Source organism: Larus michahellis, chromosome 30 (genome assembly GCF_964199755.1).
Source record: "Larus michahellis chromosome 30, bLarMic1.1, whole genome shotgun sequence".
NCBI lineage: Eukaryota > Metazoa > Chordata > Aves > Charadriiformes > Laridae > Larus > Larus michahellis.
Genome location: NC_133925.1, coordinates 78,060 through 146,248, shown reverse-complemented (window position 1 = coordinate 146,248; position 68,189 = coordinate 78,060). Strand labels below are relative to the sequence as shown.

Sequence of the window (68,189 nt, the reverse complement as noted above, 5' to 3'; positions counted from 1 at the left end):
GACGAGCTACGGTTTATTCTGCGTATCCAACTGTACCCCGAACACCTCCGGCGCCATCAACTGCAACAAAGGGCAGTGCCAGCTCACCCGGAGTGGTCCACAGTGCCTGTAAGGGCTGCAGTAAAACCCTCGCCCACCTCCAAAACCAACCCACGTGTATCCAAACCTTCTGGGGCACCTCCACGCCCATCTCCAAGCCCCTCTCTGCATGGAAATGGGCTAAAACCCCTCGGTTGGAGCAGGTCTTGCTCCAAGCAGGGCTTGAATTCACAAAAAATGGGTTGGGGCGTTGCTTCTGCGGGGGGGGACGGGTCCCAGCTTTGTGTTCTCACCCCCTATCCCCTCCCCACAGCTGTGATGAGACCAATGTTTGCTGGTACCAAGACAATTGCTGTAAGACCTGGGTGGGGTCTGCGGTGGGGTTGGGCTTGGCCGTGGCGGTTCTGGCCGTAACGGTTGCCTTCTTCCTCTTCCGAGCTCAGAGGACCAGATTGTCCTGCAGGTGATGGGGTAGAGGAGGTGGTGGTGGTGGGTTTGGGGGTGCCTGTCTCCATCTTCCTCCCTGGGTTGGGAGATCTCGTTGAGCTGTTAATTTTTTTTTTTTTCTTTAAAACTCATCCACGCCAGCGGTATGGTCCCAGGTGTGGGGTGGGGGGGCATTTTGGCCCTTTGTAGGGGGCAGGTGGGCCCAGGCAAGGGACAGACCTGCCGGTGGTGACCCCCGGGGCATCCCCCACCCCCTGTCTGCAGCATGCAGAAGATGATGAAGGAGAGGTGGTACAAGAACATAGACGAGGTACGGAGCCTCCCAGGAAACTTCACCTTCCGGAACCCAGGTGGGTGTCTGGAGGGGAAGGGGAGAGTCCTCGGTGACCCCATGGGGTTGGGGGGAGCCGGTTCATTCCCACTCCCCCATCCCCACCTTGAGCATAGAATCATAGAATCATAGGGTTGGAAGGGATCTCTGGAGATCATCTAGTCAAACCCCCCTGCCCGAGCAGGGTCACCTAGAGCAGGTTGCACAGGAACATGTCCAGGTGGGTTTTGAATGTCTCCAGAGATGGAGATTCCACCACCTCTCTGGGCAGCCTGTTCCAGTGCTCTGCCACCCTCAGAGTAAAGAAGTTCCTCCTCATGTTTAGGTGGAACTTCCTATGCTCAAGTTTGTGCCCATTGCCTCTTGTCCTGTCCCCGGCCACCACTGAGAAGAGCCTGGCCCCATCCTCCTGACACCCACCCTTTAAGTATTTATAAGTGTTGATAAGGTCACCCCTCAGACGTCTTTTTTCCAGACTGAAGAGACCCAAATCCCTCAGCCTTTCCTCATAAGAGAGGTGTTCCAGTCCCCTAATCATCTTTGTAGCCCTCTGCTGCACCCTTTCCAGCAGTTCCCTGTCCCTCTTGAACCGGGGAGCCCAGAACTGGACACAGTGCTCCAGGTGCGGCCTCACCAAGGCAGAGTAGAGGGGGAGGATGACCTCCCTTGACCTGCTGGCCACGCTCTTCTTGATGCACCCCAGGATGCCATTGGCCTTCTTGGCCACAAGGGCACATTGCTGACTCATGGTCATCCTGTTGTCCACCAGGACTCCCAGGTCTCTTTCCACAGAGCTGCTCTCCAGAAGGTCAGCACCCAACCTGTCCTGGTGCATGGGGTTGTTCCTCCCCAGGTGCAGCACCCTACACTTGCCCTTGTTGAACTTCATAAGGTTTCTCTCTGCCCAGATCTCCAACCTGTCCAGGTCTCTCTGTATGGCGGCACAGCCTTCCGGTGTGTCAGCCACCCCCCCCAGCTTGGTGTCATCAGCAAACTTGCTGAGGGTGCACTCTATCCCCTCATCCAGGTCATTGATGAATATATTGAACAGGACTGGACCCAGTACTGACCCCTGGGGAACACCACTCGTCACTGGTCTCCAACTAGACTCTGTGCCCCTAATCACAACCCTCTGAGCTCTATCTTTCAACCAGTTATCTATCCACCCCACTGTCCATTCATCTAACCCACTTTTCCTAAGCTTCCCTATGAGGATGCTGTGGGAGACCGTGTCAAACGCCTTGCTTAAGTCAAGGTAGACCACATCTACCGCCCTCCCCTCATCTATCCATCTAGTCATGCCATCGTAGAAGGCTATCAGATTAGTCAGACATGATTTCCCCTTGGTGAATCCATGCTGAGTACTTCTGATAGCTTTCCTTTCCTCCACGTGCCTTGAGATGACACCCAGAACGAGCTGTTCCATCATCTTTCCAGGGATGGAGGTGAGGCTGACCGGCCTGTAGTTCCCCGGCTCCTCCTTCTTGCCTTTCTTGAAGACTGGAGTGACATTGGCTTTCCTCCAGTCCCCAGGCACCTCGCCTGTTCTCCAGGACTTTTCAAAGATGATGGAGAGCGGCCCAGCAATGACTTCTGCCAGCTCCCTCAGCACTCTCGGGTGCATCCCATCAGGGCCCATGGACTTGTGAATATCTAGATGATCTAATTGGTCCCTCACTCGATCCTCCTCAACCCAAGGGAAGTCGTCTTCTTTCCCTGTTACTTTATTCAATGCCTGGGACTCCTGAGGGCTGGGCCGAGCAGAAAAGACCGAAGCAAAGAAGGCATTCAGTAACTCTGCCTTCTCCACATCCTCCGTCACCATGACTCCTGCCTCATTCAGCAGTGGGCCTACAACTTCTCTGGTCTTCCTTTTGCTTCCAATATACTTGTAGAAGCTCTTTTTGTTGTGCTTGATGTCCCTAGCCAGGTCTAATTCCAAGGCGGCCTTGGCTTTCCTTGTTTCATCCCTGCACGCTCTGGTGGCATTCTTGTAATCCTCCCAAGGGGTCAGTCCCTTCTTCCACTTATTATAAACTTCCTTCTTCCACTTGAGCTTTTTCTGAAGCTCCCTGCTCAACCATGCAGGTCTCCTGTGTCCCTTGGCCGATTTCTTTCTCTTAGGGATGCACCGATCCTGAGCTTGGAGGAAGTGGTCTTTGAATACCAACCAGCTTTCTTGAGCCCCTTTGCCTTCCAGAGCCCTAGCCCACAGGATCTCTCCAAGCAGTTTCTTGAAGAGGTCAAAGTTAGCCCTCCTGAAATCCGAGGCTGTAATTTTACTTCTTGTTGTTGTTTTGTGGATAGTACCCATGATCCTGAACTCAATCATTTCATGATCACTACAACCTAGGGTGCCCCCAACCTTAATGTCCCCCACCAGTCCCTCTGTGTTTGTCAGTACCAGGTCCAGGAGTGCTCCTCTCCGTGTTGGCTCCTGTACCACCTGTGTCAAAAAGTTGTCATCAGTGCACTGGAGGAGCCTCCTGGACTGTGCATGCCTGGCTGTGTGGTCTTCCCAGCAGATATCGGGGTGATTGAAGTCCCCCATGAGAACCAGGGCCTGCGCTTGCGAGGCTACCTTCAGTTGTCTGTAGAAAGCCTCATCAGTCTCCCCATCCTGATCAGGTGGCCTGTAATAAACACCCACAACAGTGTCCCTCATATTTGCCTGCCCCTTAATCCTCACCCATAAGCTCTCGACCCACTCTTCATCCGCCCCTAGTGAGAGCTCGATGCATTCCAAATGCTCTCTCACATAGAGTGCAATTCCACCACCACGCCTTGCTGGTCTGTCTTTCCTGAAAAGGACATAGCCATCCATGACAGCATTCCAGTCATGCGAGTTGTCCCACCACGTCTCAGTAATTGCAATGAGATCATGGCCCCGCAACCGCACACAGATCCCCAGCTCTTCCTGCTTATTCCCCATGCTGCGTGCATTGGTGTATAAGCATTTCAGAGAGGGAGTTGTGTGTGTAGTTTTGACCCTTGAGATGTGCTGTGCCTTCTGGCTTTCAGAAATACTAGCACACTGGCCCACGAGCGCTGAGCAACTACACCCTGGCACCTCACCAGCAAGCACCTCATCAGCATCACCTCATGCAGCAATGCACCTCATCAGCATCCCTACTGAGCCCCCTCCTCTTACAGGCGTTCAGGTCGAGGACAATTTTTAGGTCAACCTTGAACCCGTGGTCAGTGAGTTCCATCCCCTACTTCCCTCCGCCCAGGTGGGACACAGGGCAGTGGGGACACCCCAATTCCTGCTGACGCCTTCTCTGTTTCTTCCCCCTTTTCCCCCCCCATAACACGTCCCAACAGTTCCAGGTCCCGACACCAGGGAAGTTCCTCACGAAGCTCTGAGCCGTGGCAGGGTTGGAAGGGGGGACACCAGGGTGCTGACTGCCACCCCACCCCTCCCACCGCCACCCTCCACGACCATCGCTGCCAGGATGGGGATTGCCCCAGCACTGTGGAAGAGCCCGGACCCTCTTGGGGAGGGGGGGAGACTTTGACCCCATAGCAGGAGTCCTCATCCTGTTCTCCTGAGCAACTTCAGGGGCATGACCCCCATTTCCAGGTGTTGAGCCCACTTTTTGGGTGGTGACCTCACTAGTTGTCATCATTGCATACGTCACGACATGGCATCCATTGGCACTTTCGGGTCATGACCCCACCTCCAGGGTCATGTCCCCACTTCTGTCCCTCCGCAAACTCACTTCAAAGGTGAGGACTCCCCCCCGCCCCCCCCCCCAGCAAAACGAAACTGGGGCTGAACCCCCTCTTTCTTCCTAATAAAGACATTGGAAAGGCGCTGGTGACACTGGTTTGTACTGGGAAAACCCCAACGTAGACTTGCGGAGGGGGCAAGAGGCCGTTAATGCCCCTTTTGCAGCCCATTTCTGGGGTGATGCCCCCCGGGATCCCCACCCTGCTGCCCGCGGGGGAACCTTCCTACCCCACACCAGGACCTGCCAGGTAGGGGTGGGGCCACACCTGCCCACACCCTCAACGTCTTTTTTCTGCAGAGTTTGGACTTTCTTCCCCGTCCCCCTCTGCATGGAGGGGTAGGTGATATTCAGATGGGTGACCCCAGACCCCATTTCATTCCTTGCATATCCCACTATCCATGGGTGCTGCCACCTTAGGACCACCCTCAATGGTCCCACCATCCATGGGTGCTGCCACCTTGGCCACCCCCTCGATGTCCCCATCCTCCACAGCCACCACGGGTGGCCTCCACCCCATGGCTCTTTATCCCCTTCCCCACAGAGAGGCTGGGAAGGAGGCGTGGATGAAACTCTGGGCTGATAGTTAACCCCGGGGGTGGGAACAAGGGCAAATTCTCCCATGTGCGTCACCCTTTGGGGTGATTCCCATGGCAAGTTCTAATTGTTCACTCAGCAATGAACTCCTCCCCAGATGTGTTCCCTTCCTGCTTTGTGGGTATTTTTGGTGCAATTTGCATCCCACCACCAAGACCTGTCCTTCAGCCAAGCCCACGTCCGCCCCACGGGGCACGAGACCACCTTGCGTGTCCCTGACGGTATGCGGAAACTGCCAGGTGACAATAAAATAAGTGTTTTATTAAATTATAGAAAGTGCTATCGTAAAGAGCCGTGCAGGGAGGAAGAGGATGGTGGATTTCCCGGTGCTTGCCACCCTGAGACACACACCCACTCCCCTTGTGCCCCTCTGCTCGCCACTGGCTCCTGAGTGGCTCCACTCAGGGAACGATGACGGACGGTTGTTTGATGTGGATCTAGTGGGGAAGGAGAGATGGGGGTGAGAAGATGGGGGTTGTCCCCACCGCAGTGGGTGGAGGGACTGCATCAGGGTCCAGGGGACATGGCACCCACCTTCTGTGAGGTGTCCACCTTCTGCAGGTTGATGTAGGAGGCACTAGAGGGCTCTGAGCATGCAGGGTAGAAGAAGAGGTGACATGGAACCCCAGCAGCTCCCCGGGTGTCACAACACACACCCCCTGCCCAGCCCACCACCGTCCAACCCCATTACCTTCCAATGTAGCTGCCTGGTTGACGCTGGAGAAGCCCTCAGTGCTTCTTCCAGCTTTCCTCCTCATTACAACAGAGGTCCCTGTGAAAGGTCAACTGAACCCTGCATGATGGGACAGAGGTGGATGAGAAGGAGGCACGGTCCCCAGGGGACCCCACCCCACCCCACCCCACGACAATGCACTTGCCTGTCGTCGTCCTTCTGCCTCTTAGCCCGCACCAGGAGGACGGTGAAGATGGCGATGACCACCACCAACCCAGTCACCGGTACCCCTACGGCCACCCCGATCTTGCTGATCCGTGAGCTGCACATGCTGTCTTGGTACCAGAACACCAACTGGTCCAAACACCTGGTGGAGATGTCCAGGAGGTGAGAGTGATGCGGGTTTCACCCCAAACCGAGGGGAGCACCCATTTTGGAGGTAGGTGGGTGCACAAGAGGGTGCTTACTCGCACTGTGGTCCCGAGAGCATCACGATGCACTTGCCATGGACGCAGTTGTGAGGATCAGGAGATCGTTTGTCACATACGCTGACGCAGAGGACGCCGGTGCTGGTGACAACCGGCTTGTAGTAGCGCCTGAGCTCCTCCACGATGTAATTGTCGCACAGACCTAAGGGAGGTGGCGCATGGCTCAGGGTGGAGCGGGGCCGTGGTTTGAGGGGTCCTGGGGTGGGGACGATTGTCCTGTGGGCTCACTTACTGCTTTCAACCTCGTTCACCTCGTAGCTGGTGATGTTGGTGAAGTTGGAGTTGAAACAGAAATCACCTGGGATGGAGAGAGCAGCTGCTGGTGGGAGCCCTTGGGCTCAAACCCCCCATCCCCCAGCAAGGACCTTGTCCCGGTGCCAACTGAGACGTGGAGGGCAATCACTAGCATCACTCACAGTCGGCTCCTACGCAGCTGCTGTTGCAGAAGGTGTTGTTATTGACGGCTTTGACGAGGTTTTGGGAGATGGTCTCCACCGTAGCGTTCACTGTGGCGCTGACGAGCACCTTCAGGAGGACGGTGTAGTTCACCAGAATGCTGCCCTCGCTGCAAGAAGAAGGGGCACCGGTGGCTCAGCAGGGCTAAGGCTGCGGTCCCACACTGCAGGGGACCCAGTTGGGACTAATTTGGGGTCCCCTGATGTGGAGGGACAGTGTGGCCGCTTTGATGTGGGGCTGGGCCACCTTGGAGGAAGCCCAGGGACAGAACGTGGCTTGAAGGGATGTGGATGCCCCATCCTTGGAGAGCATCACCTTGAATTGATCCTTGTGGGTCCCTTCACCCCAAATCACCCTGCCAGAGCAGATGGAGGGGGTCAGTAGCCCATGAGGACACACCACCCAGCCCCTGATGGGCACTCACGTCAGTTCGTGGATCTCCACATCTTGGTAGCCCTCTAAACGTTCGTAAACCTTCCTCATCTGGAAGACAAAGAGAAGCCGTGGGGAGATGCGGGTACCAGCCCCGTCATGCCCCAAATACCCCCCCCAGGAGTGCTGCTCCAGCACGTGGATGCCCCTGGCATCGCTGTGCCCTGACCTGCTCCTTGAATTCCTTCTCAAAATCTCGGTAAGCTGCAGAGGTCTTATTTTTCAGGTCTTCTGTGAAATTCCTGTTGTCAATCTTCGCCTTCATTTCCACCGTTGCATTCACCGTTACTTCACCAAGCAGGCGACAACCCATAAGCAATAGACTCAAGTGTCCCCATCCCCCCCATCCCCATCCCTATCCCCATCCCTTATTCAGGTGATCAGGTCAGTCCCTCCATGGTGGCCCCATTCCCGGGTCGGTCCCTCTGAGGTGACCCAACTCCATTCCCGGCTTGGTCCCTCCATGGTGGCCCCATTCCCGTGTGGGTCCCTCTGAGGTGACCCTAAGCCCATTCCCAGGTTGATCCCTCATGGTCTCCCCATTTGGTTCGTCCCTCTGAGGTGACCTCAGCCCAAATCCTGCGTTGGGGCCTCCCCCACAGAAGCCCCAGTGTGACGTAGCACAACTTGGGATGGCTCCTTACCATCTTTGAGCTCGATGGTTTCCTTGGCATACTGGCAATAATCCCCCTGGAAATTGTCGGTGCACTGGCAAATATTGGGAGGCATCCAGGTGCCGTTATTCTTGCAGATGGGGGTCTCACAGTACGTGCCCTCGTAACCACCAGGACATTTGCAATGGGTGCCAAGCCAGGTGCCCCCGTTCTGGCATTGACCTGGAAAAGGCAGCCCAGGACATGGGTGCTGTGAGAGAGCCCGGAGAAAGGCCAGGAGGGCAAGGCCACCTGGAGAATGCTTGGGGCACGGTGAGAGGAAAGGGAGGAGGAAGATGGCTAGGTGGTGCCAGCAAGGAGGAATACTCACCTGCATTGGTGGTGGTGGTCATGGTGGTTGCGTTGGTGGAATAAGTGGTAGGGACGGTGGTAGTGGTGGTAGAGGTAGTTGAGGTGGTGGTGTTGGTAGGGGTGGGGGTGGTTGTGGTGTTGGTGGGTGGGGTGGTGGTCATAGCGGTGGGGAGGGTCGTGGTGTTGCTGGATTGGGTGGTGGTGTTGGTAGGGGTGGGGGTGGTGTTGATTGTGGGTTGGATGGTGCTGTTGGTGGGGGTTGGGGGGGTGGTGGTGTTAGTGGGTTGGGTGGTGGTGGTAGGGGTGGGGGTGGGGGTGGTGTTGGTGGGTTGGGTGGTGGTGGTTGTGTTAGGGTTGGCGGTGGGGGTGGTGTTGGTGGGTTGGGTGGTGGTCTTGGAAGGGGTGGGGGTGGTGGTGGTGTTGGGGGTGGTGGTGGTGGTAGGATTGGGGCTGGTGGTGGTGTTGGTGGGTGGGGGGGTAGCCATAGGGGTGGGGGTGGTGGTGCTGGTGGTGGGTTGGGTGGTGGCCATAGGGGAGGGGTTGGTGGTATTGTTGGTAGGGTTGGGGGTGGTCATGTTGCTGATAGGGGTGGGGGTGGTGCCATTGTTGGTGGGTTGGGTGGTAATGGTAGGGGTGGGGGTGGGGTTGGTGTTGGTGGGTTGGGTGGTGTTGTTGGTAGGGGTTGGGGTGCTGGTGGTGTTGGTGGGATCGGTGGCGGTGATAGTGTTAGGGGTGGGGGTGGTGGTGGTGTTGGTGGGTTGGGTGGTGGTGTTGTTAAGGGTGGGGGTGGTGTTGATTGTGGGTTGGATGGTGCTGTTGGTGGGGGTTGGGGTGGGGGTGGTGTTGGTGGGTTGGGTGTTGGTGGTGTTGGTAGGGTTGGGGGTGGTTGTGGTGTTGGTGGGTGGGGTGGTGGTCATAGGGGTGGGGAGGGTCATGGTGCTGCTGGATTGGGTGGTGGTGTTGGTAGGGTTGTGGGTGGTTGTGGTGTTGGTGGGTTGGGTGGTGGTGGTAGGGGTTGGGGTGTTGGTGTTGTTGTTGGGTTGGGTGGTGGTGTTGGTAGGTGTAGGGGTGCTGGTGGTGTTAGTGGGTTGGGTGGTGTTGGTAGGGGTGGGGATGGTTGTGGTGCTGCTGGATTGGGTGGTGGTGTTGGTAGGGGTGGGGGTGGTTGTGGTGTTGGTGGGTTGGGTGGTGGTGGTAGGGGTTGGGGTGTTGGTGTTGGTTGTGGGTTGGGTGATGGTGTTGGTAGGTGTAGGGGTGCTGGTGGTGTTAGTGGGTTGGGTGGTGTTGGTAGGGGTGGGGATGGGGGTGTTGTTGGTGGGTGGGGTGGTGGCCATAGGGGTGGGGGTGGGGGTGGTAGATTTAGATGAGGTATTGGCCTTTGAAGCTGTGGCGCGTGGTGAAGTATTCCTTGGGCTTGTAGGACTTGTGTGGAGAGTGGGGCTAAGAAACCTGTTGAGGCTCGTGTCTTCATCCCTCTTCGTCCGTGCGGGTCCCTTCTTCTCAACCGGCACCAACGGGTTTCTCCTGCTGGTGGTGTCTGGAGGGTCTTCCTCTCTCTTTTTCACTTTCGTCTCTTGGGCACGAGGAGTCCAATGTCCCGTCTTGGGTAAAGGAGAACTCTGCCTGATTGGTTGCCCTTTGTCCCGCGGGGCATGCTGGCCAGCATCATCTATGCAGAACAGGCGAGACGATGTGGGTGTCAGAAGGTCCTTTGGATCTTGACCCAATGCTCTGACACCTACCTGCGCCCGGGCTCCTCAGGCGGGTGGCCACCCCCCTCCCAGGACAGGCAGTGACAGTCTCCGGGCCCTTTTGTGGGTGCCTTCCCACTTTCTCCTACATGTCAAGCACCTGCCCTTGCCCCGCAACCACCCACATCCCCCTAAACACATTGACCCCCAAACACCCATGTCCTCCATAGACCAACAACCCCCAAAGACCCGCCCCTGGTTCCCCAAAGACCCCTCCCAAGACCTTCCAGCACCCACAGCTGGGTCCCAAAAACCCATGGATCTCCAAAGAGCCACATCCACCATAGCCAACGTCCCCCCAGAGACCTGCCCTTGGTTCTCCCAAGGCCCCTGTTCCAAACTGGCCCCCGTGGACCAAAAAGACCTCTATTGTTGAGCTCAAGTGCTTTTAAAGAAAGAGACCAACGATACTCTGAACGGCAAAAGGGACTTTTGCCTTTAGTCCGAGCAGTTAAACAACCCCCAGTTGTCTCCCAACAACCCATGGACCTCCAAAGACCCACACCCACCAACGTGAACCCCCATTCCCCCCCAAAGACTTGCCCTTGGTTCTCCAAAGACCCCCCCAGACCTTCCAAGACCCACAGTTGGGTCCCAAAGATCCATGGACCCCCCCCAGAGACCCATAGCTACCCCCCCGCCCGGACCCCAATTCATGCTTGTTCATGATCAGCCCTGCAGCACGGGGTCCTTGGAAGACCCTCGCGCCCACCCCTGTCCCACCTCCAGTCCTCAGGGTGTCCCCCCAGTGACGAAACTGGAGCGGTGGAATGGGAATGGGAGGTCCCAGCACCAGCAGCACCCACCTCTCATGACGACCAGGAAGCAGATGCAGACCAGGGCCAGGCTACCCCACAGACGAACCCCCATCTCTCCGCACCTCAGAGTTGGGGGCCTGCGGCGGTGGAGGGGGGCACCTTGGCTTGTTCAACCGCTGCCGATCACAGGTGTGGAGGGAATGGGACAGGGAGAGTCGTTGAGGGTGACAGGGACCTTTGGTCACAATTAAGAAGTAGGAGGGATGAAACCTGAGCTGCGGGTGCTGGGAACAAAGGGGCAAGTGCCAACACCCATTTCTCAGCAGAGGTGTTGTCCCAAGGGACATGTCGTGTCATCGGGTGCCCATCGCCCTCCCCTAAGGTCCATGAGATCCTTCGGGGAATGTCCCAGCCATCTCCAAGACCCTGTCCTTTCCCCACCAGCCCTGGCCGTGATTTGTCCCCACCGTGGAGGCAGGTTGGGGGCAGGAGCAGGATGGGGACGGGAATGGGGACGTGAGGTGATGAGGTGGAATGGGGATGTGGGATGAAGATGTGGGATATGGGATGAGGAGGTGGGATGGGGACATGGGACAGGTCCTGTGATGTCAACAGGTCTGGGAAGATAGCATCAGGCTGGGGTCATCAGATGGCAATGTGGTTCCTGGCCAATATTTGGGCCCACGGTGGCTGTGGAGTCATGGTGGTGACACTCTACAGGGTGCTGGTGTCCCCATGATGTCCCCAGCAGGACACCACCCTGGTGCCACGAAGCCCTTTGGAGACCCCATGGTGGAGGACATAGAGAAGGAACATCTTGAGTGTATTTGTAGCCATGCCACCAGCGAGTCCACAGAAACCACCACGTGCACCGGAGATTCTGCAGAAACCATCACTACCACCAGCGACTCCACAGAAACCACCATGATCACCATCATCTCCACAACAACCATGCCCACCACCACCTCTACATACACCACGCCCTCCAGCACCTCTGAAACCACAAGGTTTACCAGCACCTCTGAAACCTTCACAGGCACCAGCATCTCTACAACTGTGGCACCCTCCAGCACCTCTGAAACCTCCACACCCAGCAGCACCTCGATGGTCACCACGCCCACCAGCACCTCCGAAATCCCCACAACCACCAGCACCTCTGAAACCTCCACACCCAGCAGCACCTCGATGGTCACCACACCCACCAGCACCTCCTAAATCCCCACAACCACCAAGCACCTCTACTACAGCCATGGGAACAAGCACCTCTCCATCCACCATGCCCATCAGCACCTCTACAGCCACCACGCCCACCAGCACTGCTGAAACCTCCACAGCCACCATCATCTCCACAACCATGCCCACCAGCACCTCTGAAACCTCCACGCCCACCAGCGCCTCTGAAATCCCCACAGCCACCCGCACCTCTGAAATTTCAACACTCAGTAGCACCTCTACTGTCGCCATTCCCGCCAGCACCTTCTACGGTCACCATGCTCATCAGCACCTCTGAAGTCTCCACACCCTCCAGCACCTCTATGGTCACCATGCCCACCAGCACCTTTGAAATCCCCACAACCACCAGCACGTCTACAACAACCATGGGAACAAGTGCCTCTCCATCCACAATGTCCACGAGCACCTCTACGGCCACCACAACCACCAGCAACACTGAAAGCTCCACAGCTACGCTCGTGTCCACAACAACCGTGCCCACCAGCATCGCCACAACCACCGTGCCCACCAGCACCTCCGAAACCTCAATGACCACCAGCACCTCTGCAGTCACAGTGCCCAGTGGAACCTCTGAAACCTCAGTCATGATGCCCACCAGCACCTCTGAAATCTCCCCCCAGAAAAAAAGAAAGTGGGGCTGGACCCCCTCTTTCTTCCTAATAAAGACATTGGAAAGGCGCTGGTGACACTGGTTTGTACTGGGAAAACGCCAACGTAGGCTTGGGGAGGGGGCAAGAGGCCGTTAATGCCCCTTTTGCAGCCCATTTCTGGGGTGATGCCCCCCGGGATCCCCACCCTGCTGCCCGCGGGGGAACCTTCCTACCCCACACCAGGACCTGCCAGGTAGGGGTGGGGCCACACCTGCCCACACCCTCAACGTCTTTTTTCTGCAGAGTTTGGACTTTCTTCCCCGTCCCCCTCTGCATGGAGGGGTAGGTGATATTCAGATGGGTGACCCCAGACCCCATTTCATTCCTTGCATATCCCACTATCCATGGGTGCTGCCACCTTAGGACCACCCTCAATGGTCCCACCACCCATGGGTAGTGCCACCTTGGCCACCCCCTCGATGTCCCCATCCTCCACAGCCACCACGGGTGGCCTCCACCCCACAGCTCTTTATCCCCTTCCCCACAGAGAGGCTGGGAAGGAGGCGTGGATGAAACTCTGGGCTGATAGTTAACCCCGGGGGTGGGAACAAGGGCAAATTCTCCCATGTGTGTCACCCGTTGGACTTGCACCTTTGGGGTGATTCCCATGGCAAGTTCCAATTCTTCACTCAGCAATGAACTCCTCCCCAGATGTGTTCCCTTCCTGCTTTGTGGGTATTTTTTGGCGCAATTTGCATCCCACCACCAAGACCTGTCCTCCAGCCGAGCCCACGTCCGCCCCACGGGGCATGAGACCACCTTGCGTGTCCCTGACGGTATGCGGAAACTGCCAGGTGACAATAAAATAAGTGTTTTATTAAATTATAGAAAGTGCTATCGTAAAGAGCCATGCAGGGAGGAAGAGGATGGTGGATTTCCCGGTGCTTGCCACCCTGAGACACACACCCACTCCCCTTGTGCCCCTCTGCTCGCCACTGCCTCCTGAGTGGCTCCACTCAGGGAACGATGAAGGGCGGTTGTTTGATGTGGATCTAGTGGGGAAGGAGAGATGGGGGTGAGAAGATGGGGGTTGTCCCCACCGCAGTGGGTGGCGGGACTGCATCAGGGTCCAGGGGACATGGCACCCACCTTCTGTGAGGTGTCCACCTTCTGCAGGTTGATGTAGGTGGCACTAGAGGGCTCTGAGCATGCAGGGTAGAAGAAGAGGTGACATGGAACCCCAGCGGCTCCCCGGGTGTCACAACACACCCCCCCTGCCCAGCCCACCACCATCCAACCCCGTTACCTTCCAATGTAGCTGCCTGGTTGACGCTGGAGAAGCCCTCAGTGTTGTTCCAGCTTTCCTCCTCATCACGATAGAGGTCCCTGTGAAAGGTCAACTGAGCCTTGCATGATGGGACGGAGGTGGATGAGAAGGAGGCACGGTCCCCAGGGGACCCCACCCCACCCCACGACGATGCACTTGCCTGTAGTCATCCTTCTGCCTCTTAGCCCGCACCAGGAGGACGGTGAAGATGGCGATGGCCACCACCAACCCGGTCACCGGTACCCCTACGGCCACCCCGATCTTGCTGATCCGTGAGCTGCACATGCTGTCTTGGTACCAGAACGCCGACTGGTCCAAACACCTGGTGGAGATGTCCAGGAGGTGAGACTGATGTGGGCTTTGCCCCAAACCGAGGGGAGCACCCATTTTGGAGGTAGGTGGGTGCACAAGAGGGTGCTTACTGGCACTGTGGTCCCGAGAGCATCATGATGCACTTGCCGTGGACGCAGTTGTGAGGATCAGGAGATCGTTTGTCACATCTGGTGATGCAGAAGACGCTGGTGTTGGTGATGAGCAGGGTGTAGTAGGGCTTGAGCTCCTCCACGATGTAATTGTCGCACAGACCTAAGGGAGGTGGCGCATGGCTCAGGGTGGAGCGGGGACGTGGTTTGAGGGGTCCTGGGGTGGGGACGAATGTCCTGTGGGCTCACTTACTGCTTTCAACCTCGTTCACCTCGTAGCTGGTGATGTTGGTGAAGTTGGAGTTGAAACAGAAATCACCTGGGATGGAGAGAGCAGCTGCTGGTGGGATCCCTTGGGCTCAAACCCCCAATCCCCCCATTGCCCCGGTGCCAACTGAGACGTGGAGGGCAATCACTAGCATCACTCACAGTCGGCTCCTACGCAGCTGCTGTTGCAGAAGGTGTTGTTATTGACGGCTTTGACGAGGTTTTGGGAGATGGTCTCCACCGTAGCGTTCACTGTGGCGCTGACGAGCACCTTCAGGAGGACGGTGTAGTTCACCAGAATGCTGCCCTCGCTGCAAGAAGAAGGGGCACCGGTGGCTCAGCAGGGCTAAGGCTGCGGTCCCACACTGCAGGGGACCCAGTTGGGACTAATTTGGGGTCCCCTGATGTGGAGGGACAGTGTGGCCGCTTTGATGTGGGGCTGGGCCACCTTGGAGGAAGCCCAGGGACAGAACGTGGCTTGAAGGGATGTGGATGCCCCATCCTTGGAGAGCATCACCTTGAATTGATCCTTGTGGGTCCCTTCACCCCAAATCACCCTGCCAGAGCAGATGGAGGGGGTCAGTAGCCCATGAGGACACACCACCCAGCCCCTGATGGGCACTCACGTCAGTTCGTGGATCTCCACATCTTGGTAGCCCTCTAAACGTTCGTAAACCTTCCTCATCTGGAAGACAAAGAGAAGCCGTGGGGAGATGCGGGTACCAGCCCCGTCATGCCCCAAATACCCCCCCCAGGAGTGCTGCTCCAGCACGTGGATGCCCCTGGCATCGCTGTGCCCTGACCTGCTCCTTGAATTCCTTCTCAAAATCTCGGTAAGCTGCAGAGGTCTTATTTTTCAGGTCTTCTGTGAAATTCCTGTTGTCAATCTTCGCCTTCATTTCCACCGTTGCATTCACCGTTACTTCACCAAGCAGGCGACAACCCATAAGCAATAGACTCAAGTGTCCCCATCCCCCCCATCCCCATCCCTATCCCCATCCCTTATTCAGGTGATCAGGTCAGTCCCTCCATGGTGGCCCCATTCCCGGGTCGGTCCCTCTGAGGTGACCCAACTCCATTCCCGGCTTGGTCCCTCCATGGTGGCCCCATTCCCGTGTTGGTCCCTCTGAGGTGACCCAACTCCATTCCCGGCTTGGTCCCTCCATGGTGGCCCCATTCCCGTGTTGGTCCCTCTGAGGTGACCCTAAGCCCATTCCCAGGTTGATTCCTCATGGTCTCCCCATTTGGTTCGTCCCTCTGAGGTGACCTCAGCCCAAATTCTGCGTTGGGGCCTCCCCCACAGAAGCCCCAGTGTGACGTAGCACAACTTGGGATGGCTCCTTACCATCTTTGAGCTCGATGGTTTCCTTGGCATACTGGCAATAATCCCCCTGGAAATTGTCGGTGCACTGGCAAATATTGGGAGGCATCCAGGTGCCGTTATTCTTGCAGATGGGGGTCTCACAGTACGTGCCCTCGTAACCACCAGGACATTTGCAATGGGTGCCAAGCCAGGTGCCCCCGTTCTGGCATTGACCTGGAAAAGGCAGCCCAGGACATGGGTGCTGTGAGAGAGCCCGGAGAAAGGCCAGGAGGGCAAAGCCACCTGGAGAATGCTTGGGGCACGGTGAGAGGAAAGGGAGGAGGAAGATGGCTAGGTTGTGCCAGCAAGGAGGAATACTCACCTGCATTGGTGGTGGTGGTCATGGTGGTTGCGTTGGTGGAATAAGTGGTAGGGACGGTGGTAGTGGTGGTAGAGGTAGTTGAGGTGGTGGTGTTGGTAGGGGTGGGGGTGGTTGTGGTGTTGGTGGGTGGGGTGGTGGTCATAGGGGTGGGGAGGGTCATGGTGCTGCTGGATTGGGTGGTGGTGTTGGTAGGGGTGGGGGTGGTTGTGGCGTTGGTGGGTTGGGTGGTGGTGGTAGGGGTTGGGGTGTTGGTGTTGGTGGTGGGTTGGGTGGTGGTGTTGGTAGGTGTAGGGGTGCTGGTGGTGTTAGTGGGTTGGGGGGTGTTGGTAGGTGTGGGGATGGGGGTGTTGTTGGTGGGTGGGGTGATGGCCATAGGGGTGGGGGTGGGGGGGGTATATTGAGATTTGTTATTGGCCTTTGGAGCTGTGGTGCGTGGTGAAGTATTCCTTGGGCTTGTAGGACTTGTGTGGAGAGTGGGGCTAAGAAACCTGTTGAGGCTCGTGTCTTCATCCCTCTTCGTCCGTGCGGGTCCCTTCTTCTCAACCGGCACCAACGGGTTTCTCCTGCTGGTGGTGTCTGGAGGGTCTTCCTCTCTCTTTTTCACTTTCGTCTCTTGGGCACGAGGAGTCCAATGTCCCGTCTTGGGTAAAGGAGAACTCTGCCTGATTGGTTGCCCTTTGTCCCGCGGGGCATGCTGGCCAGCATCATCTATGCAGAACAGGCGAGACGATGTGGGTGTCAGAAGGTCCTTTGGATCTTGACCCAATGCTCTGACACCTACCTGCGCCCGGGCTCCTCAGGCGGGTGGCCACCCCCCTCCCAGGACAGGCAGTGACAGTCTCCGGGCCCTTTTGTGGGTGCCTTCCCACTTTCTCCTACATGTCAAGCACCTGCCCTTGCCCCGCAACCACCCACATCCCCCTAAACACATTGACCCCCAAACACCCATGTCCTCCATAGACCAACAACCCCCAAAGACCCGCCCCTGGTTCCCCAAAGACCCCTCCCAAGACCTTCCAGCACCCACAGCTGGGTCCCAAAAACCCATGGATCTCCAAAGAGCCACATCCACCATAGCCAACGTCCCCCCAGAGACCTGCCCCTGGTTCTCCCAAGGCCTCTGTTCCAAACTGGCCCCCATGGACCAAAAAGACGACTATTGTTGAGCTCAAGTGCATTTAAAGAAAGAGACCAATGATACTCTGAACGGCAAAAGGGACTTTTGCCTTTAGTCCGAGCAGTTAAACAACCCCCAGTTGTCTCCCAACAACCCATGGACCTCCAAAGACCCACACCCACCAAAGTGAACCCCCATTGCCCCCCAAAGACTTGCCCTTGGTTCTCCAAAGACCCCCCAGACCTTCCAAGACCCACAGTTGGGTCCCAAAGATCCATGGACCACCCCCAGAGACCCATAGCTACCCCCCCCCGGACCCCAATTCATGCTTGTTCATGATCAGCCCTGCAGCACGGGGTCCTTGGAAGACGCTCGTGCCCACCCCTGTCCCACCTCCAGTCCTCAGGGTGTCCCCCCAGTGACGAAACTGGAGCGGTGGAATGGGAATGGGAGGTCCCAGCACCAGCAGCACCCACCTCTCATGACGACCAGGAAGCAGATGCAGACCAGGGCCAGGCTACCCCACAGACGAACCCCCATCTCTCCGCACCTCAGAGTTGGGGGCCTGCGGCGGTGGAGGGGGGCACCTTGGCTTGTTCAACCGCTGCCGATCACAGGTGTGGTGGGAATGGGACAGGGAGAGTCGTTGAGGGTGACAGGGACCTTTGGTCACAATTAAGAAGTAGGAGGGATGAAACCTGAGCTGCGGGTGCTGGGAACAAAGGGGCAAGTGCCAACACCCATTTCTCAGCAGAGGTGTTGTCCCAAGGGACATGTCGTGTCATCGGGTGCCCATCGCCCTCCCCTAAGGTCCGTGAGATCCTTCGGGGAATGTCCCAGCCATCTCCAAGACCCTGTCCTTTCCCCACCAGCCCTGGCCGTGATTTGTCCCCACCGTGGAGGCAGGTTGGGGGCAGGAGCAGGATGGGGACGGGAATGGGGACGTGAGGTGATGAGGTGGAATGGGGATGTGGGATGAAGATGTGGGATATGGGATGAGGAGGTGGGATGGGGACATGGGACAGGTCCTGTGATGTCAACAGGTCTGGGAAGATAGCATCAGGCTGGGGTCATCAGATGGCAATGTGGTTCCTGGCCAATATTTGGGCCCACGGTGGCTGTGGAGTCATGGTGGTGACACTCTACAGGGTGCTGGTGTCCCCATGATGTCCCCAGCAGGACACCACCCTGGTGCCACGAAGCCCTTTGGAGACCCCATGGTGGAGGACATAGAGAAGGAACATCTTGAGTGTATTTGTAGCCATGCCACCAGCGAGTCCACAGAAACCACCACGTGCACCGGAGATTCTGCAGAAACCATCACTACCACCAGCAACTCCACAGAAACCACCATGATCACCATCATCTCCACAACAACCATGCCCACCACCACCTCTACATACACCACGCCCTCCAGCACCTCTGAAACCACAAGGTTTACCAGCACCTCTGAAACCTTCACAGGCACCAGCATCTCTACAACTGTGGCACCCTCCAGCACCTCTGAAACCTCCATACCCAGCAGCACCTCGATGGTCACCACGCCCACCAGCACCTCCGAAATCCCCACAACCACCAGCACCTCTACAACAGCCATGGGAACAAGCACCTCTCCATCCACCATGCCCATCAGCACCTCTACAGCCACCACGCCCACCAGCACTGCTGAAACCTCCACAGCCACCATCATCTCCACAACCATGCCCACCAGCACCTCTGAAACCTCCACGCCCACCAGCGCCTCTGAAATCCCCACAGCCACCAGCACATCTGCGGTCACCTCTCCCACCAGCACCTCTGAAATCCCCACAGCCACCCGCACCTCTGAAATTTCAACACTCAGTAGCACCTCTACTGTCGCCATTCCCGCCAGCACTTTCTACGGTCACCATGCTCATCAGCACCTCTGAAGTCTCCACACCCTCCAGCACCTCTAGGGTCACCATGCCCACCAGCACCTTTGAAATCCCCACAACCACCAGCACGTCTACAACAACCATGGGAACAAGTGCCTCTCCATCCACAATGTCCACGAGCACCTCTACGGCCACCACAACCACCAGCAACACTGAAAGCTCCACAGCTACGCTCGTGTCCACAACAACCGTGCCCACCAGCATCGCCACAACCACCGTGCCCACCAGCACCTCCGAAACCTCAATGACCACCAGCACCTCTGCAGTCACAGTGCCCAGTGGAACCTCTGAAACCTCAGTCATGATGCCCACCAGCACCTCTGAAATCTCCCCCCAGAAAAAAAGAAAGTGGGGCTGGACCCCCTCTTTCTTCCTAATAAAGACATTGGAAAGGCGCTGGTGACACTGGTTTGTACTGGGAAAACGCCAACGTAGGCTTGGGGAGGGGGCAAGAGGCCGTTAATGCCCCTTTTGCAGCCCATTTCTGGGGTGATGCCCCCCGGGATCCCCACCCTGCTGCCCGCGGGGGAACCTTCCTACCCCACACCAGGACCTGCCAGGTAGGGGTGGGGCCACACCTGCCCACACCCTCAACGTCTTTTTTCTGCAGAGTTTGGACTTTCTTCCCCGTCCCCCTCTGCATGGAGGGGTAGGTGATATTCAGATGGGTGACCCCAGACCCCATTTCATTCCTTGCATATCCCACTATCCATGGGTGCTGCCACCTTAGGACCACCCTCAATGGTCCCACCACCCATGGGTAGTGCCACCTTGGCCACCCCCTCGATGTCCCCATCCTCCACAGCCACCACGGGTGGCCTCCACCCCACAGCTCTTTATCCCCTTCCCCACAGAGAGGCTGGGAAGGAGGCGTGGATGAAACTCTGGGCTGATAGTTAACCCCGGGGGTGGGAACAAGGGCAAATTCTCCCATGTGTGTCACCCGTTGGACTTGCACCTTTGGGGTGATTCCCATGGCAAGTTCCAATTCTTCACTCAGCAATGAACTCCTCCCCAGATGTGTTCCCTTCCTGCTTTGTGGGTATTTTTTGGCGCAATTTGCATCCCACCACCAAGACCTGTCCTCCAGCCGAGCCCACGTCCGCCCCACGGGGCATGAGACCACCTTGCGTGTCCCTGACGGTATGCGGAAACTGCCAGGTGACAATAAAATAAGTGTTTTATTAAATTATAGAAAGTGCTATCGTAAAGAGCCATGCAGGGAGGAAGAGGATGGTGGATTTCCCGGTGCTTGCCACCCTGAGACACACACCCACTCCCCTTGTGCCCCTCTGCTCGCCACTGCCTCCTGAGTGGCTCCACTCAGGGAACGATGAAGGGCGGTTGTTTGATGTGGATCTAGTGGGGAAGGAGAGATGGGGGTGAGAAGATGGGGGTTGTCCCCACCGCAGTGGGTGGCGGGACTGCATCAGGGTCCAGGGGACATGGCACCCACCTTCTGTGAGGTGTCCACCTTCTGCAGGTTGATGTAGGTGGCACTAGAGGGCTCTGAGCATGCAGGGTAGAAGAAGAGGTGACATGGAACCCCAGCGGCTCCCCGGGTGTCACAACACACCCCCCCTGCCCAGCCCACCACCATCCAACCCCGTTACCTTCCAATGTAGCTGCCTGGTTGACGCTGGAGAAGCCCTCAGTGTTGTTCCAGCTTTCCTCCTCATCACGATAGAGGTCCCTGTGAAAGGTCAACTGAGCCTTGCATGATGGGACGGAGGTGGATGAGAAGGAGGCACGGTCCCCAGGGGACCCCACCCCACCCCACGACGATGCACTTGCCTGTAGTCATCCTTCTGCCTCTTAGCCCGCACCAGGAGGACGGTGAAGATGGCGATGGCCACCACCAACCCGGTCACCGGTACCCCTACGGCCACCCCGATCTTGCTGATCCGTGAGCTGCACATGCTGTCTTGGTACCAGAACGCCGACTGGTCCAAACACCTGGTGGAGATGTCCAGGAGGTGAGACTGATGTGGGCTTTGCCCCAAACCGAGGGGAGCACCCATTTTGGAGGTAGGTGGGTGCACAAGAGGGTGCTTACTGGCACTGTGGTCCCGAGAGCATCATGATGCACTTGCCGTGGACGCAGTTGTGAGGATCAGGAGATCGTTTGTCACATCTGGTGATGCAGAAGACGCTGGTGTTGGTGATGAGCAGGGTGTAGTAGGGCTTGAGCTCCTCCACGATGTAATTGTCGCACAGACCTAAGGGAGGTGGCGCATGGCTCAGGGTGGAGCGGGGACGTGGTTTGAGGGGTCCTGGGGTGGGGACGAATGTCCTGTGGGCTCACTTACTGCTTTCAACCTCGTTCACCTCGTAGCTGGTGATGTTGGTGAAGTTGGAGTTGAAACAGAAATCACCTGGGATGGAGAGAGCAGCTGCTGGTGGGATCCCTTGGGCTCAAACCCCCAATCCCCCCATTGCCCCGGTGCCAACTGAGACGTGGAGGGCAATCACTAGCATCACTCACAGTCGGCTCCTACGCAGCTGCTGTTGCAGAAGGTGTTGTTATTGACGGCTTTGACGAGGTTTTGGGAGATGGTCTCCACCGTAGCGTTCACTGTGGCGCTGACGAGCACCTTCAGGAGGACGGTGTAGTTCACCAGAATGCTGCCCTCGCTGCAAGAAGAAGGGGCACCGGTGGCTCAGCAGGGCTAAGGCTGCGGTCCCACACTGCAGGGGACCCAGTTGGGACTAATTTGGGGTCCCCTGATGTGGAGGGACAGTGTGGCCGCTTTGATGTGGGGCTGGGCCACCTTGGAGGAAGCCCAGGGACAGAACGTGGCTTGAAGGGATGTGGATGCCCCATCCTTGGAGAGCATCACCTTGAATTGATCCTTGTGGGTCCCTTCACCCCAAATCACCCTGCCAGAGCAGATGGAGGGGGTCAGTAGCCCATGAGGACACACCACCCAGCCCCTGATGGGCACTCACGTCAGTTCGTGGATCTCCACATCTTGGTAGCCCTCTAAACGTTCGTAAACCTTCCTCATCTGGAAGACAAAGAGAAGCCGTGGGGAGATGCGGGTACCAGCCCCGTCATGCCCCAAATACCCCCCCCAGGAGTGCTGCTCCAGCACGTGGATGCCCCTGGCATCGCTGTGCCCTGACCTGCTCCTTGAATTCCTTCTCAAAATCTCGGTAAGCTGCAGAGGTCTTATTTTTCAGGTCTTCTGTGAAATTCCTGTTGTCAATCTTCGCCTTCATTTCCACCGTTGCATTCACCGTTACTTCACCAAGCAGGCGACAACCCATAAGCAATAGACTCAAGTGTCCCCATCCCCCCCATCCCCATCCCTATCCCCATCCCTTATTCAGGTGATCAGGTCAGTCCCTCCATGGTGGCCCCATTCCCGGGTCGGTCCCTCTGAGGTGACCCAACTCCATTCCCGGCTTGGTCCCTCCATGGTGGCCCCATTCCCGTGTTGGTCCCTCTGAGGTGACCCAACTCCATTCCCGGCTTGGTCCCTCCATGGTGGCCCCATTCCCGTGTTGGTCCCTCTGAGGTGACCCTAAGCCCATTCCCAGGTTGATTCCTCATGGTCTCCCCATTTGGTTCGTCCCTCTGAGGTGACCTCAGCCCAAATTCTGCGTTGGGGCCTCCCCCACAGAAGCCCCAGTGTGACGTAGCACAACTTGGGATGGCTCCTTACCATCTTTGAGCTCGATGGTTTCCTTGGCATACTGGCAATAATCCCCCTGGAAATTGTCGGTGCACTGGCAAATATTGGGAGGCATCCAGGTGCCGTTATTCTTGCAGATGGGGGTCTCACAGTACGTGCCCTCGTAACCACCAGGACATTTGCAATGGGTGCCAAGCCAGGTGCCCCCGTTCTGGCATTGACCTGGAAAAGGCAGCCCAGGACATGGGTGCTGTGAGAGAGCCCGGAGAAAGGCCAGGAGGGCAAAGCCACCTGGAGAATGCTTGGGGCACGGTGAGAGGAAAGGGAGGAGGAAGATGGCTAGGTTGTGCCAGCAAGGAGGAATACTCACCTGCATTGGTGGTGGTGGTCATGGTGGTTGCGTTGGTGGAATAAGTGGTAGGGACGGTGGTAGTGGTGGTAGAGGTAGTTGAGGTGGTGGTGTTGGTAGGGGTGGGGGTGGTTGTGGTGTTGGTGGGTGGGGTGGTGGTCATAGGGGTGGGGAGGGTCATGGTGCTGCTGGATTGGGTGGTGGTGTTGGTAGGGGTGGGGGTGGTTGTGGCGTTGGTGGGTTGGGTGGTGGTGGTAGGGGTTGGGGTGTTGGTGTTGGTGGTGGGTTGGGTGGTGGTGTTGGTAGGTGTAGGGGTGCTGGTGGTGTTAGTGGGTTGGGGGGTGTTGGTAGGTGTGGGGATGGGGGTGTTGTTGGTGGGTGGGGTGATGGCCATAGGGGTGGGGGTGGGGGGGGTATATTGAGATTTGTTATTGGCCTTTGGAGCTGTGGTGCGTGGTGAAGTATTCCTTGGGCTTGTAGGACTTGTGTGGAGAGTGGGGCTAAGAAACCTGTTGAGGCTCGTGTCTTCATCCCTCTTCGTCCGTGCGGGTCCCTTCTTCTCAACCGGCACCAACGGGTTTCTCCTGCTGGTGGTGTCTGGAGGGTCTTCCTCTCTCTTTTTCACTTTCGTCTCTTGGGCACGAGGAGTCCAATGTCCCGTCTTGGGTAAAGGAGAACTCTGCCTGATTGGTTGCCCTTTGTCCCGCGGGGCATGCTGGCCAGCATCATCTATGCAGAACAGGCGAGACGATGTGGGTGTCAGAAGGTCCTTTGGATCTTGACCCAATGCTCTGACACCTACCTGCGCCCGGGCTCCTCAGGCGGGTGGCCACCCCCCTCCCAGGACAGGCAGTGACAGTCTCCGGGCCCTTTTGTGGGTGCCTTCCCACTTTCTCCTACATGTCAAGCACCTGCCCTTGCCCCGCAACCACCCACATCCCCCTAAACACATTGACCCCCAAACACCCATGTCCTCCATAGACCAACAACCCCCAAAGACCCGCCCCTGGTTCCCCAAAGACCCCTCCCAAGACCTTCCAGCACCCACAGCTGGGTCCCAAAAACCCATGGATCTCCAAAGAGCCACATCCACCATAGCCAACGTCCCCCCAGAGACCTGCCCTTGGTTCTCCCAAGGCCCCTGTTCCAAACTGGCCCCCGTGGACCAAAAAGACCTCTATTGTTGAGCTCAAGTGCTTTTAAAGAAAGAGACCAACGATACTCTGAACGGCAAAAGGGACTTTTGCCTTTAGTCCGAGCAGTTAAACAACCCCCAGTTGTCTCCCAACAACCCATGGACCTCCAAAGACCCACACCCACCAACGTGAACCCCCATTCCCCCCCAAAGACTTGCCCTTGGTTCTCCAAAGACCCCCCCAGACCTTCCAAGACCCACAGTTGGGTCCCAAAGATCCATGGACCCCCCCCAGAGACCCATAGCTACCCCCCCGCCCGGACCCCAATTCATGCTTGTTCATGATCAGCCCTGCAGCACGGGGTCCTTGGAAGACCCTCGCGCCCACCCCTGTCCCACCTCCAGTCCTCAGGGTGTCCCCCCAGTGACGAAACTGGAGCGGTGGAATGGGAATGGGAGGTCCCAGCACCAGCAGCACCCACCTCTCATGACGACCAGGAAGCAGATGCAGACCAGGGCCAGGCTACCCCACAGACGAACCCCCATCTCTCCGCACCTCAGAGTTGGGGGCCTGCGGCGGTGGAGGGGGGCACCTTGGCTTGTTCAACCGCTGCCGATCACAGGTGTGGAGGGAATGGGACAGGGAGAGTCGTTGAGGGTGACAGGGACCTTTGGTCACAATTAAGAAGTAGGAGGGATGAAACCTGAGCTGCGGGTGCTGGGAACAAAGGGGCAAGTGCCAACACCCATTTCTCAGCAGACATGTTGTCCCAAGGGACATGTCGTGACATCGGGTGCCCATCGCCCTCCCCTAAGGTCCATGAGATCCTTCGGGGAATGTCCCAGCCATCTCCAAGACCCTGTCCTTTCCCCACCAGCCCTGGCCGTGATTTGTCCCCACCGTGGAGGCAGGTTGGGGGCAGGAGCAGGATGGGGACGGGAATGGGGACGTGAGGTGATGAGGTGGAATGGGGATGTGGGATGAAGATGTGGGATATGGGATGAGGAGGTGGGATGGGGACATGGGACAGGTCCTGTGATGTCAACAGGTCTGGGAAGATAGCATCAGGCTGGGGTCATCAGATGGCAATGTGGTTCCTGGCCAATATTTGGGCCCACGGTGGCTGTGGAGTCATGGTGGTGACACTCTACAGGGTGCTGGTGTCCCCATGATGTCCCCAGCAGGACACCACCCTGGTGCCACGAAGCCCTTTGGAGACCCCATGGTGGAGGACATAGAGAAGGAACATCTTGAGTGTATTTGTAGCCATGCCACCAGCGAGTCCACAGAAACCACCACGTGCACCGGAGATTCTGCAGAAACCATCACTACCACCAGCGACTCCACAGAAACCACCATGATCACCATCATCTCCACAACAACCATGCCCACCACCACCTCTACATACACCACGCCCTCCAGCACCTCTGAAACCACAAGGTTTACCAGCACCTCTGAAACCTTCACAGGCACCAGCATCTCTACAACTGTGGCACCCTCCAGCACCTCTGAAACCTCCACACCCAGCAGCACCTCGATGGTCACCACGCCCACCAGCACCTCCGAAATCCCCACAACCACCAGCACCTCTGAAACCTCCACACCCAGCAGCACCTCGATGGTCACCACACCCACCAGCACCTCCTAAATCCCCACAACCACCAAGCACCTCTACTACAGCCATGGGAACAAGCACCTCTCCATCCACCATGCCCATCAGCACCTCTACAGCCACCACGCCCACCAGCACTGCTGAAACCTCCACAGCCACCATCATCTCCACAACCATGCCCACCAGCACCTCTGAAACCTCCACGCCCACCAGCGCCTCTGAAATCCCCACAGCCACCCGCACCTCTGAAATTTCAACACTCAGTAGCACCTCTACTGTCGCCATTCCCGCCAGCACCTTCTACGGTCACCATGCTCATCAGCACCTCTGAAGTCTCCACACCCTCCAGCACCTCTATGGTCACCATGCCCACCAGCACCTTTGAAATCCCCACAACCACCAGCACGTCTACAACAACCATGGGAACAAGTGCCTCTCCATCCACAATGTCCACGAGCACCTCTACGGCCACCACAACCACCAGCAACACTGAAAGCTCCACAGCTACGCTCGTGTCCACAACAACCGTGCCCACCAGCATCGCCACAACCACCGTGCCCACCAGCACCTCCGAAACCTCAATGACCACCAGCACCTCTGCAGTCACAGTGCCCAGTGGAACCTCTGAAACCTCAGTCATGATGCCCACCAGCACCTCTGAAATCTCCCCCCAGAAAAAAAGAAAGTGGGGCTGGACCCCCTCTTTCTTCCTAATAAAGACATTGGAAAGGCGCTGGTGACACTGGTTTGTACTGGGAAAACGCCAACGTAGGCTTGGGGAGGGGGCAAGAGGCCGTTAATGCCCCTTTTGCAGCCCATTTCTGGGGTGATGCCCCCCGGGATCCCCACCCTGCTGCCCGCGGGGGAACCTTCCTACCCCACACCAGGACCTGCCAGGTAGGGGTGGGGCCACACCTGCCCACACCCTCAACGTCTTTTTTCTGCAGAGTTTGGACTTTCTTCCCCGTCCCCCTCTGCATGGAGGGGTAGGTGATATTCAGATGGGTGACCCCAGACCCCATTTCATTCCTTGCATATCCCACTATCCATGGGTGCTGCCACCTTAGGACCACCCTCAATGGTCCCACCACCCATGGGTAGTGCCACCTTGGCCACCCCCTCGATGTCCCCATCCTCCACAGCCACCACGGGTGGCCTCCACCCCACAGCTCTTTATCCCCTTCCCCACAGAGAGGCTGGGAAGGAGGCGTGGATGAAACTCTGGGCTGATAGTTAACCCCGGGGGTGGGAACAAGGGCAAATTCTCCCATGTGTGTCACCCGTTGGACTTGCACCTTTGGGGTGATTCCCATGGCAAGTTCCAATTCTTCACTCAGCAATGAACTCCTCCCCAGATGTGTTCCCTTCCTGCTTTGTGGGTATTTTTTGGCGCAATTTGCATCCCACCACCAAGACCTGTCCTCCAGCCGAGCCCACGTCCGCCCCACGGGGCATGAGACCACCTTGCGTGTCCCTGACGGTATGCGGAAACTGCCAGGTGACAATAAAATAAGTGTTTTATTAAATTATAGAAAGTGCTATCGTAAAGAGCCATGCAGGGAGGAAGAGGATGGTGGATTTCCCGGTGCTTGCCACCCTGAGACACACACCCGCTCCCCTTGTGCCCCTCTGCTCGCCACTGCCTCCTGAGTGGCTCCACTCAGGGAACGATGAAGGGCGGTTGTTTGATGTGGATCTAGTGGGGAAGGAGAGATGGGGGTGAGAAGATGGGGGTTGTCCCCACCGCAGTGGGTGGCGGGACTGCATCAGGGTCCAGGGGACATGGCACCCACCTTCTGTGAGGTGTCCACCTTCTGCAGGTTGATGTAGGTGGCACTAGAGGGCTCTGAGCATGCAGGGTAGAAGAAGAGGTGACATGGAACCCCAGCGGCTCCCCGGGTGTCACAACACACCCCCCCTGCCCAGCCCACCACCATCCAACCCCGTTACCTTCCAATGTAGCTGCCTGGTTGACGCTGGAGAAGCCCTCAGTGTTGTTCCAGCTTTCCTCCTCATCACGATAGAGGTCCCTGTGAAAGGTCAACTGAGCCTTGCATGATGGGACGGAGGTGGATGAGAAGGAGGCACGGTCCCCAGGGGACCCCACCCCACCCCACGACGATGCACTTGCCTGTAGTCATCCTTCTGCCTCTTAGCCCGCACCAGGAGGACGGTGAAGATGGCGATGGCCACCACCAACCCGGTCACCGGTACCCCTACGGCCACCCCGATCTTGCTGATCCGTGAGCTGCACATGCTGTCTTGGTACCAGAACGCCGACTGGTCCAAACACCTGGTGGAGATGTCCAGGAGGTGAGACTGATGTGGGCTTTGCCCCAAACCGAGGGGAGCACCCATTTTGGAGGTAGGTGGGTGCACAAGAGGGTGCTTACTGGCACTGTGGTCCCGAGAGCATCATGATGCACTTGCCGTGGACGCAGTTGTGAGGATCAGGAGATCGTTTGTCACATCTGGTGATGCAGAAGACGCTGGTGTTGGTGATGAGCAGGGTGTAGTAGGGCTTGAGCTCCTCCACGATGTAATTGTCGCACAGACCTAAGGGAGGTGGCGCATGGCTCAGGGTGGAGAGGGACGTGGTTTGAGGGGTCCTGGGGTGGGGACGAATGTCCTGTGGGCTCACTTACTGCTTTCAACCTCGTTCACCTCGTAGCTGGTGATGTTGGTGAAGTTGGAGTTGAAACAGAAATCACCTGGGATGGAGAGAGCAGCTGCTGGTGGGATCCCTTGGGCTCAAACCCCCAATCCCCCCATTGCCCCGGTGCCAACTGAGACGTGGAGGGCAATCACTAGCATCACTCACAGTCGGCTCCTACGCAGCTGCTGTTGCAGAAGGTGTTGTTATTGACGGCTTTGACGAGGTTTTGGGAGATGGTCTCCACCGTAGCGTTCACTGTGGCGCTGACGAGCACCTTCAGGAGGACGGTGTAGTTCACCAGAATGCTGCCATTGCTGCAAGAAGAAGGGGCACCGGTGGCTCAGCAGGGCTAAGGCTGCGGTCCCACACTGCAGGGGACCCAGTTGGGACTAATTTGGGGTCCCCTGATGTGGAGGGACAGTGTGGCCGCTTTGATGTGGGGCTGGGCCACCTTGGAGGAAGCCCAGGGACAGAACGTGGCTTGAAGGGATGTGGATGCCCCATCCTTGGAGAGCATCACCTTGAATTGATCCTTGTGGGTCCCTTCACCCCAAATCACCCTGCCAGAGCAGATGGAGGGGGTCAGTAGCCCATGAGGACACACCACCCAGCCCCTGATGGGCACTCACGTCAGTTCGTGGATCTCCACATCTTGGTAGCCCTCTAAACGTTCGTAAACCTTCCTCATCTGGAAGACAAAGAGAAGCCGTGGGGAGATGCGGGTACCAGCCCCGTCATGCCCCAAATACCCCCCCCAGGAGTGCTGCTCCAGCACGTGGATGCCCCTGGCATCGCTGTGCCCTGACCTGCTCCTTGAATTCCTTCTCAAAATCTCGGTAAGCTGCAGAGGTCTTATTTTTCAGGTCTTCTGTGAAATTCCTGTTGTCAATCTTCGCCTTCATTTCCACCGTTGCATTCACCGTTACTTCACCAAGCAGGCGACAACCCATAAGCAATAGACTCAAGTGTCCCCATCCCCCCCATCCCCATCCCTATCCCCATCCCTTATTCAGGTGATCAGGTCAGTCCCTCCATGGTGGCCCCATTCCCGGGTCGGTCCCTCTGAGGTGACCCAACTCCATTCCCGGCTTGGTCCCTCCATGGTGGCCCCATTCCCGTGTTGGTCCCTCTGAGGTGACCCAACTCCATTCCCGGCTTGGTCCCTCCATGGTGGCCCCATTCCCGTGTTGGTCCCTCTGAGGTGACCCTAAGCCCATTCCCAGGTTGATTCCTCATGGTCTCCCCATTTGGTTCGTCCCTCTGAGGTGACCTCAGCCCAAATTCTGCGTTGGGGCCTCCCCCACAGAAGCCCCAGTGTGACGTAGCACAACTTGGGATGGCTCCTTACCATCTTTGAGCTCGATGGTTTCCTTGGCATACTGGCAATAATCCCCCTGGAAATTGTCGGTGCACTGGCAAATATTGGGAGGCATCCAGGTGCCGTTATTCTTGCAGATGGGGGTCTCACAGTGCGTGCCCTCGTAACCACCAGGACAGTCGCAATGGGTGCCAAGCCAGGTGCCCCCGTTCTGGCATTGACCTGGAAAAGGCAGCCCAGGACATGGGTGCTGTGAGAGAGCCCGGAGAAAGGCCAGGAGGGCAAAGCCACCTGGAGAATGCTTGGGGCACGGTGAGAGGAAAGGGAGGAGGAAGATGGCTAGGTTGTGCCAGCAAGGAGGAATACTCACCTGCATTGGTGGTGGTGGTCATGGTGGTTGCGTTGGTGGAATAAGTGGTAGGGACGGTGGTAGTGGTGGTAGAGGTAGTTGAGGTGGTGGTGTTGGTAGGGGTGGGGGTGGTTGTGGTGTTGGTGGGTGGGGTGGTGGTCATAGGGGTGGGGAGGGTCATGGTGCTGCTGGATTGGGTGGTGGTGTTGGTAGGGGTGGGGGTGGTTGTGGCGTTGGTGGGTTGGGTGGTGGTGGTAGGGGTTGGGGTGTTGGTGTTGGTGGTGGGTTGGGTGGTGGTGTTGGTAGGTGTAGGGGTGCTGGTGGTGTTAGTGGGTTGGGGGGTGTTGGTAGGTGTGGGGATGGGGGTGTTGTTGGTGGGTGGGGTGATGGCCATAGGGGTGGGGGTGGGGGGGGTATATTGAGATTTGTTATTGGCCTTTGGAGCTGTGGTGCGTGGTGAAGTATTCCTTGGGCTTGTAGGACTTGTGTGGAGAGTGGGGCTAAGAAACCTGTTGAGGCTCGTGTCTTCATCCCTCTTCGTCCGTGCGGGTCCCTTCTTCTCAACCGGCACCAACGGGTTTCTCCTGCTGGTGGTGTCTGGAGGGTCTTCCTCTCTCTTTTTCACTTTCGTCTCTTGGGCACGAGGAGTCCAATGTCCCGTCTTGGGTAAAGGAGAACTCTGCCTGATTGGTTGCCCTTTGTCCCGCGGGGCATGCTGGCCAGCATCATCTATGCAGAACAGGCGAGACGATGTGGGTGTCAGAAGGTCCTTTGGATCTTGACCCAATGCTCTGACACCTACCTGCGCCCGGGCTCCTCAGGCGGGTGGCCACCCCCCTCCCAGGACAGGCAGTGACAGTCTCCGGGCCCTTTCGTGGGTGCCTTCCCACTTTCTCCTACATGTCAAGCACCTGCCCTTGCCCCGCAACCACCCACATCCCCCTAAACACATTGACCCCCAAACACCCATGTCCTCCATAGACCAACAACCCCCAAAGACCCGCCCCTGGTTCCCCAAAGACCCCTCCCAAGACCTTCCAGCACCCACAGCTGGGTCCCAAAAACCCATGGATCTCCAAAGAGCCACATCCACCATAGCCAACGTCCCCCCAGAGACCTGCCCCTGGTTCTCCCAAGGCCCCTGTTCCAAACTGGCCCCCGTGGACCAAAAAGACCTCTATTGTTGAGCTCAAGTGCTTTTAAAGAAAGAGACCAACGATACTCTGAACGGCAAAAGGGACTTTTGCCTTTAGTCCGAGCAGTTAAACAACCCCCAGTTGTCTCCCAACAACCCATGGACCTCCAAAGACGCACATCCACCAAAGTGAACCCCCATTGCCCCCCAAAGACTTGCCCTTGGTTCTCCAAAGACCCCCCCAGACCTTCCAAGACCCACAGTTGGGTCCCAAAGATCCATGGACCCTCCCCCCCCAGAGACCCATAGCTACCCCCCCGCCCGGACCCCAATTCATGCTTGTTCATGATCAGCCCTGCAGCACGGGGTCCTTGGAAGACCCTCGCGCCCACCCCTGTCCCACCTCCAGTCCTCAGGGTGTCCCCCCAGTGACGAAACTGGAGCGGTGGAATGGGAATGGGAGGTCCCAGCACCAGCAGCACCCACCTCTCATGACGACCAGGAAGCAGATGCAGACCAGGGCCAGGCTACCCCACAGACGAACCCCCATCTCTCCGCACCTCAGAGTTGGGGGCCTGCGGCGGTGGAGGGGGGCACCTTGGCTTGTTCAACCGCTGCCGATCACAGGTGTGGAGGGAATGGGACAGGGAGAGTCGTTGAGGGTGACAGGGACCTTTGGTCACAATTAAGAAGTAGGAGGGATGAAACCTGAGCTGCGGGTGCTGGGAACAAAGGGGCAAGTGCCAACACCCATTTCTCAGCAGACATGTTGTCCCAAGGGACATGTCGTGACATCGGGTGCCCATCGCCCTCCCCTAAGGTCCATGAGATCCTTCTGGGAATGTCCCAGCCATCTCCAAGACCCTGTCCTTTCCCCACCAGCCCTGGCCGTGATTTGTCCCCACCGTGGAGGCAGGTTGGGGGCAGGAGCAGGATGGGGACGGGAATGGGGACGTGAGGTGATGAGGTGGAATGGGGATGTGGGATGAAGATGTGGGATATGGGATGAGGAGGTGGGATGGGGACATGGGACAGGTCCTGTGATGTCAACAGGTCTGGGAAGATAGCATCAGGCTGGGGTCATCAGATGGCAATGTGGTTCCTGGCCAATATTTGGGCCCACGGTGGCTGTGGAGTCATGGTGGTGACACTCTACAGGGTGCTGGTGTCCCCATGATATCCCCAGCAGGACACCACCCTGGTGCCATGAAGCCCTTTGGAGACCCCATGGTGGAGGACATAGAGAAGGAACATCTTGAGTGTATTTGTAGCCATGCCACCAGCGAGTCCACAGAAACCACCACGTGCACCGGAGATTCTGCAGAAACCATCACTACCACCAGCGACTCCACAGAAACCACCATGATCACCATCATCTCCACAACAACCATGCCCACCACCACCTCTACATACACCACGCCCTCCAGCACCTCTGAAACCACAAGGTTTACCAGCACCTCTGAAACCTTCACAGGCACCAGCATCTCTGCAACTGTGGCACCCTCCAGCACCTCTGAAACCTCCACACCCAGCAGCACCTCGATGGTCACCACGCCCACCAGCACCTCCGAAATCCCCACAACCACCAGCACCTCTGAAACCTCCACACCCAGCAGCACCTCGATGGTCACCACGCCCACCAGCACCTCCGAAATCCCCACAACCACCAAGCACCTCTACTACAGCCATGGGAACAAGCACCTCTCCATCCACCATGCCCATCAGCACCTCTACAGCCACCACGCCCACCAGCACTGCTGAAACCTCCACAGCCACCATCATCTCCACAACCATGCCCACCAGCACCTCTGAAACCTCCACGCCCACCAGCGCCTCTGAAATCCCCACAGCCACCAACACATCTGCGGTCACCTCTCCCACCAGCACCTCTGAAATCCCCACAGCCACCCGCACCTCTGAAATTTCAACACTCAGTAGCACCTCTACTGTCGCCATTCCCGCCAGCACCTTCTACGGTCACCATGCTCATCAGCACCTCTGAAGTCTCCACACCCTCCAGCACCTCTAGGGTCACCATGCCCACCAGCACCTTTGAAATCCCCACAACCACCAGCACGTCTACAACAACCATGGGAACAAGTGCCTCTCCATCCACAATGTCCACGAGCACCTCTACAGCCACCACAACCACCAGCAACACTGAAAGCTCCACAGCTACGCTCGTGTCCACAACAACCGTGCCCACCAGCATCGCCACAACCACCGTGCCCACCAGCACCTCCGAAACCTCAATGACCACCAGCACCTCTGCAGTCACAGTGCCCAGTGGAACCTCTGAAACCTCAGTCATGATGCCCACCAGCACCTCTGAAATCTCCCCCCAGAAAAAAAGAAAGTGGGGCTGGACCCCCTCTTTCTTCCTAATAAAGACATTGGAAAGGCGCTGGTGACACTGGTTTGTACTGGGAAAACCCCAACGTAGACTTGGGGAGGGGGCAAGAGGCCGTTAATGCCCCTTTTGCAGCCCATTTCTGGGGTGATGCCCCCCGGGATCCCCACCCTGCTGCCCGCGGGGGAACCTTCCTACCCCACACCAGGACCTGCCAGGTAGGGGTGGGGCCACACCTGCCCACACCCTCAACGTCTTTTTTCTGCAGAGTTTGGACTTTCTTCCCCGTCCCCCTCTGCATGGAGGGGTAGGTGATATTCAGATGGGTGACCCCAGACCCCATTTCATTCCTTGCATATCCCACTATCCATGGGTGCTGCCACCTTAGGACCACCCTCAATGGTCCCACCATCCATGGGTGCTGCCACCTTGGCCACCCCCTCGATGTCCCCATCCTCCACAGCCGCCACGGGTGGCCTCCACCCCACAGCTCTTTATCCCCTTCCCCACAGAGAGGCTGGGAAGGAGGCGTGGATGAAACTCTGGGCTGATAGTTAACCCCGGGGGTGGGAACAAGGGCAAATTCTCCCATGTGCGTCACCCGTTGGACTTGCACCTTTGGGGTGATTCCCATGGCAAGTTCCAATTGTTCACTCAGCAATGAACTCCTCCCCAGATGTGTTCCCTTCCTGCTTTGTGGGTATTTTTGGTGCAATTTGCATCCCACCACCAAGCCCTGTCCTTCAGCCAAGCCCACGTCCGCCCCACGGGGCACGAGACCACCTTGCGTGTCCCTGACAGCAAGCGGAAACTGCCAGGTGACAATAAAATAAGTGTTTTATTAAATTATAGAAAGTGCTATCGTAAAGAGCCATGCAGGGAGGAAGAGGATGGTGGATTTCCCGGTGCTTGCCACCCTGAGACACACACCCGCTCCCCTTGTGCCCCTCTGCTCGCCACTGGCTCCTGAGTGGCTCCACTCAGGGAACGATGAAGGACGGTTGTTTGATGTGGATCTATTGGGGAAGGAGAGATGGGGGTGAGAAGATGGGGGTTGTCCCCACCGCAGTGGGTGGAGGGACTGCATCAGGGTCCAGGGGACATGGCACCCACCTTCTGTGAGGTGTCCACCTTCTGCAGGTTGATGTAGGAGGCGCTAGAGGGCTCTGAGCATGCAGGGTAGAAGAAGAGGTGACATGGAACCCCAGCGGCTCCCCGGGTGTCACAACCACCCCCCCTGCCCAGCCCACCACCATCCAACCCCGTTACCTTCCAATGTAGCTGCCTGGTTGACGCTGGAGAAGCCCTCAGTGTTGTTCCAGCTTTCCTCCTCATCACAATAGAGGTCCCTGTGAAAGGTCAACTGAGCCTTGCATGATGGGACGGAGGTGGATGAGAAGGAGGCACGGTCCCCAGGGGACCCCACCCCACCCCACGACGATGCACTTGCCTGTAGTCATCCTTCTGCCTCTTAGCCCGCACCAGGAGGACGGTGAAGATGGCGATGGCCACCACCAACCCGGTCACCGGTACCCCTACGGCCACCCCGATCTTGCTGATCCGTGAGCTGCACATGCTGTCTTGGTACCAGAACGCCGACTGGTCCAAACACCTGGTGGAGATGTCCAGGAGGTGAGAGTGATGTGGGCTTTGCCCCAAACCCAGGGGAGCACCCATTTTGGAGGTAGGTGGGTGCACAAGAGGGTGCTTACTCGCACTGTGGTCCCGAGAGCATCATAATGCACTTGCCGTGAACGCAGTTGTGAGGATCAGGAGATCGTTTGTCACATCTGGTGATGCAGAAGACGCTGGTGTTGGTGATGAGCACGGTGTAGTAGGGCTTGAGCTCCTCCACGATGTAATTGTCGCACAGACCTAAGGGAGGTGGCGCATGGCTCAGGGTGGAGAGGGACGTGGTTTGAGGGGTCCTGAGGTGGGGACGAATGTCCTGTGGGCTCACTTACTGCTTTCAACCTCGTTCACCTCGTAGCTGGTGATGTTGGTGAAGTTGGAGTTGAAACAGAAATCACCTGGGATGGAGAGAGCAGCTGCTGGTGGGAGCCCTTGGGCTCAAACCCCCCATCCCCCAGCAAGGACCTTGTCCCGGTGCCAACTGAGACGTGGAGGGCAATCACTAGCATCACTCACAGTCGGCTCCTACGCAGCTGCTGTTGCAGAAGGTGTTGTTATTGACGGCTTTGACGAGGTTTTGGGAGATGGTCTCCACCGTAGCGTTCACTGTGGCGCTGACGAGCACCTTCAGGAGGACGGTGTAGTTCACCAGAATGCTGCCGTTGCTGCAAGAAGAAGGGGCACCGGTGGCTCAGCAGGGCTAAGGCTGCGGTCCCACACTGCAGGGGACCCAGTTGGGACTAATTTGGGGTCCCCTGATGTGGAGGGACAGTGTGGCCGCTTTGATGTGGGGCTGGGCCACCTTGGAGGAAGCCCAGGGACAGAACGTGGCTTGATGGGATGTGGATGCCCCATCCTTGGAGAGCATCACCCTGAATTGATCCTTGTGGTTCCCTTCACCCCAAATCACCCTGCCAGAGCAGATGGAGGGGGTCAGTAGCCCATGAGGACACACCACCCAGCCCCTGATGGGCACTCACGTCAGTTCGTGGATCTCCACATCTTGGTAGCCCTCTAAACGTTCGTAAACCTTCCTCATCTGGAAGACAAAGAGAAGCCGTGGGGAGATGTGGGTACCAGCCCCGTCATGCCCCAAATACCCCCCCCAGGAGTGCTGCTCCAGCACGTGGATGCCCCTGGCATCGCTGTGCCCTGACCTGCTCCTTGAATTCCTTCTCAAAATCTCGGTAAGCTGCAGAGGTCTTATTTTTCAGGTCTTCTGTGAAATTCCTGTTGTCAATCTTCGCCTTCATCTCCACCGTTGCATTCACCGTTACTTCACCAAGCAGGCGACAACCCATAAGCAATAGACTCAAGTGTCCCCATCCCCCCCATCCCTATCCCCATCCCTTATTCAGGTGATCAGGTCAGTCCCTCCATGGTGGCCCCATTCCCGGGTCGGTCCCTCTGAGGTGACCCAACTCCATTCCCGGCTTGGTCCCTCCATGGTGGCCCCATTCCTGTGTTGGTCCCTCTGAGGTGACCCAACTCCATTCCTGTCTTGGTCCCTCCATGGTGGCCCCATTCCCGTGTTGGTCCCTCTGAGGTGACCCAACTCCATTCCCGGCTTGGTCCCTCCATGGTGGCCCCATTCCCGGGTCAGTCCCTCTGAGGTGACCCTAAGCCCATTCCCAGGTTGATTCCTCATGGTCTCCCCATTTGGTTCGTCCCTCTGAGGTGACCTCAGCCCAAATCCTGCGTTGGGGCCTCCCCCACAGAAGCCCCAGTGTGACGTAGCACAACTTGGGATGGCTCCTTACCATCTTTGAGCTCGATGGTTTCCTTGGCATACTGGCAATAATCCCCCTGGAAATTGTCGGTGCACTGGCAAATATTGGGAGGCATCCAGGTGCCGTTATTCTTGCAGATGGGGGTCTCACAGTACGTGCCCTCGTAACCACCAGGACAGTCGCAATGGGTGCCAAGCCAGGTGCCCCCGTTCTGGCATTGACCTGGAAAAGGCAGCCCAGGACATGGGTGCTGTGAGAGAGCCCAGAGAAAGGCCAGGAGGGCAAAGCCACCTGGAGAATGCTTGGGGCACGGTGAGAGGAAAGGGAGGAGGAAGATGGCTAGGTTGTGCCAGCAAGGAGGAATACTCACCTGCATTGGTGGTGGTGGTCATGGTGGTTGCGTTGGTGGAATGAGTGGTACGGGGAGTGGTGGTGGTGGTGGCGGTGGTGGCGGTGGAGGTAGTGGTGGGGGTGGAGGTGGTGATGATCGTAGTGGTAGGGACAGTGGTAGTGGTGCTAGAGGTAGTCATGGTGGCGTTGTTCATGGGTGGAGTGGTGGTCCAAGTGTCAGGGGTAGGGGTGGTGGTTTTGGTGGTGGGGGTGGTGTTGGTGGTGGTTTGGGTGGTTGTCGTAGTGATAGGAGTGGGGGTAGTCGTGTTGGTGGGTTGGGAGGTGGTGGTAGGGGTGGGGGTGGGCGTGTTGTTGGTGGGTTGGGTGGTGGTGGTAGGGGTGGGTTTGGAGGTGGTGGTAGTCGTAGTGGTAGAGATGGTGGTGGTGTTGGAGGTGGGTGTGGAGGTGGTGGCAGTGTTAGGGGTGGGGGTGGTGGTGGTGTCGGTGGGTTGAGTGGTGGTGGTAGGGGTAGGGGTGGTGGTGATCATAGGGGAGGGGGTTGTTGTGTTGTTGGTGGGTTGGGTGGTGGTGGTAGGGGTTGTGGTGCTGTTGGTGGGTTGGGTGGTGGTGGTAGGGGAGGGGGTTGTGGTGGTGTTGGTGGGTTGGATGGTGGTGGTAGGGGTTGTGGTGCTGTTGGTGGGTTGGGTGGTGGTGGTAGAGGTGGGGGTGGTGGTGGTATTGGTGGATGGGGTGGTGGTGGTAGGGGTGGGGGTGGTGGTGTTATTGGTGGCTTGGGTGGTGGTGGTAGCGGTGGGGGATGTGGTGGTGTTGGTGGGTTGGGTGGTGATGGTAGGGGTGGGGGTGGTGGTGTTATTGGTGGCTTTGGTGGTCGTGGTAGCGGTGGGGGTTGTGGTGTTGTTGGTGGATGGGGGGGTGGTGGTAGGGGTAGTGGTGGTCATAGGAGAGGGGGTTGTGGTGTTGTTAGTGGGTTGGGTGGTGGTGGTAAGGGTGGAGGTGGTGGCAGTGTTAGGGGTGGGGGTGGTGGTGTTGTTGGTGGGTTGGGTGGTGTTGGGAGGGGTGGGGGTTGTGGTGGTGTTGGTGGATGTGGTGGTGGTGGTAGGGGAGGAGGTTGTGGTGGTGTTGGTGGGTTGGGTGGTGATGGTAGGGGTGGGGGTTGTGGTGTTATTGGTGGGTTGGGTGGTGGTGGTAGGGGTGGGGGTTGTGGTGGTGTTCGTGGACGGGGTGGTGGTAGGGGTTGTGGTGGTGTTGGTGGGTTGGGTGGTGGTGGTAGGGGTGGGGGTTGTGGTGTTAGTGGTGGGTTGGGTGGTGGTGGTAGGGGTGGGGGTTGTGGTGTTGTTGGGTTGGGTGGTGGTGGTAGGGGTGGGGGTTGTGGTGGTGTTCGTGGACGGGGTGGTGGTGGTAGGGGTGGGGTTGGTCGTGGTCATAGGGGTGGGGGTTGTGGTGTTGTTGGTGGATTGGGTGGTGGTGGTAGGGGTGGGGGTGGTGGTCTTGTTGGCGGGTTGGGTGGTGGTGATAGGGGTGGGGGTGGTGTTGGTGGGTTGGGTGGCGGTGGTAGGTGTGGGGGTTGTGGTGTTGTTGCTTAATGAGGTGGTGGTGGTAGGGGTGGGGGTGGTGGTGGTCATAGGGGAGGGGGTTGTGGTGGTGTTGGTTGGTTGGGTGGTGGTGGTAGGGGTGGGGGTTGTGGTGTTGTTGGTGGGTTGGGTGGTGGTGGTAGGGGTGGGGGTGGTGGTGTTAGTGGGTTGGGTGGTGATGGTAGCGGTGGGGGTTGTGGTGGTGTTGGTGGTTTGGGTGGTGGTGGTAGGGGTGGGGGTTGTGGTGTTGTTGGTGGATGTGGTGGTGGTAGGAGTAGGGGTGGTGGTGGTCATAGGCGAGGGGGTTGTGGTGGTGTTGGTTGGTTGGGTGGTAGTGGTAGGGGTGGGGGTTGTGGTGTTAGTGGGTTGGGTGGTGGTGGTAAGGGTGGGGGTTGTGGTGTTGGTTGGTTGGGTGATGGTGGTAGGGGTGGGGGTGGTGTTGTGATTGGGTTGGGTGGTGGTGGTAGGGGTGGGGGTTGTGGTGTTATTGGTGGGTTGGGTGGTGGTGGTAGGGGTGGGGGTTGTGGTGTTGGTGGATGGGGTGGTGGTGGTAGGGGTAGGGGTGGTGGTGGTCATAGGGGAGGGGGTTGTGGTGGTGTTGGTGGGTTGGGTGGTGGTGGTAGGGGTGGGGGTGGTAGGGGTTGTGGTGTTGTTGGTGGTTTGGGTGGTGGTGGTAGGGGTGGGTTTGGAGGTGGTGGTAGTCGTAGTGGTAGGGATGGTGGTGGTGTTGGAGGTGGGCGTGGAGGTGGTGGCAGTGTTAGGGGGGGTGGTGGTGGTGGTGTTGCTGGGTTGGGTGGTGGTGGTAGGGGTAGGGGTGGTGGTGGTCATAGGGGAGGGGTTTGTGGTGGTGTTGGTGGGTTGGGTGGTGGTGGTAGGGGTGGGGGTTGTTGTGTTATTGGTGGGTTGGGTGGTGGTGGTAGGGTTGGGGGTGGTGGTGGTCTTGGTAGGGGTGGGGGTTGTGGTGTTAGTGGGTTGGGTGGGGGTGGTAAGGGTGGGGGTGGTGTTGTGATTGGGTTGGGTGGTGGTGGTAGGGGTGGGGGTTGTGGTGTTGTTGGTGGGTTGGGTGGTGGTAGGGGTGGTGGTGGTGGTGTTGTTGGGTTCGGTGGTGGTGGTAGGGGTGGAAGTGGTGGTGTTATTGGTGGGTTGGGTGGTGGTGGTAGGGGTGGGGGTTGTGGTGGTGTTTGTGGATGGGGTGGTGGTGGTAGGGGTGGGGTTGGTCATGGTCATAGGGGTGGGGGTTGTGGTGTTGTTGGTGGATTGGGTGGTGGTGGTAGGGGTGGGGGTGGTGTTGTTATTGGGTTGGGTTGTGGTGGTAGGGGTGGGGGTGTTGGTGTTGTTGGTGGGTTGGGTGGTGGTGACAGCGGTGGGGGTGGTGTTGGTGGGTTGGGTGGTGGTGGTAGGCGTGGGGGTTGTGGTGTTGTTGGTTAATGAGGTGGTGGTGGTAGGGGTGGGGGTGGTGGTGGTCATAGGGGTGGGGGTTGTGGTGGTGTTGGTTGGTTGGGTGGTGGTGGTAGGGGTGGGGGTGGTGGTGTTATTGGGTTCGGTGGTGGTGGTAGGGGTGGGGGTTGTGGTGATGTTTGTGGATGGGGTGGTGGTGGTAGGGGTGGGGGTGGTGGTGTTAGTGGGTTGGGTGGTGGTGACAGCGGTGGGGGTGGTGTTGGTTGGTTGGGTGGTGGTGGTAGGGGTGGGGGTTGTGGTGTTGTTGGTTAATGAGGTGGTGGTGGTAGGGGTGGGGGTGGTGGTGGTCATAGGACTGGGGGTTGTGGTGGTGTTGGTTGGTTGGGTGGTGGTGGTAGGGGTGGGGGTTGTGGTGTTAGTGGGTTGGGTGGTGGTGGTAAGGGTGGGGGTTGTGGTGTTGGTTGGTTGGGTGGTGGTGGTAGGGGTGGGGGTGGTGTTGTGATTGGGTTGGGTGGTGGTGGTAGGGGTGGGGGTTGTGGTGTTATTGGTGGGTTGGGTGGTGGTGGTAGGGGTGGGGGTTGTGGTGTTGGTGGATGGGGTGGTGGTGGTAGGGGTAGGGGTGGTGGTGGTCATAGGGGAGGGGGTTGTGGTGGTGTTGGTGGGTTGGGTGGTGGTGGTAGGGGTGGGGGTGGTAGGGGTTGTGGTGTTGTTGGTGGTTTGGGTGGTGGTGGTAGGGGTGGGTTTGGAGGTGGTGGTAGTCGTAGTGGTAGGGATGGTGGTGGTGTTGGAGGTGGGCGTGGAGGTGGTGGCAGTGTTAGGGGGGGTGGTGGTGGTGGTGTTGCTGGGTTGGGTGGTGGTGGTAGGGGTAGGGGTGGTGGTGGTCATAGGGGAGGGGTTTGTGGTGGTGTTGGTGGGTTGGGTGGTGGTGGTAGGGGTGGGGGTTGTTGTGTTATTGGTGGGTTGGGTGGTGGTGGTAGGGTTGGGGGTGGTGGTGGTCTTGGTAGGGGTGGGGGTTGTGGTGTTAGTGGGTTGGGTGGGGGTGGTAAGGGTGGGGGTGGTGTTGTGATTGGGTTGGGTGGTGGTGGTAGGGGTGGGGGTTGTGGTGTTGTTGGTGGGTTGGGTGGTGGTAGGGGTGGTGGTGGTGGTGTTGTTGGGTTCGGTGGTGGTGGTAGGGGTGGAAGTGGTGGTGTTATTGGTGGGTTGGGTGGTGGTGGTAGGGGTGGGGGTTGTGGTGGTGTTTGTGGATGGGGTGGTGGTGGTAGGGGTGGGGGTGGTCATGGTCATAGGGGTGGGGGTTGTGGTGTTGTTGGTGGATTGGGTGGTGGTGGTAGGGGTGGGGGTGGTGGTGTTATTGGGTTGGGTTGTGGTGGTAGGGGTGGGGGTGTTGGTGTTGTTGGTGGGTTGGGTGGTGGTGACAGCGGTGGGGGTGGTGTTGGTGGGTTGGGTGGTGGTGGTAGGGGTGGGGGTTGTGGTGTTGTTGGTTAATGAGGTGGTGGTGGTAGGGGTGGGGGTGGTGGTGGTCATAGGGGTGGGGGTTGTGGTGGTGTTGGTTGGTTGGGTGGTGGTGGTAGGGGTGGGGGTGGTGGTGTTATTGGGTTCGGTGGTGGTGGTAGGGGTGGGGGTTGTGGTGTTGTTTGTGGATGGGGTGGTGGTGGTAGGGGTGGGGGTGGTGGTGTTAGTGGGTTGGGTGGTGGTGACAGCGGTGGGGGTGGTGTTGGTGGGTTGGGTGGTGGTGGTAGGGGTGGGGGTTGTGGTGTTGTTGGTTAATGAGGTGGTGGTGGTAGGGGTGGGGGTGGTGGTGGTCATAGGGCTGGGGGTTGTGGTGGTGTTGGTTGGTTGGGTGGTGGTGGTAGGGGTAGGGGTGGTGGTGGTCATAGGGGAGGGGGTTGTGGTGCTGTTGGTGGGTTGGGTGGTGGTGGTAGAGGTGGGGGTTGTGGTGGTGTTGGTGGGTTGGGTGGTGGTGGTAGGGGTGGGGGTTGTGGTGGTGTTGGTGGATGTGGTGGTGGTGGTAGGGGAGGAGGTTGTGGTGGTGTTGGTGGGTTGGGTGGTGATGGTAGGGGTGGGGGTTGTGGTGTTATTGGTGGGTTGGGTGGTGGTGGTAGGGGTGGGGGTTGTGGTGGTGTTCGTGGACGGGGTGGTGGTAGGGGTTGTGGTGGTGTTGGTGGGTTGGGTGGTGGTGGTAGGGGTGGGGGTTGTGGTGTTAGTGGTGGGTTGGGTGGTGGTGGTAGGGGTGGGGGTTGTGGTGTTGTTGGGTTGGGTGGTGGTGGTAGGGGTGGGGGTTGTGGTGGTGTTCGTGGACGGGGTGGTGGTGGTAGGGGTGGGGGTTCTGGTGGTGTTTGTGGATGGGGTGGTGGTGGTAGGGGTGGGGTTGGTCGTGGTCATAGGGGTGGGGGTTGTGGTGTTGTTGGTGGATTGGGTGGTGGTGGTAGGGGTGGGGGTGGTGGTCTTGTTGGCGGGTTGGGTGGTGGTGATAGGGGTGGGGGTGGTGTTGGTGGGTTGGGTGGTGGTGGTAGGGGTGGGGGTTGTGGTGTTGTTGCTTAATGAGGTGGTGGTGGTAGGGGTGGGGGTGGTGGTGGTCATAGGGGAGGGGGTTGTGGTGGTGTTGGTTGGTTGGGTGGTGGTGGTAGGGGTGGGGGTTGTGGTGTTGTTGGTGGGTTGGGTGGTGGTGGTAGGGGTGGGGGTGGTGGTGTTAGTGGGTTGGGTGGTGATGGTAGCGGTGGGGGTTGTGGTGGTGTTGGTGGTTTGGGTGGTGGTGGTAGGGGTGGGGGTTGTGGTGTTGTTGGTGGTTTGGGTGGTGGTGGTAGGGGTGGGTTTGGAGGTGGTGGTAGTCGTAGTGGTAGGGATGGTGGTGGTGTTGGAGGTGGGCGTGGAGGTGGTGGCAGTGTTAGGGGGGGTGGTGGTGGTGGTGTTGCTGGGTTGGGTGGTGGTGGTAGGGGTAGGGGTGGTGGTGGTCATAGGGGAGGGGTTTGTGGTGGTGTTGGTGGGTTGGGTGGTGGTGGTAGGGGTGGGGGTTGTTGTGTTATTGGTGGGTTGGGTGGTGGTGGTAGGGTTGGGGGTGGTGGTGGTCTTGGTAGGGGTGGGGGTTGTGGTGTTAGTGGGTTGGGTGGGGGTGGTAAGGGTGGGGGTGGTGTTGTGATTGGGTTGGGTGGTGGTGGTAGGGGTGGGGGTTGTGGTGTTGTTGGTGGGTTGGGTGGTGGTAGGGGTGGTGGTGGTGGTGTTGTTGGGTTCGGTGGTGGTGGTAGGGGTGGAAGTGGTGGTGTTATTGGTGGGTTGGGTGGTGGTGGTAGGGGTGGGGGTTGTGGTGGTGTTTGTGGATGGGGTGGTGGTGGTAGGGGTGGGGTTGGTCATGGTCATAGGGGTGGGGGTTGTGGTGTTGTTGGTGGATTGGGTGGTGGTGGTAGGGGTGGGGGTGGTGTTGTTATTGGGTTGGGTTGTGGTGGTAGGGGTGGGGGTGTTGGTGTTGTTGGTGGGTTGGGTGGTGGTGACAGCGGTGGGGGTGGTGTTGGTGGGTTGGGTGGTGGTGGTAGGGGTGGGGGTTGTGGTGTTGTTGGTTAATGAGGTGGTGGTGGTAGGGGTGGGGGTGGTGGTGGTCATAGGGGTGGGGGTTGTGGTGGTGTTGGTTGGTTGGGTGGTGGTGGTAGGGGTGGGGGTGGTGGTGTTACTGGGTTCGGTGGTGGTGGTAGGGGTGGGGGTTGTGGTGTTGTTTGTGGATGGGGTGGTGGTGGTAGGGGTGGGGGTGGTGGTGTTAGTGGGTTGGGTGGTGGTGACAGCGGTGGGGGTGGTGTTGGTTGGTTGGGTGGTGGTGGTAGGGGTGGGGGTTGTGGTGTTGTTGGTTAATGAGGTGGTGGTGGTAGGGGTGGGGGTGGTGGTGGTCATAGGACTGGGGGTTGTGGTGGTGTTGGTTGGTTGGGTGGTGGTGGTAGGGGTGGGGGTTGTGGTGTTAGTGGGTTGGGTGGTGGTGGTAAGGGTGGGGGTTGTGGTGTTGGTTGGTTGGGTGGTGGTGGTAGGGGTGGGGGTGGTGTTGTGATTGGGTTGGGTGGTGGTGGTAGGGGTGGGGGTTGTGGTGTTATTGGTGGGTTGGGTGGTGGTGGTAGGGGTGGGGGTTGTGGTGTTGGTGGATGGGGTGGTGGTGGTAGGGGTAGGGGTGGTGGTGGTCATAGGGGAGGGGGTTGTGGTGGTGTTGGTGGGTTGGGTGGTGGTGGTAGGGGTGGGGGTGGTAGGGGTTGTGGTGTTGTTGGTGGTTTGGGTGGTGGTGGTAGGGGTGGGTTTGGAGGTGGTGGTAGTCGTAGTGGTAGGGATGGTGGTGGTGTTGGAGGTGGGCGTGGAGGTGGTGGCAGTGTTAGGGGGGGTGGTGGTGGTGGTGTTGCTGGGTTGGGTGGTGGTGGTAGGGGTAGGGGTGGTGGTGGTCATAGGGGAGGGGTTTGTGGTGGTGTTGGTGGGTTGGGTGGTGGTGGTAGGGGTGGGGGTTGTTGTGTTATTGGTGGGTTGGGTGGTGGTGGTAGGGTTGGGGGTGGTGGTGGTCTTGGTAGGGGTGGGGGTTGTGGTGTTAGTGGGTTGGGTGGGGGTGGTAAGGGTGGGGGTGGTGTTGTGATTGGGTTGGGTGGTGGTGGTAGGGGTGGGGGTTGTGGTGTTGTTGGTGGGTTGGGTGGTGGTAGGGGTGGTGGTGGTGGTGTTGTTGGGTTCGGTGGTGGTGGTAGGGGTGGAAGTGGTGGTGTTATTGGTGGGTTGGGTGGTGGTGGTAGGGGTGGGGGTTGTGGTGGTGTTTGTGGATGGGGTGGTGGTGGTAGGGGTGGGGGTGGTCATGGTCATAGGGGTGGGGGTTGTGGTGTTGTTGGTGGATTGGGTGGTGGTGGTAGGGGTGGGGGTGGTGGTGTTATTGGGTTGGGTTGTGGTGGTAGGGGTGGGGTTGTTGGTGTTGTTGGTGGGTTGGGTGGTGGTGACAGCGGTGGGGGTGGTGTTGGTGGGTTGGGTGGTGGTGGTAGGGGTGGGGGTTGTGGTGTTGTTGGTTAATGAGGTGGTGGTGGTAGGGGTGGGGGTGGTGGTGGTCATAGGGGTGGGGGTTGTGGTGGTGTTGGTTGGTTGGGTGGTGGTGGTAGGGGTGGGGGTGGTGGTGTTATTGGGTTCGGTGGTGGTGGTAGGGGTGGGGGTTGTGGTGTTAGTGGGTTGGGTGGTGGTGACAGCGGTGGGGGTGGTGTTGGTGGGTTGGGTGGTGGTGGTAGGGGTGGGGGTTGTGGTGTTGTTGGTTAATGAGGTGGTGGTGGTAGGGGTGGGGGTGGTGGTGGTCATAGGGCTGGGGGTTGTGGTGGTGTTGGTTGGTTGGGTGGTGGTGGTAGGTGTAGGGGTGGTGGTGGTCATAGGGGAGGGGGTTGTGGTGCTGTTGGTGGGTTGGGTGGTGGTGGTAGAGGTGGGGGTTGTGGTGGTGTTGGTGGGTTGGGTGGTGGTGGTAGGGGTGGGGGTTGTGGTGGTGTTGGTGGATGTGGTGGTGGTGGTAGGGGAGGAGGTTGTGGTGGTGTTGGTGGGTTGGGTGGTGATGGTAGGGGTGGGGGTTGTGGTGTTATTGGTGGGTTGGGTGGTGGTGGTAGGGGTGGGGGTTGTGGTGGTGTTCGTGGACGGGGTGGTGGTAGGGGTTGTGGTGGTGTTGGTGGGTTGGGTGGTGGTGGTAGGGGTGGGGGTTGTGGTGTTAGTGGTGGGTTGGGTGGTGGTGGTAGGGGTGGGGGTTGTGGTGTTGTTGGGTTGGGTGGTGGTGGTAGGGGTGGGGGTTGTGGTGGTGTTCGTGGACGGGGTGGTGGTGGTAGGGGTGGGGGTTCTGGTGGTGTTTGTGGATGGGGTGGTGGTGGTAGGGGTGGGGTTGGTCGTGGTCATAGGGGTGGGGGTTGTGGTGTTGTTGGTGGATTGGGTGGTGGTGGTAGGGGTGGGGGTGGTGGTCTTGTTGGCGGGTTGGGTGGTGGTGATAGGGGTGGGGGTGGTGTTGGTGGGTTGGGTGGTGGTGGTAGGGGTGGGGGTTGTGGTGTTGTTGCTTAATGAGGTGGTGGTGGTAGGGGTGGGGGTGGTGGTGGTCATAGGGGAGGGGGTTGTGGTGGTGTTGGTTGGTTGGGTGGTGGTGGTAGGGGTGGGGGTTGTGGTGTTGTTGGTGGGTTGGGTGGTGGTGGTAGGGGTGGGGGTGGTGGTGTTAGTGGGTTGGGTGGTGATGGTAGCGGTGGGGGTTGTGGTGGTGTTGGTGGTTTGGGTGGTGGTGGTAGGGGTGGGGGTTGTGGTGTTGTTGGTGGTTTGGGTGGTGGTGGTAGGGGTGGGTTTGGAGGTGGTGGTAGTCGTAGTGGTAGGGATGGTGGTGGTGTTGGAGGTGGGCGTGGAGGTGGTGGCAGTGTTAGGGGGGGTGGTGGTGGTGGTGTTGCTGGGTTGGGTGGTGGTGGTAGGGGTAGGGGTGGTGGTGGTCATAGGGGAGGGGTTTGTGGTGGTGTTGGTGGGTTGGGTGGTGGTGGTAGGGGTGGGGGTTGTTGTGTTATTGGTGGGTTGGGTGGTGGTGGTAGGGTTGGGGGTGGTGGTGGTCTTGGTAGGGGTGGGGGTTGTGGTGTTAGTGGGTTGGGTGGGGGTGGTAAGGGTGGGGGTGGTGTTGTGATTGGGTTGGGTGGTGGTGGTAGGGGTGGGGGTTGTGGTGTTGTTGGTGGGTTGGGTGGTGGTAGGGGTGGTGGTGGTGGTGTTGTTGGGTTCGGTGGTGGTGGTAGGGGTGGAAGTGGTGGTGTTATTGGTGGGTTGGGTGGTGGTGGTAGGGGTGGGGGTGGTGTTGTTATTGGGTTGGGTTGTGGTGGTAGGGGTGGGGGTGTTGGTGTTGTTGGTGGGTTGGGTGGTGGTGACAGCGGTGGGGGTGGTGTTGGTGGGTTGGATGGTGGTGGTAGGGGTGGGGGTTGTGGTGTTGTTGGTTAATGAGGTGGTGGTGGTAGGGGTGGGGGTGGTGGTGGTCATAGGGGTGGGGGTTGTGGTGGTGTTGGTTGGTTGGGTGGTGGTGGTAGGGGTGGGGGTGGTGGTGTTACTGGGTTCGGTGGTGGTGGTAGGGGTGGGGGTTGTGGTGTTGTTTGTGGATGGGGTGGTGGTGGTAGGGGTGGGGGTGGTGGTGTTAGTGGGTTGGGTGGTGGTGACAGCGGTGGGGGTGGTGTTGGTTGGTTGGGTGGTGGTGGTAGGGGTGGGGGTTGTGGTGTTGTTGGTTAATGAGGTGGTGGTGGTAGGGGTGGGGGTGGTGGTGGTCATAGGACTGGGGGTTGTGGTGGTGTTGGTTGGTTGGGTGGTGGTGGTAGGGGTGGGGGTTGTGGTGTTAGTGGGTTGGGTGGTGGTGGTAAGGGTGGGGGTTGTGGTGTTGGTTGGTTGGGTGGTGGTGGTAGGGGTGGGGGTGGTGTTGTGATTGGGTTGGGTGGTGGTGGTAGGGGTGGGGGTTGTGGTGTTATTGGTGGGTTGGGTGGTGGTGGTAGGGGTGGGGGTTGTGGTGTTGGTGGATGGGGTGGTGGTGGTAGGGGTAGGGGTGGTGGTGGTCATAGGGGAGGGGGTTGTGGTGGTGTTGGTGGGTTGGGTGGTGGTGGTAGGGGTGGGGGTGGTAGGGGTTGTGGTGTTGTTGGTGGTTTGGGTGGTGGTGGTAGGGGTGGGTTTGGAGGTGGTGGTAGTCGTAGTGGTAGGGATGGTGGTGGTGTTGGAGGTGGGCGTGGAGGTGGTGGCAGTGTTAGGGGGGGTGGTGGTGGTGGTGTTGCTGGGTTGGGTGGTGGTGGTAGGGGTAGGGGTGGTGGTGGTCATAGGGGAGGGGTTTGTGGTGGTGTTGGTGGGTTGGGTGGTGGTGGTAGGGGTGGGGGTTGTTGTGTTATTGGTGGGTTGGGTGGTGGTGGTAGGGTTGGGGGTGGTGGTGGTCTTGGTAGGGGTGGGGGTTGTGGTGTTAGTGGGTTGGGTGGGGGTGGTAAGGGTGGGGGTGGTGTTGTGATTGGGTTGGGTGGTGGTGGTAGGGGTGGGGGTTGTGGTGTTGTTGGTGGGTTGGGTGGTGGTAGGGGTGGTGGTGGTGGTGTTGTTGGGTTCGGTGGTGGTGGTAGGGGTGGAAGTGGTGGTGTTATTGGTGGGTTGGGTGGTGGTGGTAGGGGTGGGGGTTGTGGTGGTGTTTGTGGATGGGGTGGTGGTGGTAGGGGTGGGGGTGGTCATGGTCATAGGGGTGGGGGTTGTGGTGTTGTTGGTGGATTGGGTGGTGGTGGTAGGGGTGGGGGTGGTGGTGTTATTGGGTTGGGTTGTGGTGGTAGGGGTGGGGGTGTTGGTGTTGTTGGTGGGTTGGGTGGTGGTGACAGCGGTGGGGGTGGTGTTGGTGGGTTGGGTGGTGGTGGTAGGGGTGGGGGTTGTGGTGTTGTTGGTTAATGAGGTGGTGGTGGTAGGGGTGGGGGTGGTGGTGGTCATAGGGGTGGGGGTTGTGGTGGTGTTGGTTGGTTGGGTGGTGGTGGTAGGGGTGGGGGTGGTGGTGTTATTGGGTTCGGTGGTGGTGGTAGGGGTGGGGGTTGTGGTGTTGTTTGTGGATGGGGTGGTGGTGGTAGGGGTGGGGGTGGTGGTGTTAGTGGGTTGGGTGGTGGTGACAGCGGTGGGGGTGGTGTTGGTGGGTTGGGTGGTGGTGGTAGGGGTGGGGGTTGTGGTGTTGTTGGTTAATGAGGTGGTGGTGGTAGGGGTGGGGGTGGTGGTGGTCATAGGGCTGGGGGTTGTGGTGGTGTTGGTTGGTTGGGTGGTGGTGGTAGGGGTAGGGGTGGTGGTGGTCATAGGGGAGGGGGTTGTGGTGCTGTTGGTGGGTTGGGTGGTGGTGGTAGAGGTGGGGGTTGTGGTGGTGTTGGTGGGTTGGGTGGTGGTGGTAGGGGTGGGGGTTGTGGTGGTGTTGGTGGATGTGGTGGTGGTGGTAGGGGAGGAGGTTGTGGTGGTGTTGGTGGGTTGGGTGGTGATGGTAGGGGTGGGGGTTGTGGTGTTATTGGTGGGTTGGGTGGTGGTGGTAGGGGTGGGGGTTGTGGTGGTGTTCGTGGACGGGGTGGTGGTAGGGGTTGTGGTGGTGTTGGTGGGTTGGGTGGTGGTGGTAGGGGTGGGGGTTGTGGTGTTAGTGGTGGGTTGGGTGGTGGTGGTAGGTGTGGGGGTTGTGGTGTTGTTGGGTTGGGTGGTGGTGGTAGGGGTGGGGGTTCTGGTGGTGTTCGTGGACGGGGTGGTGGTGGTAGGGGTGGGGGTTCTGGTGGTGTTTGTGGATGGGGTGGTGGTGGTAGGGGTGGGGTTGGTCGTGGTCATAGGGGTGGGGGTTGTGGTGTTGTTGGTGGATTGGGTGGTGGTGGTAGGGGTGGGGGTGGTGGTCTTGTTGGCGGGTTGGGTGGTGGTGATAGGGGTGGGGGTGGTGTTGGTGGGTTGGGTGGTGGTGGTAGGGGTGGGGGTTGTGGTGTTGTTGCTTAATGAGGTGGTGGTGGTAGGGGTGGGGGTGGTGGTGGTCATAGGGGAGGGGGTTGTGGTGGTGTTGGTTGGTTGGGTGGTGGTGGTAGGGGTGGCGGTTGTGGTGTTGTTGGTGGGTTGGGTGGTGGTGGTAGGGGTGGGGGTGGTGGTGTTAGTGGGTTGGGTGGTGATGGTAGCGGTGGGGGTTGTGGTGGTGTTGGTGGTTTGGGTGGTGGTGGTAGGGGTGGGGGTTGTGGTGTTGTTGGTGGATGTGGTGGTGGTAGGAGTAGGGGTGGTGGTGGTCATAGGCGAGGGGGTTGTGGTGGTGTTGGTTGGGTGGGTGGTAGTGGTAGGGGTGGGGGTTGTGGTGTTAGTGGGTTGGGTGGTGGTGGTAAGGGTGGGGGTTGTGGTGTTGGTTGGTTGGGTGGTGGTGGTAGGGGTGGGGGTGGTGTTGTGATTGGGTTGGGTGGTGGTGGTAGGGGTGGGGGTTGTGGTGTTATTGGTGGGTTGGGTGGTGGTGGTAGGGGTGGGGGTTGTGGTGTTGGTGGATGGGGTGGTGGTGGTAGGGGTAGGGGTGGTGGTGGTCATAGGGGAGGGGGTTGTGGTGGTGTTGGTGGGTTGGGTGGTGGTGGTAGGGGTGGGGGTGGTAGGGGTTGTGGTGTTGTTGGTGGTTTGGGTGGTGGTGGTAGGGGTGGGTTTGGAGGTGGTGGTAGTCGTAGTGGTAGGGATGGTGGTGGTGTTGGAGGTGGGCGTGGAGGTGGTGGCAGTGTTAGGGGGGGTGGTGGTGGTGGTGTTGCTGGGTTGGGTGGTGGTGGTAGGGGTAGGGGTGGTGGTGGTCATAGGGGAGGGGTTTGTGGTGGTGTTGGTGGGTTGGGTGGTGGTGGTAGGGGTGGGGGTTGTTGTGTTATTGGTGGGTTGGGTGGTGGTGGTAGGGTTGGGGGTGGTGGTGGTCTTGGTAGGGGTGGGGGTTGTGGTGTTAGTGGGTTGGGTGGGGGTGGTAAGGGTGGGGGTGGTGTTGTGATTGGGTTGGGTGGTGGTGGTAGGGGTGGGGGTTGTGGTGTTGTTGGTGGGTTGGGTGGTGGTAGGGGTGGTGGTGGTGGTGTTGTTGGGTTCGGTGGTGGTGGTAGGGGTGGAAGTGGTGGTGTTATTGGTGGGTTGGGTGGTGGTGGTAGGGGTGGGGGTTGTGGTGGTGTTTGTGGATGGGGTGGTGGTGGTAGGGGTGGGGTTGGTCATGGTCATAGGGGTGGGGGTTGTGGTGTTGTTGGTGGATTGGGTGGTGGTGGTAGGGGTGGGGGTGGTGGTGTTATTGGGTTGGGTTGTGGTGGTAGGGGTGGGGGTGTTGGTGTTGTTGGTGGGTTGGGTGGTGGTGACAGCGGTGGGGGTGGTGTTGGTGGGTTGGGTGGTGGTGGTAGGGGTGGGGGTTGTGGTGTTGTTGGTTAATGAGGTGGTGGTGGTAGGGGTGGGGGTGGTGGTGGTCATAGGGGTGGGGGTTGTGGTGGTGTTGGTTGGTTGGGTGGTGGTGGTAGGGGTGGGGGTGGTGGTGTTATTGGGTTCGGTGGTGGTGGTAGGGGTGGGGGTTGTGGTGTTGTTTGTGGATGGGGTGGTGGTGGTAGGGGTGGGGGTGGTGGTGTTAGTGGGTTGGGTGGTGGTGACAGCGGTGGGGGTGGTGTTGGTGGGTTGGGTGGTGGTGGTAGGGGTGGGGGTTGTGGTGTTGTTGGTTAATGAGGTGGTGGTGGTAGGGGTGGGGGTGGTGGTGGTCATAGGGCTGGGGGTTGTGGTGGTGTTGGTTGGTTGGGTGGTGGTGGTAGGGGTGGGGGTGGTGGTGTTATTGGGTTCGGTGGTGGTGGTAGGGGGGGTTGTGGTGTTGTTGGTTAATGAGGTGGTGGTGGTAGGGGTGGGGGTGGTGGTGGTCATAGGGCTGGGGGTTGTGGTGGTGTTGGTTGGTTGGGTGGTGGTGGTAGGGGTAGGGGTGGTGGTGGTCATAGGGGAGGGGGTTGTGGTGCTGTTGGTGGGTTGGGTGGTGGTGGTAGAGGTGGGGGTTGTGGTGGTGTTGGTGGGTTGGGTGGTGGTGGTAGGGGTTGGGGTTGTGGTGGTGTTGGTGGATGTGGTGGTGGTGGTAGGGTTGGGGGTGGTGGTGGTCTTGGTAGGGGTGGGGGTTGTGGTGTTGTTGGTGGTTTGGGTGGTGGTGGTAGGGGTGGGGGTGGTGGTGTTGTTGGGTTGGGTGGTGGTGGTAGGGATGGGGGTGGTGGTGTTATTGGTGGCTTGGGTGGTGGTGGTAGCGGTGGGGGTTGTGGTGTTGTTGGTGGATTGGGTGGTGGTGGTACGGGTGGGGGTTGTGGTGTTGTTGGTGGGTTGGGTGGTGGTGGTAGGGTTGGGGGTTGTGGTGGTGTTGGTGGATGCGGTGGTGGTGGTAGGGGTTGTGGTGTTGTTGGTGGGTTGGGTGCTGGTGGTAGGGGTGGGGGTTGTGGTGGTGTTGGTGGTTGGGGTGGTGGTGGTAGGGGTTGTGGTGTTGTTGGTGGGTTGGGTGGTGGTGGTAGGGGTGGGGGTGGTGGTGTTGTTGGGTTCGGTGGTGGTGGTAGGGGTTGAAGTGGTGGTTTTATTGGTGGGTTGGGTGGTGGTGGTAGGGGTGCCGGTTGTGGTGTTGTTGGGTTCGGTGGTGGTGGTAGGGATGGAAGTGGTGGTGTTATTGGTGGGTTGGGTGGTGGTGGTAGGGTTGGGGGTTGTGGTGGTGTTTGTGGATGGGGTGGTGGTGGTAGGGGTGGGGTTGGTCATGGCCATAGGGGTGGCGGTTGTGGTGGTGTTGGTGGATTGGGTGGTGGTGGTAGGGGTGGGGGTGGGGGTGTTATTGGGTTGGGTGGTGGTGGTAGGGGTGGGGGTGGTGTTGGTGGGTTGGGTGGTGGTGGTAGGGGTGGGGGTTGTGGTGGTCATAGGGCTGGGGGTTGTGGTGGTGTTATTGGGTTGGGTGGTGGTTGTAGGGGTGGGGGTTGTGGTGTTGTTTGTGGATGGGGTGGTGGTGGTAGGGGTGGGGGTGGTGGTGTTAGTGGGTTGGGTGGTGGTGGTAGGGGTGGGGGTTGTGGTGGTGTTGGTGGATGTGGTGGTAGGAGTAGGGGTAGTGGTGGTCATAGGGGAGGGGGTTGTGGTGGAGGTGGTTGGTTGGGTGGTGGTGGTAGGGTTGGGGGTAGTGGTGTTGTTGGTGGATGTGGTGGTGGTGGTAGGAGTAGGGGTGGTGGTGGTCATAGGGGAGGGGGTTGTGGTGGTGTTGGTTGGTTGGGTGGTAGTGGTAGGGGTGGGGGTAGTGGTGGTCATAGGGGTGGATGTTGTGGTGTTGTTGGTGGATTGGGTGGTGGTGGTAGGGGTGGGGGTGGTGGTTTTAGCCGGTTGGGTGATGGTGGTAGGGGTGGGGGTTGTGCTGTTGTTGGTGGGTTGGGTGGTGGTGGTAGGGGTGGGGGTTGTGGTGTTGTTGGTGGATGGGGTGGTGGTGGTAGGGGTTGTGGTGCTGTTGGTGGGTTGGGTGGTGGTGGTAGGGGTGGGGGTTGTGGTGTTGGTTGGTTGGGTGGTGGTGGTAGGGGTGGGGGTGGTGTTGTGATTGGGTTGGGTGGTGGTGGTAGGGGTGGGGGTTGTGGTGTTGTTGGTGGGTTGGGTGGTGGTAGGGGTGGTGGTGGTGGTGTTGTTGGTGGGTTGGGTGGTGGTAGGGGTGGTGGTGGTGGTGTTGTTGGGTTCGGTGGTGGTGGTAGGGGTGGAAGTGGTGGTGTTATTGGTGGGTTGGGTGGTGGTGGTAGGGGTGGGGGTTGTGGTGGTGTTTGTGGATGGGGTGGTGGTGGTAGGGGTGGGGTTGGTCATGGTCATAGCGGTGGGGGTTGTGGTGTTGTTGGTGGATTGGGTGGTGGTGGTAGGGGTGGGGGTGGTGGTGTTATTGGGTTGGGTTGTGGTGGTAGGGGTGGGGGTGGGTTGGGTGGTGGTGATAGCGGTGGGGGTGGTGTTGGTGGGTTGGGTGGTGGTGGTAGGGGTGGGGGTGGTCATGGTCATAGGGCTGGGGGTTGTGGTGGTGTTGGTGGTTTGGGTGGTGGTGGTAGGGGTGGGGGTGGTGGTGTTATTGGGTTCGGTGGTGGTGGTAGGGGGGGTTGTGGTGTTGTTTGTGGATGAGGGGGTGGTGGTGGTAGGGGTGGGGGTGTTAGTGGGTTGGGTGGTGGTGGTAGCGGTGGGGGTTGTGGTGGTGTTGGTGGTTTGGGTGGTGGTGGTAGCGGTGGGGGTTGTGGTGGTGTTGGTGGTTTGGGTGGTGGTGGTAGGGGTGGGGGTTGTGGTGTTGTTGGTGGATGTGGTGGTGGTGGTAGGAGTAGGGGTGGTGGTGGTCGTAGGGGAGGGGGTTGTGGTGGTGTTGGTTGGTTGGGTGGTAGTGGTAGGGGTGGGGGTTGTGGTGGTGTTGGTGGGTTGGGTGGTGGTGGTAGGGGTGGGGGTGGTGGTCTTGGTAGGGGTGGGTGTTGTGGTGCTGTTGGTGGATTTGGAGGTGCTCGTAGGGGAGGTGGTGGTGTTGTTGGTGGATGGGGTGTTGGTTGTAGGGGTGGTGGTGGTGGTGGTAGGGGTGGTAGGGGTGGAGGTGGTAGTCGTAGTGGTAGGGACGGTGGTGGTGTTGTTGTTGGGTGTGGTAGTGGTGGGTTGGGGGGTGGTGGTTGGGGTGAGCGTGGTGATGCTGGTGGTGGTAGGGGTGGTGGTGGTGGCATTGGAGCTGGTGGTGTTGTTGGTGGTTTGGGTGGTGTTGGTAGGGGTGGGGGTGCTGGTGGTCGTAGGGGTGGGGGTTGTGGTGTTGTTCCTGGTTTTGGTGTTGACCGTAGGGATTGTGGTGGTGTTGGTGGGTTTGGTGGTGGTGGTAGCGTTGAGGGTGTTGTTGGTGGGTGGGGTGGTGGTCATAGGGGAGGGGATGGGGCGGGTAGATTGAGATTTGTTATTGGCCTTTGGAGCTGTGGCGCGTGGTGAAGTATTCCTTGGGCTTGTAGGACTTGTGTGGAGAGTGGGGCTAAGAAACCTGTTGAGGCTCGTGTCTTCATCCCTCTTCGTCCGTGCGGGTCCCTTCTTCTCAACCGGCACCAACGGGTTTCTCCTGCTGGTGGTGTCTGGAGGGTCTTCCTCTCTCTTTTTCACTTTCGTCTCTTGGGCGCGAGGAGTCCAATGCCCCGTCTTGGGTAAAGGAGAACTCTGCCTGATTGGTTGCCCTTTGTCCCGCGGGGCATGCTGGCCAGCATCATCTATGCAGAACAGGCGAGACGATGTGGGTGTCAGAAGGTCCTTTGGATCTTGACCCAATGCTCTGACACCTACCTGCGCCCGGGCTCCTCAGGCGGGTGGCCACCCCCCTCCCAGGACAGGCAGTGACAGTCTCCGGGCCCTTTTGTGGGTGCCTTCCCACTTTCTCCTACATGTCAAGCACCTGCCCTTGCCCCGCAACCACCCACATCCCCCTAAACACATTGACCCCCAAACACCCATGTCCTCCATAGACCAACAACCCCCAAAGACCCGCCCCTGGTTCCCCAAAGACCCCTCCCAAGACCTTCCAGGACTCACAGCTGGAAGCTTCCAGGACGCAAAACCCCATGGATCTCCAAAGAGCCACATCCACCGTCACCAACACCCCCCCAGAGACCTGCCCCTGGTTCTCCCAAGGCCTCTGTTCCAAACTGGCCCCCATGGACCAAAAAGACCTCTATTGTTGAGCTCAAGTGCTTTTAAAGAAAGAGACCAACGATACTCTGAACGGCAAAAGGGACTTTTGCCTTTAGTCCGAGCAGTTAAACAACCCCCAGTTGTCTCCCAACAACCCATGGACCTCCAAAGACCCACATCCACCAAAGTGAACCCCCATTGCCCCCCAAAGACTTGCCCTTGGTTCTCCAAAGACCCCCCCAGACCTTCCAAGACCCACAGTTGGGTCCCAAAAATCCATGGACCCTCCCCCCCCAGAGACCCATAGCTACCCCCCCCCGGACCCCAATTCATGCTTGTTCATGATCAGCCCTGCAGCACGGGGTCCTTGGAAGACCCTCACGCCCACCCCTGTCCCACCTCCAGTCCTCAGGGTGTCCCCCCAGTGACGAAACTGGAGCGGTGGAATGGGAATGGGAGGTCCCAGCACCAGCAGCACCCACCTCTCATGACGACCAGGAAGCAGGTGCAGACCAGGGCCAGGCTACCCCACAGACGAACCCCCATCTCTCCGCACCTCAGAGTTGGGGGCCTGCGGCGGTGGAGGGGGGCACCTTGGCTTGTTCAACCGCTGCCGATCACAGGTGTGGAGGGAATGGGACAGGGAGAGTCGTTGAGGGTGACAGGGACCTTTGGTCACAATTAAGAAGTAGGAGGGATGAAACCTGAGCTGCGGGTGCTGGGAACAAAGGGGCAAGTGCCAACACCCATTTCTCAGCAGACATGTTGTCCCAAGGGACATGTCGTGACATCGGGTGCCCATCGCCCTCCCCTAAGGTCCATGAGATCCTTCGGGGAATGTCCCAGCCATCTCCAAGACCCTGTCCTTTCCCCACCAGCCCTGGCCGTGATTTGTCCCCACCGTGGAGGCAGGTTGGGGGCAGGAGCAGGATGGGGACGGGAATGGGGACGTGAGGTGATGAGGTGGAATGGGGATGTGGGATGAAGATGTGGGATATGGGATGAGGAGGTGGGATGGGGACATGGGACAGGTCCTGTGATGTCAACAGGTCTGGGAAGATAGCATCAGGCTGGGGTCATCAGATGGCAATGTGGTTCCTGGCCAATATTTGGGCCCACGGTGGCTGTGGAGTCATGGTGGTGACACTCTACAGGGTGCTGGTGTCCCCATGATGTCCCCAGCAGGACACCACCCTGGTGCCACGAAGCCCTTTGGAGACCCCATGGTGGAGGACATAGGGAAGGAACATCTTGAGTGTATTTGTAGCCATGCCACCAGCGAGTCCACAGAAACCACCACGTGCACCGGAGATTCTGCAGAAACCATCACTACCACCAGCGACTCCACAGAAACCACCATGATCACCATCATCTCCACAACAACCATGCCCACCACCACCTCTACATACACCACGCCCTCCAGCACCTCTGAAACCACAAGGTTTACCAGCACCTCTGAAACCTTCACAGGCACCAGCATCTCTACAACTGTGGCACCCTCCAGCACCTCTGAAACCTCCACACCCAGCAGCACCTCGATGGTCACCACGCCCACCAGCACCTCCGAAATCCCCACAACCACCAGCACCTCTGAAACCTCCACACCCAACAGCACCTCGATGGTCACCACGCCCACCAGCACCTCCGAAATCCCCACAACCACCAAGCACCTCTACTACAGCCATGGGAACAAGCACCTCTCCATCCACCATGCCCATCAGCACCTCTACAGCCACCACGCCCACCAGCACTGCTGAAACCTCCACAGCCACCATCATCTCCACAACCATGCCCACCAGCACCTCTGAAACCTCCACGCCCACCAGCGCCTCTGAAATCCCCACAGCCACCAGCACATCTGCGGTCACCTCTCCCACCAGCACCTCTGAAATCCCCACAGCCACCCGCACCTCTGAAATTTCAACACTCAGTAGCACCTCTACTGTCCCCATTCCCGCCAGCACCTTCTACGGTCACCATGCTCATCAGCACCTCTGAAGTCTCCACACCCTCCAGCACCTCTGTGGTCACCATGCCCACCAGCACCTTTGAAATCCCCACAACCACCAGCACGTCTACAACAACCATGGGAACAAGTGCCTCTCCATCCACAATGTCCACGAGCACCTCTACAGCCACCACAACCACCAGCAACACTGAAAGCTCCACAGCTACGCTCGTGTCCACAACAACCGTGCCCACCAGCATCGCCACAACCACCGTGCCCACCAGCACCTCCGAAACCTCAATGACCACCAGCACCTCTGCAGTCACAGTGCCCAGTGGAACCTCTGAAACCTCAGTCATGATGCCCACCAGCACCTCTGAAATCTCCCCCCAGAAAAAAAGAAAGTGGGGCTGGACCCCCTCTTTCTTCCTAATAAAGACATTGGAAAGGCGCTGGTGACACTGGTTTGTACTGGGAAAACCCCAACGTAGACTTGGGGAGGGGGCAAGAGGCCGTTAATGCCCCTTTTGCAGCCCATTTCTGGGGTGATGCCCCCCGGGATCCCCACCCTGCTGCCCGCGGGGGAACCTTCCTACCCCACACCAGGACCTGCCAGGTAGGGGTGGGGCCACACCTGCCCACACCCTCAACGTCTTTTTTCTGCAGAGTTTGGACTTTCTTCCCCGTCCCCCTCTGCATGGAGGGGTAGGTGATATTCAGATGGGTGACCCCAGACCCCATTTCATTCCTTGCATATCCCACTATCCATGGGTGCTGCCACCTTAGGACCACCCTCAATGGTCCCACCACCCATGGGTAGTGCCACCTTGGCCACCCCCTCGATGTCCCCATCCTCCACAGCCACCACGGGTGGCCTCCACCCCACAGCTCTTTATCCCCTTCCCCACAGAGAGGCTGGGAAGGAGGCGTGGATGAAACTCTGGGCTGATAGTTAACCCCGGGGGTGGGAACAAGGGCAAATTCTCCCATGTGTGTCACCCGTTGGACTTGCACCTTTGGGGTGATTCCCATGGCAAGTTCCAATTGTTCACTCAGCAATGAACTCCTCCCCAGATGTGTTCCCTTCCTGCTTTGTGGGTATTTTTTGGCGCAATTTGCATCCCACCACCAAGCCCTGTCCTTCAGCCCAGCCCACGTCCGCCCCACGGGGCATGAGACCACCTTGCGTGTCCCTGACGGTATGCGGAAACTGCCAGGTGACAATAAAATAAGTGTTTTATTAAATTATAGAAAGTGCTATCGTAAAGAGCCGTGCAGGGAGGAAGAGGATGGTGGATTTCCCGGTGCTTGCCACCCTGAGACACACACCCACTCCCCTTGTGCCCCTCTGCTCGCCACTGCCTCCTGAGTGGCTCCACTCAGGGAACGATGACGGACGGTTGTTTGATGTGGATCTAGTGGGGAAGGAGAGATGGGGGTGAGAAGATGGGGGTTGTCCCCACCGCAGTGGGTGGCGGGACTGCATCAGGGTCCAGGGGACATGGCACCCACCTTCTGTGAGGTGTCCACCTTCTGCAGGTTGATGTAGGTGGCACTAGAGGGCTCTGAGCATGCAGGGTAGAAGAAGAGGTGACATGGAACCCCAGCGGCTCCCCGGGTGTCACAACACACCCCCCCTGCCCAGCCCACCACCATCCAACCCCGTTACCTTCCAATGTAGCTGCCTGGTTGACGCTGGAGAAGCCCTCAGTGTTGTTCCAGCTTTCCTCCTCATCACAATAGAGGTCCCTGTGAAAGGTCAACTGAGCCTTGCATGATGGGACGGAGGTGGATGAGAAGGAGGCACGGTCCCATGGGGACCCCAGCCCACCCCACCCCACGACAATGCACTTGCCTGTCGTCGTCCTTCTGCCTCTTAGCCCGCACCAGGAGGACGGTGAAGATGGCGATGGCCACCACCAACCCGGTCACCGGTACCCCTATGGCCACCCCCATCTTGCTGATCCGTGAGCTGCACATGCTGTCTTGGTACCAGAACACCGACTGGTCCGAGCACCTGGTGGAGACGTCCAGGAGGTGAGAGTGATGCGGGTTTCACCCCAAACCCAGGGGAGCACCCATTTTGGAGGTAGGTGGGTGCACAAGAGGGTGCTTACTCGCACTGTGGTCCCGAGAGCATCATGATGCACTTGCCGTGGACGCAGTTGTGAGGATCAGGAGATCGTTTGTCACATCTGGTGATGCAGAAGACGCTGGTGTTGGTGATGAGCAGGGTGTAGTAGGGCTTGAGCTCCTCCACGATGTAATTGTCGCACAGACCTAAGGGAGGTGGCGCATGGCTCAGGGTGGAGCGGGGACGTGGTTTGAGGGGTCCTGGGGTGGGGACGAATGTCCTGTGGGCTCACTTACTGCTTTCAACCTCGTTCACCTCGTAGCTGGTGATGTTGGTGAAGTTGGAGTTGAAACAGAAATCACCTGGGATGGAGAGAGCAGCTGCTGGTGGGAGCCCTTGGGCTCAAACCCCCAATCCCCCCATTGCCCCGGTGCCAACTGAGACGTGGAGGGCAATCACTAGCATCACTCACAGTCGGCTCCTACGCAGCTGCTGTTGCAGAAGGTGTTGTTATTGACGGCTTTGACAAGGTTTTGGGAGATGGTCTCCACCGTAGCGTTCACTGTGGCGCTGACGAGCACCTTCAGGAGGACGGTGTAGTTCACCAGAATGCTGCCGTTGCTGCAAGAAGAAGGGGCACCGGTGGCTCAGCAGGGCTAAGGCTGCGGTCCCACACTGCAGGGGACCCAGTTGGGACTAATTTGGGGTCCCCTGATGTGGAGGGACAGTGTGGCCACTTTGATGTGGGGCTGGGCCACCCTGGAGGAAGCCCAGGGACAGAACGTGGCTTGAAGGGATGTGGATGCCCCATCCTTGGAGAGCATCACCTTGAATTGATCCTTGTGGGTCCCTTCACCCCAAATCACCCTGCCAGAGCAGATGGAGGGGGTCAGTAGCCCATGAGGACACACCACCCAGCCCCTGATGGGCACTCACGTCAGTTCGTGGATCTCCACATCTTGGTAGCCCTCTAAACGTTCGTAAACCTTCCTCATCTGGAAGACAAAGAGAAGCCGTGGGGAGATGCGGGTACCAGCCCCGTCATGCCCCAAATACCCCCCCCAGGAGTGCTGCTCCAGCACGTGGATGCCCCTGGCATCGCTGTGCCCTGACCTGCTCCTTGAATTCCTTCTCAAAATCTCGGTAAGCTGCAGAGGTCTTATTTTTCAGGTCTTCTGTGAAATTCCTGTTGTCAATCTTCGCCTTCATCTCCACCGTTGCATTCACCGTTACTTCACCAAGCAGGCGACAACCCATAAGCAATAGACTCAAGTGTCCCCATCCCCCCCATCCCTATCCCCATCCCTTATTCAGGTGATCAGGTCAGTCCCTCCATGGTGGCCCCATTCCCGGGTCGGTCCCTCTGAGGTGACCCAACTCCATTCCCGGCTTAGTCCCTCCATGGTGGCCCCATTCCTGTGTTGGTCCCTCTGAGGTGACCCAACTCCATTCCCGGCTTGGTCCCTCCATGGTGGCCCCATTCCCGTGTTGGTCCCTCTGAGGTGACCCAACTCCATTCCCGGCTTGGTCCCTCCATTGTGGCCCCATTCCCGTGTTGGTCCCTCTGAGGTGACCCAACTCCATTCCCGGCTTGGTCCCTCCATGGTGGCCCCATTCCCAGGTCAGTCCCTCTGAGGTGACCCTAAGCCCATTCCCAGGTTGATTCCTCATGGTCTCCCCATTTGGTTCGTCCCTCTGAGGTGACCTCAGCCCAAATCCTGTGTTGGGGCCTCCCCCACAGAAGCCCCAGTGTGACGTAGCACAACTTGGCATGGCTCCTTACCATCTTTGAGCTCGATGGTTTCCTTGGCATACTGGCAATAATCCCCCTGGAAATTGTCGGTGCACTGGCAAATATTGGGAGGCATCCAGGTGCCGTTATTCTTGCAGATGGGGGTCTCACAGTACGTGCCCTCGTAACCACCAGGACATTCGCAATGGGTGCCAAGCCAGGTGCCCCCGTTCTGGCATTGACCTGGAAAAGGCAGCCCAGGACATGGGTGCTGTGAGAGAGCCCGGAGAAAGGCCAGGAGGGCAAAGCCACCTGGAGAATGCTTGGGGCACGGTGAGAGGAAAGGGAGGAGGAAGATGGCTAGGTTGTGCCAGCAAGGAGGAATACTCACCTGCATTGGTGGTGGTGGTCATGGTGGTTGCGTTGGTGGAATGAGTGGTACGGGGAGTGGTGGTGGTGGTGGCGGTGGTGGCGGTGGAGGTAGTGGTGGGGGTGGAGGTGGTGATGGTCGTAGTGGTAGGGACAGTGGTAGTGGTGGTAGAGGTAGTCATGGTGGCGTTGTTCATGGGTGGAGTGGTGGTCCAAGTGTCAGGGGTAGGGGTGGTGGTTTTGGTGGTGGGGGTGGTGTTGGTGGTGGTTTGGGTGGTTGTCGTAGTGATAGGAGTGGGGGTAGTCGTGTTGGTGGGTTGGGAGGTGGTGGAAGGGGTGGGGGTTGTGGTGTTGTTGGTGGGTTGGGTGGTGGTGGTAGGGGTGGGTTTGGAGGTGGTGGTAGTCGTAGTGGTAGAGATGGTGGTGGTGTTGGAGGTGGGTGTGGAGGTGGTGGCAGTGTTAGGGGTGGGGGTGGTGGTGGTGTTGGTGGGTTGAGTGGTGGTGGTAGGGGTAGGGGTGGTGGTGATCATAGGGGAGGGGGTTGTTGTGTTGTTGGTGGGTTGGGTGGTGGTGGTAGGGGTTGTGGTGCTGTTGGTGGGTTGGGTGGTGGTGGTAGGGGAGGGGGTTGTGGTGGTGTTGGTGGGTTGGATGGTGGTGGTAGGGGTTGTGGTGCTGTTGGTGGGTTGGGTGGTGGTGGTAGAGGTGGGGGTGGTGGTGGTATTGGTGGATGGGGTGGTGGTGGTAGGGGTGGGGGTGGTGGTGTTATTGGTGGCTTGGGTGGTGGTGGTAGCGGTGGGGGTTGTGGTGGTGTTGGTGGGTTGGGTGGTGGTGGTAGGGGTGGGGGTGGTGGTGTTATTGGTGGCTTTGGTGGTCGTGGTAGCGGTGGGGGTTGTGGTGTTGTTGGTGGATGGGGGGGTGGTGGTAGGGGTAGTGGTGGTCATAGGAGAGGGGGTTGTGGTGTTGTTAGTGGGTTGGGTGGTGGTGGTAAGGGTGGAGGTGGTGGCAGTGTTAGGGGTGGGGGTGGTGGTGTTGTTGGTGGGTTGGGTGGTGGTGGTAGGGGTGGGGGTTGTGGTGGTGTTGGTGGATGTGGTGGTGGTGGTAGGGGAGGAGGTTGTGGTGGTGTTGGTGGGTTGGGTGGTGATGGTAGGGGTGGGGGTTGTGGTGTTATTGGTGGGTTGGGTGGTGGTGGTAGGGGTGGGGGTGGTGGTGGTGGATGGGGTGGTGGTGGTAGGGGTGGGGGTGGTGTTGGTGGGTTGGGTGGTGGTGGTAGGGGTGGGGGTGGGGGTGGTCATAGGGGTGGGGGTTGCAGTGCTATTGGTAGGTTGGGGGGTGGTGTTAGTGGTAGGGGTGGTGGTCAGAGGGGTGGTAGCTGTGGTGTTGTTGGTGGGTTGGGTGGTGGTGGTAGGGGTGGGGGTGGTGGTGGTCAGAGGGGTGTGGGTTGTGGTGTTGGTGGTGGGTTGGGGAGTGGTGGTATGGATGGGGGTGGTGGTGGTCGTAGGTGTGGGGGTTGTGGTGTTGGTGGGTTGGGAGTTGCTCGTAGGAGGGGTGGTGGTGGTGTTGTTGCTGGATGGGGTGGTGGTTGTAGGTTTGGTGGTGGTCATGGTAGGGGTGGTAGGGGTGGAGGTAGTGATTGTAGTGGTAGGGACGGTGGTGGTGGTGGTGGTGGGTTTGGTGGTGGTGGGTTGGGTGGTGGTGGTAGGAGTGGAGGTTGTGGTGTTGTTGGTGGGTGGGGTGGTGGTGGTAGGGGTTGGGGTTGTGGGGTTGTTGGTGGTTTGGGGAGTGGTGGTAGGGGTGGGCGTGGTGGTGGTCATAGGGGTTGGGTTTGTGGTGTTGGTGGGTTGGGTGGTGGTCGTAGGGATTGTGGTGGTCTTGGTGGATTGGGTTGTGGTCATAGGGGTGGGGGTGGGGGTGGGGGTGGTAGATTTAGAGGAGGTATTGGCCTTTGAAGGTCTGTCGCCCGGTGAGGTATTCCTTGGGCTTGTAGGATTTGTGTGGAGAGTGGAGCTAGGAGACCTGTTGAGGCTCGTATCTTCATCCCTCTTCGTCCTCGTGGGTCCCTTCTTCTCAACCGGCACCAACGGGTTTCTCCTGCTGGTGGTGTCTGGAGGGTCTTCCTCTCTCTTTTTCACTTTCGTCTCTTGGGCGTGAGGAGTCCAATGCCCCGTCTTGGGTAAAGGAGAACTCTGCCTGATTGGTTGCCCTTTGTCCCGCGGGGCATGCTGGCCAGCATCATCTATGCAGAACAGGCGAGACGATGTGGGTGTCAGAAGGTCCTTTGGATCTTGACCCAATGCTCTGACACCTACCTGCGCCCGGGCTCCTCAGGCGGGTGGCCACCCCCCTCCCAGGACAGGCAGTGACAGTCTCCGGGCCCTTTTGTGGGTGCCTTCCCACTTTCTCCTACATGTCAAGCACCTGCCCTTGCCCCGCAACCACCCACATCCCCCTAAACACATTGACCCCCAAACACCCATGTCCTCCATAGACCAACAACCCCCAAAGACCCGCCCCTGGTTCCCCAAAGACCCCTCCCAAGACCTTCCAGCACCCACAGCTGGGTCCCAAAAACCCATGGATCTCCAAAGAGCCACATCCACCATAGCCAACGTCCCCCCAGAGACCTGCCCTTGGTTCTCCCAAGGCCCCTGTTCCAAACTGGCCCCCATGGACCAAAAAGACGACTATTGTTGAGCTCAAGTGCATTTAAAGAAAGAGACCAACGATACTCTGAACGGCAAAAGGGACTTTTGCCTTTAGTCCGAGCAGTTAAACAACCCCCAGTTGTCTCCCAACAACCCATGGACCTCCAAAGACCCACATCCACCAAAGTGAACCCCCATTGCCCCCCAAAGACTTGCCCTTGGTTCTCCAAAGACCCCCCCAGACCTTCCAAGACCCACAGTTGGGTCCCAAAGATCCATGGACTGCCCCCAGAGACCCATAGCTACCCCCCCCCCGGACCCCAATTCATGCTTGTTCATGATCAGCCCTGCAGCACGGGGTCCTTGGAAGACCCTCGCGCCCACCCCTGTCCCACCTCCAGTCCTCAGGGTGTCCCCCCAGTGACAAAACTGGAGCGGTGGAATGGGAATGGGAGGTCCCAGCACCAGCAGCACCCACCTCTCATGACGACCAGGAAGCAGATGCAGACCAGGGCCAGGCTACCCCACAGACGAACCCCCATCTCTCCGCACCTCAGAGTTGGGGGCCTGCGGCGGTGGAGGGGGGCACCTTGGCTTGTTCAACCGCTGCCGATCACAGGTGTGGTGGGAATGGGACAGGGAGAGTCGTTGAGGGTGACAGGGACCTTTGGTCACAATTAAGAAGTAGGAGGGATGAAACCTGAGCTGCAGGTGCTGGGAACAAAGGGGCAAGTGCCAACACCCATTTCTCAGCAGACATGTTGTCCCAAGGGACATGTCGTGTCATCGGGTGCCCATCGCCCTCCCCTAAGGTCCATGAGATCCTTCGGGGAATGTCCCAGCCATCTCCAAGACTCTGTCCTTTCCCCACCAGCCCTGGCCGTGATTTGTCCCCACCGTGGAGGCAGGTTGGGGGCAGGAGCAGGATGGGGACGGGAATGGGGACGTGAGGTGATGAGGTGGAATGGGGATGTGGGATGAAGATGTGGGATATGGGATGAGGAGGTGGGATGGGGACATGGGACAGGTCCTGTGATGTCAACAGGTCTGGGAAGATAGCATCAGGCTGGGGTCATCAGATGGCAATGTGGTTCCTGGCCAATATTTGGGCCCACGGTGGCTGTGGAGTCATGGTGGTGACACTCTACAGGGTGCTGGTGTCCCCATGATGTCCCCAGCAGGACACCACCCTGGTGCCATGAAGCCCTTTGGAGACCCCATGGTGGAGGACATAGAGAAGGAACATCTTGAGTGTATTTGTAGCCATGCCACCAGCGAGTCCACAGAAACCACCACGTGCACCGGAGATTCTGCAGAAACCATCACTACCACCAGCGACTCCACAGAAACCAACATGATCACCATCATCTCCACAACAACCATGCCCACCACCACCTCTACATACACCACGCCCTCCAGCACCTCTGAAACCACAAGGTTTACCAGCACCTCTGAAACCTTCACAGGCACCAGCATCTCTACAACTGTGGCACCCTCCAGCACCTCTGAAACCTCCACACCCAGCAGCACCTCGATGGTCACCACGCCCACCAGCACCTCCGAAATCCCCACAACCACCAGCACCTCTACTACAGCCATGGAAACAAGTGCCTCTCCATCCACAATGTCCACGAGCACCTCTACAGCCACCACAACCACCAGCAACACTGAAAGCTCCACAGCTACGCTCGTGTCCACAACAACCGTGCCCACCAGCATCGCCACAACCACCGTGCCCACCAGCACCTCCGAAACCTCAATGACCACCAGCACCTCTGCAGTCACAGTGCCCAGTGGAACCTCTGAAACCTCAGTCATGATGCCCACCAGCACCTCTGAAATCTCCCCCCAGAAAAAAAGAAAGTGGGGCTGGACCCCCTCTTTCTTCCTAATAAAGACATTGGAAAGGCGCTGGTGACACTGGTTTGTACTGGGAAAACCCCAACGTAGACTTGGGGAGGGGGCAAGAGGCCGTTAATGCCCCTTTTGCAGCCCATTTCTGGGGTGATGCCCCCCGGGATCCCCACCCTGCTGCCCGCGGGGGAACCTTCCTACCCCACACCAGGACCTGCCAGGTAGGGGTGGGGCCACACCTGCCCACACCCTCAACGTCCTTTTCTGCAGCGTTTGGACTTTGTCCCCCCCAACACGCACACACCTCCCCACACACCTCCCAGCTGCCAGGTAAGGCGGAAAAAATAAATAATTGCTAATTTTAGCGCTCGAGGAAATGGGCAAGGTGTGAATTGGCCGAGGGCCCAAGCGAAGGGAGACGAGCTTGGGCACTTTTCCGCATTTTTGCAGCCCGCCGTAGGAGCAGTGGTGATGCCAAGGGGACAACCCCCAGGGACACCTACATGGGGGGGTAGGTGATATTCAGATGGGTGACCCCAGACCCCATTTCATTCCTTGCGTGTGCCACCATCCATGGGTGCTGCCACCTTAGGACCACCCTCAATGGTCCCACCATCCATGGGTGCTGCCACCTTGGCCACCCCCTCGATGTCCCCATCCTCCACAGCCGCCACGGGTGGCCTCCAGCCCACAGCTCTTTATCCCCTTCCCCACAGAGAGGCTGGGAAGGAGGCGTGGATGAAACTCTGGGCTGATAGTTAACCCCGGGGGTGGGAACAAGGGCAAATTCTCCCATGTGCGTCACCCGTTGGACTTGCACCTTTGGGGTGATTCCCATGGCAAGTTCTAATTGTTCACTCAGCAATGAACTCCTCCCCAGATGTGTTCCCTTCCTGCTTTGTGGGTATTTTTTGGCGCAATTTGCATCCCACCACCAAGCCCTGTCCTTCAGCCCAGCCCACGTCCGCCCCACGGGGCACGAGACCACCTTGCGTGTCCCTGACGGTATGCGGAAACTGCCAGGTGACAATAAAATAAGTGTTTTATTAAATTATAGAAAGTGCTATCGTAAAGAGCCGCGCAGGGAGGAAGAGGATGGTGGATTTCCCGGTGCTTGCCACCCTGAGACACACACCCACTCCCCTTGTGCCCCTCTGCTCGCCACTGGCTCCTGAGTGGCTCCACTCAGGGAATGATGACGGACGGTTGTTTGATGTGGATCTAGTGGGGAAGGAGAGATGGGGGTGAGAAGATGGGGGTTGTCCCCACCGCAGTGGGTGGCGGGACTGCATCAGGGTCCAGGGGACATGGCACCCACCTTCTGTGAGGTGTCCACCTTCTGCAGGTTGATGTAGGAGGCACTAGAGGGCTCTGAGCATGCAGGGTAGAAGAAGAGGTGACATGGAACCCCAGCGGCTCCCCGGGTGTCACAACACACCCCCCCTGCCCAGCCCACCACCATCCAACCCCGTTACCTTTCAATGTAGCTGCCTGGTTGACGCTGGAGAAGCCCTCAGTGTTGTTCCAGCTTTCCTCCTCATCACAATAGAGGTCCCTGTGAAAGGTCAACTGAGCCTTGCATGATGGGACGGAGGTGGATGAGAAGGAGGCACGGTCCCATGGGGACCCCACCCCACCCCACCCCACGACAATGCACTTGCCTGTCATTGTCCTTCTGCCTCTTAGCCCGCACCAGGAGGACGGTGAAGATGGCGATGGCCACCACCAACCCAGTCACCGGTACCCCTACGGCCACACCGATCTTGCTGATCCGTGAGCTGCACATGCTGTCTTGGTACCAGAACGCCGACTGGTCTGAGCACCTGGTGGAGACGTCCAGGAGGTGAGAGTGATGCGGGTTTCACCCCAAACCCAGGGGAGCACCCATTTTGGAGGTAGGTGGGTGCACAAGAGGGTGCTTACTCGCACTGTGGTCCCGAGAGCATCACGATGCACTTGCCATGGACGCAGTTGTGAGGATCAGGAGATCGTTTGTCACATACGCTGACGCAGAGGACGCCGGTGCTGGTGACAACCGGCTTGTAGTAGCGCCT

General features: G+C 58.7%; 4 protein-coding genes across 4 annotated transcripts; all 4 read right to left on the bottom strand.

Annotated features, from left to right (window-relative positions):
* Nucleotides 1-20,548: 20,548 nt before the first annotated feature.
* LOC141735265 (uncharacterized) lies at nt 20,549-38,905 on the bottom strand. The gene is made up of 13 exons (XM_074567874.1): nt 37,619-38,905; nt 30,327-30,626; nt 23,399-23,537; nt 22,894-23,085; nt 22,352-22,470; nt 22,175-22,233; nt 21,711-21,859; nt 21,535-21,600; nt 21,282-21,444; nt 21,020-21,181; nt 20,839-20,918; nt 20,682-20,734; nt 20,549-20,584 (listed from the first exon to the last, which is right to left on the bottom strand). Exons 1-13 carry the CDS (start codon nt 38,903-38,905, stop codon nt 20,549-20,551), a joined length of 2,805 nt encoding a protein of 934 aa, XP_074423975.1.
* Nucleotides 38,906-40,960: 2,055 nt separating this feature from the next.
* LOC141735264 (uncharacterized) lies at nt 40,961-47,215 on the bottom strand (the record flags this gene model as incomplete). Its single annotated transcript, XM_074567873.1, has 4 exons — nt 40,961-41,707; nt 41,990-42,895; nt 45,062-46,327; nt 46,478-47,215. Coding segments are annotated over 4 exons (3,657 nt in total), but the record flags the coding sequence as incomplete, so codon positions are not given.
* Nucleotides 47,216-48,868: 1,653 nt separating this feature from the next.
* Nucleotides 48,869-51,841, bottom strand: LOC141735263 (uncharacterized; the record flags this gene model as incomplete). The annotated part of the gene is made up of 3 exons (XM_074567872.1): nt 51,305-51,841; nt 49,889-51,112; nt 48,869-49,363 (listed from the first exon to the last, which is right to left on the bottom strand). Coding segments are annotated over exons 1-3 (2,256 nt in total), but the record flags the coding sequence as incomplete, so codon positions are not given.
* Nucleotides 51,838-56,062, bottom strand: LOC141735262 (uncharacterized). The gene is made up of 5 exons (XM_074567869.1): nt 55,999-56,062; nt 54,879-55,098; nt 53,966-54,665; nt 52,792-53,806; nt 51,838-51,860 (listed from the first exon to the last, which is right to left on the bottom strand). Exons 1-5 carry the CDS (start codon nt 56,060-56,062, stop codon nt 51,838-51,840), a joined length of 2,022 nt encoding a protein of 673 aa, XP_074423970.1.
* Nucleotides 56,063-68,189: the final 12,127 nt, after the last annotated feature.

Excerpts from the sequence above, each read along its gene's own strand:
- LOC141735262 (XM_074567869.1), bottom strand. The coding sequence starts at position 56,062 with ATGGGGGTTCGTCTGTGGGGTAGCCTGGCCCTGGTCTGCACCTGCTTC. Across the intron at positions 53,807-53,965 it reads CCACAACCCCCCCTACCACC|CCCACCCCCACCCCTACCAC; the intron begins ACCACCGAACCC and ends ACCACCACCCAA. Across the intron at positions 51,861-52,791 it reads TAACACCACCACAACCCCCA|CACCACAACCCCCTCCCCTA; the intron begins GCCCTATGACCA and ends ACCCACCAACAG.
- LOC141735265 (XM_074567874.1), bottom strand. The coding sequence starts at position 38,905 with ATGACCACGACCAACCCCACCCCTACCACCACCACCCCGTCCACGAAC. Across the intron at positions 23,086-23,398 it reads CACCACCACCCAATCCAGCA|GTCAATGCCAGAACGGGGGC; the intron begins GCACCATGACCC and ends TGCCTTTTCCAG. Across the intron at positions 22,234-22,351 it reads AGAAGGAATTCAAGGAGCAG|ATGAGGAAGGTTTACGAACG; the intron begins GTCAGGGCACAG and ends TTTGTCTTCCAG.